At 38.7% G+C, this 72,089-nt stretch overlaps 2 protein-coding genes across 4 annotated transcripts; one reads left to right on the top strand and one right to left on the bottom strand.

The window, feature by feature from the left end:
* Positions 1–32,975: 32,975 nt before the first annotated feature.
* On the top strand, positions 32,976–50,149 carry LOC104109741 (isoleucine--tRNA ligase, cytoplasmic). Of its 2 annotated transcripts, none has more exons than XM_009619093.4 (27): positions 32,976–33,625; positions 34,409–34,474; positions 34,576–34,719; positions 35,108–35,322; positions 36,832–36,997; positions 37,599–37,712; positions 38,029–38,126; positions 39,775–39,853; positions 40,966–41,124; positions 41,264–41,353; positions 42,296–42,429; positions 42,724–42,883; positions 42,994–43,077; positions 43,205–43,417; positions 43,863–43,988; positions 44,366–44,503; positions 44,612–44,715; positions 44,796–44,859; positions 46,524–46,612; positions 46,692–46,833; positions 47,941–48,004; positions 48,087–48,154; positions 48,284–48,406; positions 48,909–48,974; positions 49,166–49,277; positions 49,358–49,449; positions 49,846–50,149. In XM_009619093.4, exons 1-27 carry the CDS (start codon positions 33,092–33,094, stop codon positions 49,948–49,950), a joined length of 3,549 nt encoding a protein of 1,182 aa, XP_009617388.1. In that variant the 5' UTR covers positions 32,976–33,091; the 3' UTR covers positions 49,951–50,149. The 2 variants fall into 2 exon arrangements, with proteins under 2 accessions (XP_009617388.1, XP_009617389.1); XM_009619094.4 differs by lacking the exon at positions 32,976–33,625 and adding an exon at positions 33,871–33,933.
* A 375-nt stretch (positions 50,150–50,524) lies between these two features.
* Positions 50,525–53,685, bottom strand: LOC104109740 (early nodulin-like protein 14). 2 transcript variants are annotated; one of them, XM_009619091.4, is made up of 2 exons: positions 53,349–53,685; positions 50,525–51,077 (listed from the first exon to the last, which is right to left on the bottom strand). In XM_009619091.4, exons 1-2 carry the CDS (start codon positions 53,524–53,526, stop codon positions 50,734–50,736), a joined length of 522 nt encoding a protein of 173 aa, XP_009617386.1. In that variant the 5' UTR covers positions 53,527–53,685; the 3' UTR covers positions 50,525–50,733. The 2 variants fall into 2 exon arrangements, with proteins under 2 accessions (XP_009617386.1, XP_070031525.1); XM_070175424.1 differs by having other exon boundaries at positions 50,525–51,059; positions 53,349–53,642.
* Positions 53,686–72,089: the final 18,404 nt, after the last annotated feature.

Here is a 72,089-nt window from a genome sequence, read left to right as displayed (position 1 = left end):
GTACCTGCAGACCCCCCAGTTGCTCCAGGTCAGGACCAGGTCCCCGTGGTAGATGCTCCAGCAGGACCAGCTCAGGCAGCACTTGTGCCTATTGCGATTCATGGCCTTCAGGAGGCCCTAGCTCAGATTCTGACAGTGTGTACCGTCCTTGCTTAGGCAGTCGCTATTTCGATGGCCGCAGCCACTTCTCAGGCCAGGGGAGGCACTTAGACTCTCGCCGCCCGCATACCCGAGCAGGTTGTTTAGGGACTCCAGACACGGGGGTACCACCAGCCCAACCGGTTGGAGCTGCTCAGGAATATGTGGTTCCTAGTATGCCTGAGGATGAGCAGCGTAGATTGAAGAGGTTTGGGAGACTCCAGCCTCCATCTTTCAGTAGTGCAGAGGGTGAGGATGCACAAGGTTTCTTGGATAGATGTCAGAGCATACTTCGTACAGTAGGCATTTTGAAAACCAGTGGGGTCTCATTCACTACCTTCCAGTTCTTTGGGGCTGCATTCACTTGGTGGGAGGCTTACGAGAGGCGTAGGCCGGTCGGCACAGCACCCCTTACTTGGCAGCAGTTCTTCGTTATCTTTCTGGAGAAGTTCGTGCCTCAGTCCCGCAGAGAGGAGCTGCACAGGCAGTTTGAGCAGCTTCGTTAGGGTGATATGTCTGTGACGCAGTATGAGATGCGATTCTCAAAGTTGGACCGTCATGCTATCTAGTTGGTTCCCACAGACAGGGGGAGGATCAGGAGGTTTATTGATGGCCTCATTTTTCAGCTGCGACTACTTATGACTAGAGAGAGTGTGTCTGGTACTACTTTTGATGAGGTTGTCGACATTGCTCAGCAGATTGAGATGTTTCGCGATCAGGAGAGGGTTGAGAGGGAGGCCAAGAGGCCTCGAGGATAGGGTGGATTTAGTGGTGCTCCTTTTGGGGGTCAGTTCCATCACGGTAGAGGTCGTCCATTCAGGCATGCTCAGACGGCCCGCCCAGTTCACCGTGGTGCATCATCAGGCCATCGTTCTCATAGTTCTCATCAGGTCCACTCATCACTCAGTGCCCTCCCTACCCAGAGTTTGTCCTGTGCTCCATCAATTCAGGGCTCTTCTATGCCAGGTTCGTCTACCAGTTATCGCAGTGCTCGGGGCTCCCTTCAGTCCTCGTTACCGGCACCAAGGAGTTGTTTTGAGTGTGGGGAGTTTGGGCATGTGTGGAGGCAGTGTCATCGTCATCATGGAGGTCCATCTCAGCAGAGGAGTCAGCCTTTGACTTCAACATCAGTTATTTCACCACCTACCCAGTCAACTCAGGGTGGAGGTCAGTTAGCTAGGGGTCGCCGAAGAGGGGGAGACCGATCAGGTGGTGGTCATGCCCATTTCTATGCACTCCCTGCCAGACCAAATGTCATTGCTTCAGATGTCGTGATTACAAGTAGTGTTTCAGTTTGCCACTGAGATGCTTCGGTGTTATTTGACCTTGGTTCCACTTATTCATATGTTTCCTCATATTTTGCTCATTTTTTAGATATGCCACGTGAGTCTCTAGTCTCATTCGTTCATGTATTTACTCCGGTGGGCGATACTATTATTGTGGACCGCGTATATTGGTTATGTGTGGTGTCTATTGGGGGTCTGGAGACCCGAGTGGACCTTTTGCTGCTCAGTATGGTTGACTTCGATGTGATATTGGGTATGGATTGATTGTCTCTATGCCATGATGTTCTTGATTGTCATGCTAAGACCGTGACGTTGGCGAAGACGGGGTTGCCGAGGGTTGAGTGAAGCGGTTCTATAGACTATGTACCTTGTAGAGTGATTTCATATTTGAAGGCTCAGCGTATGGCTTAGAAGGGTTGTCTATCCTATTTGGCTTTTGTGAGGGATGTTAGTGTAGAGACTCCTGCCATTATTTTTGTTCTGGTGGTACGTGATTTTCTGGATGTGTTTCCTGCAGACTTGTTGGGCATGCGCCTGACAGGGATATTGTCTTTGGTATTGATTTGGTGCCGGGCACTCAGCCCATTTCTATTCTACCGTATCGTATGGCACCGGCTTAGTTGAAGGAGTTTAAAGAACAACTTGAGGAACTCCTTGATAAGGGGTTTATTCAAGCTAGTATGTCCCCTTAGGGTGCACCGGTTCTATTTGTGAAGAAGAAGGATGGTTCCATGAGGATGTGCATTGATTATAGGCAGTTGAACAAGATCACAGTCAAGAACAAGTATCCTTTGCCTCGTATTGATGATCTATTTGACCAGCTTCAGGGAGCGGGGGTATTCTCCAAGATTGATTTGAGGTCCAGGTATCACCAGCTGAAGATTCGGGATTCGATTATTCTTAAGACAGCTTTCAGGACACGATATAGCCATTATGAGTTCTTAGTGATGTTTTTTAGGCTAACCAATGCCCCAACAACGTTCATGCATTTGATGAACAATGTATTTCAGCCCTGCTTGGACTCATTCGTTATTGTATTCAATGATGACATCCTGGTGTACTCCCGTAGCCAGGAGGAGCATGCTCAGCATTTGAGGATTGTATTGCAGATATTGGGAGAGGAGAAGCTTTATGCAAAGTTCTCTAAGTGTGAGTTTTGGCTCGGTTCAGTAGCATTCTTGGGGCACGTGGTGTCTAGTGAGGGTATTCAGGTGGATCTGAAGAAGATAGAGGCGGTGTAGAGTTGGCCTATACCATCCTCAGCCACAGAGATTAGGAGCTTTCTTGGTTTGGTGGGCTATTGTCGTTGCTTTGTGGATGGATTTTCATCGATTGCATCACCCTTGACCAAATTAACCCAAAAGGGTGCTCCATTCAGGTGGTCGAATGAGTGTGAGGAGAGCTTCAGTAGCTCAAGACTGCTTTGACCACAACTCCGGTGTTAGTTCTGTCGTCAGCTTCAGGTTCTTACATCGTGTATTGTGATGCCTCGAGGATAGGTATTGGATGTGTTCTGATGAAGGAGGGTAGGGTAATTTCATATGCCTCCAGTTGAAGAATCATAAGAAGAACTATCTTGTCCATGATCTTGAGTTAGCAACTATTGTTCATGCCTTGAAGATTTGGCGGCACTATTTTTACGGGGTTCGTTGTGAGATCTATACCGATCACCAGAGTTTGCAGCATTTATTTAAGCAGAAGGATCTTAATTTGCGTCAGCGGAGATGGTTGGAGCTTCTCAAGGACTATGATATCACTATTTTATACCATATGGGGAAGGCCAATGTCGGGGCCGATGCCTTGAGTCGCCGGGTGGAGAGTTTGGGGAGTTTAGCATATCTTCCTGCAATAGAGAGACCCTTGGCATTGGATGTTCAGGCCTTAGCGGGCCAGCTTTTTAGATTGGATATTTCGGAGCCGAGTCGGGAATTGGCTTGTGTGGTCTCCAGGTCTTCTCTTTATGATCGTATCAGGGAGGGTCAGTATGATGACCCCCACCTGCTCGTTCTTTAGGACAGGGTTCAGCGAGGTGATGCTAGGGATGTGACTATTGGTGATGATGGCGTGTTGAGGATGCAGGGTCGGATATGTGTGCCTAATGTAGATGGGAAGTTTAAAAGTTCTTAGGCTTGAATCCGATAGTAATTTGGTGTTTTTGATGCTATTTTGAGTGATTCGAAAGTTCGACTAAGTTCGTATGATGTTATGGAATGTGTTGGTATGTTTGGTTGAGGTCCCGAGAGCCTCGGGGTGATTCCGGGTGGTTAACGGAAGGTTTGGAACATGGAAAATGCAGCTGAAGTTGCTGCTATCGGTGTCTTCCACACCTCAGAGTGGGAGCCGCAGGTGCGAGCCTGCAGAAGCAACTGAGGAGCCGCAGATGCGGCCATGGAGGACCTGGGTAGGAAGCGCAGGTGCGAAGATATTCCCGCACCTGCGAAAGTCACAGATACGGGCAGGCATGCGCAGGTGCGAGAGGGAAACCACAGGTGCAAGGTAGGTTCTGCGCGTGCGATGATCGTAGATGCGGTAGTGAGTCGCATAAGAGGTCCCAGGGATTTTAAGTGATTTTCGCAGAAGCGGAGCTTCGTCCGCAGATGCGGTATCAGCACCGCATGTGCGGTTTCACTGGGCAGAATGTATAAATAGAGGACTTCGAGATTTTTCCTCATTTTCACAATTTTGAACACGGACTTTGGAGATTTTGAGGTAATTTTTGAATGGGATTCAAGGATATTCACTGAGGTAAGTTCCTTTAGCCTTATTATCCTTAGCTATGGTGTTTTCCCGTTGATTTCTCACCTAATTAGTGGGGTTTTGAAGTGAAATTGGGGATTAGGGCTTGTGATTTTGGAGAGTGGATTTTAGGAATTTGAAAGATCAAATGATGTCGGATTTTGATGAATTTAGTATGGTTAGACTCGTGAGTAAATGGGCTTTCGGGTTTTCTGATTTTTGTTGGATTTCGAGACGTGGGCCCGGGGGCCGGGTTTGATTATGCCAGGATGGACATTGATATAGCGTTTGAGCTGAAGGAGCCCCTCCGGAGTCTGTGAGTGCAGGTGCCTACTAAGTGCGAGTGCTGAGTGTCGAGTACTGAGTGATTGGGAGGCATAAGTGATTGTGAGGCATGAGTGATTGGGAGGTTAGAGTGATTGGGAGGACTGAGTGATGTTTGCTCGAGGGGCGGTATATGATTTCATTATTCATGCATATAGTTGCTTTGAGTCCTTGTTTGAGAATTGTTGAAAGATATTTCTTATTGGATTTACTTGAATTTGATTAAAACAAGCTGATTTGACTTAAATTCCAGATGTAAAGCATGCCACACTTCACTGAATTTTTGTGAAATGAATTGTACTTGCATTTAGCTCATCACTACTTCTCAGTCCTTATTTACTTCTTTTGCTTACTGAGTTGGTGTACTCACGTTATTCTTTGTACCTTGTGTGCAGATCCAGGCATTTCTAGCCACGGCAGCGGCTGCTGATAGTCCTATAGCTGATCATTGGAGATAGCGAGGTAGCTGCCCGATTTTCGCAACCTTGATTTCTTATTCTCTATCTTTCTTTTGCATTTTTGGATTTTCTAGACTATGTTAGTCTTGTTATTGTCGGATAAGTTTTAATAGTTTCTCATGACTCAGTGACACTCCGATGTTTGGGAATTTCATTTCTGCATTTCTATATTGAGTTCAACTCTAGTTTCTTTTATGAATTCTGTTATACAAAGGTCTTTTGGCATATCTTTGAATGATTTGTTAAAGTATTGTGAAGGTCGGCTTGCCTAGTATTATCGATAGGTACTATCACGAAAGGTTTAAGTTTAGGTTCGTGACATTATTACTACCTGGAGGAACGATATTAGTTATTAATAATGCATTGTATTGTAGTAAGTCTCAAAGAAACTTGTTGAGTTTCAAAGCTATTCGCCAAAATGGCTATCATGTTGACACCTCTAACAAAGGAAAGGTTGAATACCTTTATATTACTACAATAAAAGTAGGGAGAAAATGTGTGCACGAAAAATTACCGCATTTTCTTTTGGATGGTACTACACAAACATTGGTGTGGTTGAATCATATGCCATAGTAAACAAAAGGTTTACTACTTCTAATTATTTTATCATTTGGCATGACCGTTTAGGCCATCTCGGTTCTAACATGATGCACAGAATAATAGAGAATTCAAATGGGCACACATTGAAAAACAAGAAGATTCTTCAATTTAAGGAATTCTCTTGTTTTGCTTGTTCTCAAGGAAAATTGGTTATTAAAGTTAGGATTGAATCACCTGCATTTCTGGAATGTATACAAGGTGATATAATTGGTCCTATACACCCTCCTTGTGGACCATTCAAGTATTTTATATTTTTGATAGACGCATCTACAAGATGGTCACATATGTGTTTATTGTCAACTCGTAATATGGCATATGCAAGATTATTGGCCCAAATAATAAGGTTAAGAGCACAATTTCCAGATTATGCAATTAAGACAATTCATCTTGATAATGCTGGTGAATTTATATCTCAGGCATTTACTGATTATTGTATGGGCACTGGAATAAGAGTTGAGCATCCGGTTGCTAATGTTCATACTCAAAATGGTCTACTAGAATCATTGATTGAACGCCTCCAATTAATAGCTAAACCATTGCTAATGAGGACAAAACTTCCCCTTTCAGTATAGGGACATGTTATTTTTCATACAGCAGCACTTGTGCGCATAAGGCCAACCAGTTATCATGAAGTCTCCCCATTACAGTTGGCTTTTGGTCAGGAGCCAAATATTTCCCATCAAAAAATTTTTGGATGTGCAGTATATGTTTCAATTGCTCCATCACAACGCACAAAGATGGGTCCCCAAAGAGGGTTGGGAGTATATATTGGTTATGAATCTCCTTATATTATTAAATATCCGGAGCTTATGATAGGAGATTTGTTTACAACTAAATTTGTTGATTATCATTTTGATGAATCAGTTTTTCCAACATTACGGGGGAGAAAATAAACGGCTGGAAAAAGAGATAGATTGGGACGTATTATCTCTATCTCATTTGGATCCTCGTATAAATCAATGTGAACAAGAAGTTCAAAAGATCATTTATATGCAAAATATTGTAAATCAATTGCCAGATGCATTTACTAACCTTCCACGGGTTACTAAATCGTATATTCCAGTTGTAAATGCTCCAATTTGAGTTGATGTCCTAGCTGGACAGTATAATAATTCAAATGAGTCTAGGCCACGCCTTAAACGTGGTAGACCAATTAGTTCCAAGGATAAAATTCCTCGAAAAAGGAAATGAGCAAATGATCAAGTTGATCATAATATGGAGGCAATTGCTCAAGAGAAGCATAAAGACATAGTAATTGATAAGACCTCACAAGAGGTTCTAGTACCAGGAAATGATAAAAATGAAGAGATATCAATAAGTTATGTCTCTACGGAAAAACGTAGAACCGAAATAACGTTGTTGTTAACAACAGTTTTGCATATAATGATGCAGTTGAAATAATGCAACATGAGGATCTTGAGCCAAAATCTATCGATAAATGTAGACAAAGAAATGATTGGCCAAAATAAATAAAAAAAACGCAATTCAGGCGAAATTGGCTTCACTCAAAAAATGTGAAGTTTTTGGACCAATAGTCCGAATGCTTAAAGGTGTCAAGCCAGTGGGGTACAAATGAGTTTTGTGCGAAAACGAAATGAAAAAGGTGATGTCGTAAGATATAAAGCATGACTTGTGGCACAAGGGTTTTCGCAAAGGCATGGCGTTAATTATATGGAGACATATTCTCCTGTGATAGATGCAATTACCTTCAGGTATCTAATAAATTTGGCAGTCCATGAAAAGCTTGATATGCGGTTGATGGATGTTGTCACAACCTACTTATATGGTTCACTGGACAATGAAATTTTTATGAAAATCTCTGAAGAATTTAAAGTTCCTGAAGCATATAAAAGTTCAAGGGAAACTTGTTTAATAAAGCTTCTGAAATTATTATACAGATTAAAGCAATCATGGAGAATGTGGTACAATCGCCTTAGCGAGTATTTGCTAAAGGAAGGGTACAAAAATGACCATATTTTCCCCTGTGTCTTTATTAAGAGGTATGGATCTGAATTTTCATCATGGCTGTGTATGTTGATGATTTAAACATCATTGGAACTTCTAAAGAGCTTCCAAAGGTTGTAGAGTGTTTAAAAAAAGAATTTGAAATGAAGATCTTGGTAAGACAAAATTTTGTCTTGGCCTACAAATTGAGCATGTAACAAATGGAATTTTTGTCCATTAATAAACATACACTGAAAAGGTTTTAAAGCAATTTTACATGGATAATTCACATCCATTGAGTACCTCAATGGTTGTAAGATCTCTTGACATAAATAAAGATCCATTTCGGCCTTAAGAAAATAACGAAGAGCTTGTTGGTGATGAAACTCCATATCTTAGTGAAATTGGGGCACTGATGTATCTTGCTAACAATACCCTGCCAGATATTACTTTTGTTGTAAGCTTATTAGCAAGATTCAGTTCCTCCCCAATAAGAAGACATTGGAATGGTGTTAAGTATATATTTAGATATCTTCGGGGAACTCTAGATATGGGAATGTTCTATTCTAATGAATTCAAGTCATAAATGATTGGCTATGCCGATGTAGGTTATTTGTCTGATCCACATAAAGCCTGATATCAAACATGCTATTTGTTTACATATGGAGGTACAGATATATCATGGCGTTCAATAAAACAAACAATAGCTGCCACATTTTCAAATCATGTTGAGATAATAGCAATTCATGAAGCTAGTCGGAAATGTGTTTGGTTGAGATCAATGACTCAACATATTCAGGAAATGTGTAAATTTCTTATGAAAAAAAATAATCCAATTATACTATATGAAGACAATGTTGCTTGTATCGCTCAACTGAAAGGAGGATACATCAAAGGAGACAGAACAAAGCACATTTCACCAAAGTTCTTTTTTACGCATGATCTTCAACAAAATGATTAAATTAATGTTCAACAGATTCGTTCATGTGAAAATTTGGCTGATCTGTTCACTAAGGCATTACCAACGTCAACATTTGAGAAGTTGAGATAGAAGATTGGAATGCAGCATCTTCAAGAAATAAAGTGATATTTTCATGAGGGGGAGTAAGATACGTATTGTACTCTTTTTCCTTAGCCTAGGTTTTGTCCCACTAGATTTTTCTGGTAAGGTTTTTAACGAGGCAGCGAATAAAGCGTATTAAAGATATGTGTACTCTTTTTCCTTCACTAGGAGTTTTTTCCACAGGGTTTTTTCCTAGTAAGGTTTTAACGAGGCACATTATTTTTGGACATCCAAGGGGGAGTGTTATGAAATACATATTATATGGATGTCCACTAATCAAATATAACTCCCACTATTCTTTTCCATTATGTAAGATAATACCCACTACTTCTCACTATTATAGTTGTAACTCCCACACCTCTATAACATCCCTGTGATCTTTCCCCATATTCTCAATAGTTAATACCATGTTGACATCCCTTTGTATAACCTCAATGCCATCCTTTAAATAAAGGGTTTGAGCATCATACATTGTACATACTTGAAACACTTGAAATAAATAAGAAGCTTTCGTTTCTTGCACTCCACATTCTTGTCTAATTTCTCGTTTCATATTGTTATTTTGAGTTTAATTTCTTAATAAAAAAAAGAAAATTACGTATCATATTAAAAGTAAAAGAAAAGAACTTTTTTTCCTATTGCGGGAGTAAAGCGCCTCTTCGTCGTCCTGCTTTTCGGACGTAATTACATTTATACCCTTAAGATTGTTTATTATCAGTATTTTCTCAGGCCCGTTTATGTAAAAAAAAATTGCTCTTGGGCGGTCTCCTTCATCGTTTGTCTCTCTCTCTCTCGACGACGGTGCAAGAGACATCAATCGGGTTTACGTAATGGAGATCAACACGCGCATGCTCAACGACATCAAATGTTCCCTTTTAAAGCGTTGTGAAGACAGTATATGCTTGTGTTGTCGCCAACTGCAACCCTTAAGAGAAGGTAAAGCATGAGAACATTATAGGATATTTTAGCTTCGCCATTGTTTTTGTTCATATCATGGAAAATCATCCAACTTGAAAAATTGTTATAAGGTCATATATCTTTACACAAAAGAATTTTGCTCAGTAGTGAGAAATTCCCTCATGAAGAAGAAATTGAGGATCATAAATTGAAGAAAGTTGGCGAGTACATAGGATTAAGAGATTGTGCTGAGCATTCAATTGTGAACATAAAAATAGTTATGAATAGGTGCAGTGACGGAGGCAAGATCTCCGTGAAGGGGATTCAAAAAGAAAAAAAACTAAAAACGATTATAGCAAGTAGAATTTGAACCCCTTTGACCACTAAGCTACGCTTTTAGGCTGTGTCAAGGGGATTCAAAACTTAATATATAGAGGTAAAAAACTGTAATGATCCGGTCGGTCGTTTCGAGAGTTATAACCCCGTTTTCCCCATTTCTACTTCTTTTTGTGTAATTCAGCTATATTATGTTATATCGGGTTAGTTGGTTCGGGACCGGAGTGGTTTCAGAGTGAATTGAGACACTTAGTCTCTTAAGTAGAAACTTAAGTCGGAAAAGTCAACCGAATGTTGACCTATGTGTAAACGATCTCGGATTTGAATTCTGATAGTTCTGTTAGCTCCGTTAGGAGATTTTGGACTTAGGAGTGCGTCTGGAATATGATTTGGAGGTCCGTGGTAGAATTAAGCTTGAATTGGCGAAATTGGAAATTTGACGATTTCAGTCGGCAGTGGAAAATTTGATATCGGGGTCGGAATGAAATTCCGGAAGTTGGAGTAGGTTCGTAGTGTCATTTGTAATGTGTGTGCAAAATTTGAGGTCATTCGGATGTGGTTTGGTTGGTTTTGTCATCGGTTGCCAAATTTAGAAATTTAGAAGTTCTTAGGCTTGAATCCAAGGGTAATTTGGTGTTTGGATGTTGTTTTGAGTGATTCGAAGGTTCGACTAAGTTTGTATGTTGATATATGACTTGTTGGTATTTTTGGTTGAGGTCCTGAGGGACTCGAGGTGATTCCGGGTGGTTAACGGAGTCGTTGAAGTTGGAAATTGCAGCTGGAGCAGCTGCTTCTCCTATTTCCGCACCAACAGAAGAAAGGGTCGCAGGTGCGAGGCAGCTGGTGCGCGAGGCCTTGAGCGCAGATGCGGAGATGAGGCATTTGGACTGTTTTTGCAGATGCACACCTGGGACCGCAGATGCGAGTCCGCAGGTGCGGAAGCTGGGTGATTAAGTGAGTCACGCGGGTGCGAGAAAATGGCCGCAGGTGCGAAAAACCTGGGCAGAAACCATAAATAGAACCCTTCGCGAATTTTGGTCATTCTTCACAATTTCAACTCGAATTTTGGAGCTTTTGGGCGATATTTGAAGACGGAATCAAGGGAATTTCATTGAGGTAAGTTACTTGAGCCTTAATACTTGTATATATGATAATTTTCCATTTTTTTAATCATGGTAATTAGTGAAAATGAGGGGTTAGGGCTTGAAAATTTTGGAAAGTATTTTAAGGATTTGAAGGACCAAACGATGTCGGATTTTGATGAATTTGGTATGGTTAGACTCGTGAGTCAATGAGCTTTCTAGTTTTGTGAATTTTGTCAGATTTCGAGACGTGGGCCCGGGGGTCGGGTTTGAGCCAATTTCGGGTTTTGGTCTAATTTTGTAGTTTTTCTTGTGGAATTCATTCCATTAGTGCGTATTGATGGTATTGTACTGATTGTGAATAGATTCGGAGCATTTGGAGGCCGAGTCCAGAGGTAAGATTATTGCGGGTTAGAGATTTGACCGGGTTGAGGTAAGTAACAATTGTAAATCTAGTCCTGAGGGTATGCAACCCCGGATTTTCGTATCTTTCTATTATTTTGAAGTGACGCACATGCTAGGTGACGGGCGTATGGGCGTGCACTGTTGGGGATTTGTGACTTGGTTCGTCCCGTAGCAACTGTAAAGTTGCATACTTTGTTGAAACCACTTAATACTTATATGTTTTAGAAAGAATTTCTGTAAATTGGGCTGAATGACATGTTTGGGCCTTGCGCCAATGTTGTTTGGACCCTTAGGGGCTGTTTCTTATCATCCTCTCACTGTTTTTGATTGAAAATCTATACTCAGTCATGTTTATACTTGTTTACCGCATAACTCAGTTTTATGACTCTATTTTGATGCATATAAATGTTTTGGGCCGAATGCCCTGTTTTACTGAAATGCCCGAGTGGCTTGATTTGTGAGGATGCGTGTGGATCGGGGCTGCCCGCTTGCAGCATACTTTATGACTGAGTGAAGTCGAGGGCCTGATTTGTGAGGATGAGTGTGGATCGGGGCTGCCCGCCTGCAGCATACTTTATTGTTATCGCACGTGAGTTGTCCGTGCAGATTATAGCGCTAGGGCTGAAGGAGCCCCTCTGGAGTCTGTACACATCCCCAGTGAGCGCAGGTACCTACTGAGTGGGAGTGCTGAGTGTCGAGTGCTGAGTGACTGGGAGACAAGAGTGATTGTGAGGTATGCTCGAGTGGCAAGAGTGATTGTGAGGTCTGCCCGAGTGGCAAGAGTGATTGTGAGGTATGCCCGAGTGGCAAGAGTGATTGTGAGGTATGCCCGAGTGACTGTGAGGTTTGCCCGAGGGGCTGTATATGAGTGATGTTTTTCCCGAGGGGCTGTTTATGATTTCATCATTTTTGCTCACCTTGCATTGAGCCTTTGTTTGAAAAACTATTGGAAAAATGTCTTTGAATGATTTTTACTGGAACTGGGTTTAAACGAGATGCTTGATTCAAATCTTGATTTTTAAGAGCATGTGGCATTTTACTGAGATTTCCTAATATGAACGTTATATGTTTTATTGCTCGTCACTACTGCTCAGTCTTTATTTATTGTTGTTACTTACTAAGTTGGCATACTCACGTTACTCCCTGTACCTTGTGTGCATATTGAAGTGTAGCTGGACACGGTAGCGGTTATTGGGTGTTCTGGTTGTAGATTTTCTTGGAGATAGCAAGGTAGTTGTTTGGCGATCGCAGCCCCTGCTCTTCTCCCTCTTATGTTCCTCTAGTTATATTTAGCTATTTTCCGGGCTGAGTTAGCCTTGATATTGTTAGACAGACTGTAGTATATGCTCATGACTAGTGACACCCCGATGTCGGGCTTTTTTTCCGCACTTCTATTTTTCTTTGATTTGAACTCTTTAAATGAAGGTTTATGTTAAATAACCTTGGAATTATCTTTGAAATGAAAATATCGTTTTGTTTTGGAAATGAGTCGGCTTGCCTAGTTCCACGATAGGCGCCATCACGATAGGGGTTAGTTTTGGGTCGTGACAGATTGGTATCAGAGCCTAAGTTACATAGGTCTAACGAGTCATGAGCGGGTTGAGTAGAGTCTTGCAGATCGCTACGGAGACGTCTGTACTTATCTTCGAGAGGCTGCAGAACCTTTAGGAAACTCCACATTTTTGAATTCTTGTCGTGCGAATCTATTGATTCTAGTAACTAAACATCTGTTGTTTCATTCTCTCACAGATGGTGAGGACTCGTACTACCGGTCAGGAGGGTCAGGCACTAGTACCACCAGCCAGGGCCACGAGAGGCCGAGGCCGCGGTAGAGGCCATGGTAGGGGCAGAGGTGCAGCCCGTAGAGTAGCTGGGGCAGTACCTGCAGATCCGTCGGTTGTCCCAGATCAGGATCAGGTTCTAGTTGTTGATGCACCAGCTCAGGCACCACCTGTACCTATTGTGATTCCAGGCCTTCAGGAGGCCCTAGCTCAGATTCTGGCAGCGTGTACTGGCCTTGCTCAGGCGGTCTCTATTTCGAAGGCCGCAGCCACTTCTCAGGCCAGGGGAGGCACTCAGACTCCCGTCGCTCACACACCCGAGCAGGTTATTCAGGGACTTCAGACACCAGAGGCGCCACCAGCCCAACCGGTTGTTGTTGCTCAGGATTATGTGGTTCCTACTATGCCTGAGGGTGATCAGCATAGGTTGGAGAGGTTTGGGAGACTTCAGCCACCACCTTTCAGTGGCACGGAGAGAGAGGATGCTCAGGACTTTTAGGACATGTGTCAGAGGATACTCCGTACTGCTGGTATTTTGGAGACTTATGGGGTCTCATTCACTACCTTTCTACTTTCTGGGGCTGCACTCAGATGGTGGGAGACTTACGATAGGCGTAGGCCTGTTGGCGCAGCACCCCTTACTTGGTAGCAGTTCTCCGTGGTCTTTTTGGAGAAGTTCGTGCCTCGATCCCGCAGAGAGGAGTTGCGCAGATAGTTTGAGTGGCTTCGCCAGGGTGATATATCTGTAACACAGTATGAGATGCGATTCTCTGAGTTAGCCCGTCATGCTATCTGGTTGGTTCCCACGGACAGAGAGAGGATCATGAGGTTTATTGATGGTCTCACTTATCAGCTACAGTTTCTCATGACCAGAGAGAGGGTTTCAGGTGCTACTTTTGATGAGGTAGTCGACATTGCTCGACAGATTGAGATGGTTCGCGATCAGGAGAGGGTTGAACGGGAGGCAAAGAGGCCTCGTGGTCAGGGTGGATTCAGCGGTGCTCCTTTTGGGGGTCAGTTCCGGCACGGTAGAGGTCATCATTTCAGACAAGCTCAGTCAACTCAGCCATTTCATCGGGGTGCATCATCTAGCCATGGTTCTCACAGTTCTCATCAGGGCCACTCATCACTTAGTGCCCTTCCAGGTCAGAGTTCGTCCCGTGCTCCACCTGTTCAGGGCTCTTCCATGCCAGGTTCTTCTACCAGTCATCCCGGTGCTAGGGGTTCCCTTCAGTTTCCGCCGCCAGCACCAGGGAGTTATTTTGAGTGTGGGGAGCTTAGGCATATGTGGAGGCAGTGTCCTCGTCGTCATGGAGGTCTATTTCAGCAGAGGAATCACCCTCCGACTACAGCACCAGCTACCTCACCATCTGCCCAGTCGGCTCGGGGTGGAGGTTAGTCAGCTAGGGGTCGCCCTAGAGGGGCAGACAGATCAGGGGGTGGTCAGGCCCATTTCTATGCTCTCCCTGCCATACCAGATGCTATGATTACAGGTATTGTCTCAGTTTGCCACAAAGATGCCTCAGTATTATTTGACCCTGGTTCCACGTATTCATATGTTTCCTCGTATTTCGCCCATTTTCTGGATATGCCCTATGAGTCCTTAGTTTTATCTGTACATGTATCTACTCTTGTTGGCAATACTATTATTGTGGACCACGTATATCGGTCATGTGTGGTGACTATTGGGGGTCTGGAGACCCGAGTAGATCTATTGTTGCTCAGTATGGTTGACTTTGATGTGATATTAGGTATGGATTGGTTATCTCCATGTCATGTTGTTCTAGATTGTCACGCTAAGATGGTGACGTTGGCTATGCCGGGAATTTCGAGGGTTGAGTGGAGCGATTCTGTAGATTATGTACCAAGTAGGGTGATTTCATATTTGAAGGCTCAGCGCATGGTTGAGAAGGTTTGCCTATCTTATTTGGCTTTTGTGAGGGATGTTAGTGCAGAGACTTCTGTTATTTATTCTGTTCCGGTGGTACGTGATTTTTCGGATGTGTTTCCTGCAGACCTACCGGGCATGCCGCCTGACATGGATATTGACTTTGGTATTGATTTGGTGCCGGGCACTCAGCCCATTTCTATTCCACCGTATCGTATGGCACCGGCGGAGTTGAAAGAATTGAAAGAACAGCTTCAGGAGCTCCTCGATAAGGGGTTTATTCGGCCTAGTGTGTCACCTTGGGGTGCACTATTGGTGGAGGCGGATGAAGAAGGATATAGTTGGGTTTGTGGCTCGGTGTCTCAACTGTCAGTAGGTTAAGAATGAGCATCAGAGACCGGGTGGCTTGCTTCAGAGATTAGATATCCCAGAGTGGAAGTGGGAGCGGATCACCATGGACTTTGTAGTTGGGCTCCCACGAACTTCGAGGAGGTTCGATGCTATTTGGGTTATTGTGGATCGGCTGACCAAGTCCGCGCACTTTATTCCAGTTGGTACTACTTACTCTTCAGAGCGGTTGGCTGAGATTTACATGCGAGAGATCGTTCGCCTGCATGGTGTCCCAGTTTCAATCATTTTAGATAGGGGTACTCAGTTCACATCGCAGTTTTGGAGGGCCGTGCAGAGAGAGTTGGGTACTCAGGTTGAGTTAAGCACAGATTTTCACCCTCAGATGGATGGGCAGTCCGAGCGCACTATTCAGATATTGTAGGACATGTTGCGTGCTTGTGTCATTGACTTTGGGGGTTCATGGGACCAGTTTCTGCCACTCGCGGAGTTTGCATATAACAATAGTTATTAGTCGAGTATTCAGATGGATCCGTACGAGGCTTTGTATGGGAGGAGGTGTAGATCTCTGGTTGGATGGTTTGAGCCGGGTGAGGCTAGGCTCTTAGGTACAGACATGGTCCAGAACGAATTAGATAAGGTGAAATTGATTCAGGAGCGGCTTCGCACGGCGCAGTCCACGCAGAAGAGCTACGCGAATAAGAAGGTCTGTGATGTGTCTTTTATGGTTGGGGAGAAGATTTTACTGAAGGTATCACCCGTGAAGGGTGTTATGAGGTTTGGGAAAAGGGGCAAGTTGAGCCCCCGGTTCATTGGGCCTTTTGAGGTGCTTCAGAGAATAGGGGAGGTGGATTATAAGCTTGCCTTGCCACCCAGCTTGTCGAGTGTGCATCTAGTGTTTCATGTTTCCATGCTCCGAAAGTATATTAGAGATCTGTCCCATGTTTTGGATTTCATCACGGTCCAGTTGGAGGGTGATATGACTTATGATGTGGAGCCGGTGGCTATTTAGGATCGGCAGGTTCGAAGGTTGAGGTCAAAGGATATAGCTTCAGTGAAGGTGCAATTGAGAGGTCAGCCTGTGGAAGAGGCCACCTGGGAGACCGAGCGGGAGATGCGGAGCAGATATCCACGCCTATTCGAGACTCTAGGTATGTTTCTAGACCCATTCGAGGACGAACGGATGTTTAAGAGGGGGAGGATGTAACGACCCGGCCGGTCGTTTCGAGAGTTATAACCCCATTTTCCCCATTTCTACTTCTTTTTGTGTAATTCAGCTATATTATGTTATATCGGGTTAGTTGGTTCGGGACCGGAGTGGTTTCAGAGTGAATTGAGATACTTAGTCTCTTAAGTAGAAACTTAAGTCGGAAAAGTCAACCGAATGTTGACCTATGTGTAAACGATCTCGGATTTGAATTCTGATAGTTCCGTTAGCTCCGTTAGGAGATTTTGGACTTAGGAGTGCGTCTGGAATGTGATTTGAAGGTCCGTGGTAGAATTAAGTTTGAATTGGCGAAATTGGAAATTTGACAATTTCAGTCGGCAGTGGAAAATTTGATATCGGGGTCGGAATGGAATTCCGGAAGTTGGAGTAGGTTCGTAGTGTCATTTGTAACGTGTGTGCAAAATTTGAGGTCATTCGGACGTGGTTTGGTTGGTTTTGTCATCGGTTGCCAAATTTAGAAATTTAGAAGTTCTTAGGCTTGAATCCAAGGGTAATTTGGTGTTTGGATGTTGTTTTGAGTGATTCGAAGGTTCGATTAAGTTTGTATGTCGATATATGACTTGTTGGTATTTTTGGTTGAGGTCCCGAGGGCCTCGAGGTGATTCCGGGTGGTTAACGGAGTCGTTGAAGTTGGAAATTGCAGCTGGAGCAGCTGCTTCTCCCATTTCCGCACCAACGGAAGAAAGGGTCGCAGGTGCGAGGCCGCTGGTGCGCGAGGCCTTGAGCGCAGATGCGGAGATGAGGCGTTTGGACTGTTTTTGCAGATGCACACCTGGGACCGCAGATGCGAGTCCGCAGGTGCGGAAGCTGGGTGATTAAGTGAGTCGCGCGGGTGCGAGAAAATGGCCGCAGGTGCGAAAAACCTGGGCAGAAACCATAAATAGAACCCTTCGCGAATTTTGGTCATTCTTCACAATTTCAACTCGAATTTTGGAGCTTTTGGGCGATATTTGAAGAGGGAATCAAGGGGATTTCGTTGAGGTAAGTTACTTGAGCCTTAATACTTGTATATATGATAATTTTCCGTTTTTTTTAATCATGGTAATTAGTGAAAATGAGGGGTTAGGGCTTGAAAATTTTGGAAAGTATTTTAAGGATTTGAAGGACCAAACGATGTCGGATTTTGATGAATTTGGTATGGTTAGACTCGTGAGTCAATGATCTTTCTAGTTTTGTGAATTTTGTCAGATTTCGAGACGTGGGCCCGGGGGCCGGGTTTGAGCCAATTTCGGGTTTTGGTCTAATTTTATAGTTTTTCTTGTGGAATTCATTCCATTAGTGCGTATTGATGGTATTGTACTGATTGTGAATAGATTCGGAGCATTTGGAGGCCGAGTCCAGAGGTAAGATCATTGCGGGTTAGAGATTTGACCGGGTTGAGGTAAGTAACAATTGTAAATCTAGTCCTGAGGGTATGCAACCCCGGATTTTCGTATCATTCTATTATTTTGAAGTGACGCACATGCTAGGTGACAGGCGTATGGGCGTGCACTGTTGGGGATTTGTGACTTGGTCCGTCCCGTAGCAACTGTAAAGTTGCATACTTTGTTGAAACCATTTAATACTTATATGTTTTAGAAAGAATTTCTGTAAATTGGGTTGAATGACATGTTTGGGCCTTGCGCCAATGTTGTTTGGACCCTTAGGGGCTGTTTCTTACCATCCTCTCACTGTTTTTGATTGAAAATCTATACTCAGTCATGTTTATACTTGTTTACCGCATAACTCAGTTTTATGACTCTATTTTGATGCATATAAATGTTTTGGGCCGAATGCCCTGTTTTACTGAAATGCCCGAGTGGCTTGATTTGTGAGGATGCGTGTGGATCGGGGCTGCCCGCCTGCAGCATACTTTATGACTGAGTGAAGTCGAGGGCCTGATTTGTGAGGATGAGTGTGGATCGGGGTTGCCCGCCTGCAGCATACTTTATTGTTATCGCACGTGAGTTGTCCGTGCAGATTATAGCGCTAGGCTGAAGGAGCCCCTCTGGAGTCTGTACACACCCCCAGTGAGCGCAGGTACCTACTGAGTGCGAGTGCCGAGTGTCGATTGCTGAGTGACTGGAGGCAAGAGTGATTGTGAGGTATGCCCGAGTGGCAAGAGTGATTGTGAGGTCTGCCCGAGTGGCAAGAGTGATTGTGAGGTATGCCCGAGTGGCAAGAGTGATTGTGAGGTATGCCCGAGTGGCACGAGTGACTGTGAGGTTTGCCCGAGGGGCTGTATATGAGTGATGTTTTGCCCGAGGGGCTATTTATGATTTCATCATTTTTGCTCACCTTGCATTGAGCCTTTGTTTGAAAAACTGTTGGAAAAATGTCTTTGAATGATTTTTACTGGAACTGGGTTTAAACGAGATGCTTGATTCAAATCTTGATTTTTATGAGCATGTGGTATTTTACTGAGATTTCCTAATATGAACGTTATATGTTTTATTGCTCGTCACTACTGCTCAGTCTTTATTTATTGTTGTTACTTACTAAGTTGGCGTACTCATGTTACTCCCTGCACCTTGTGTGCATATTCAAGTGTAGCTGGACACGGTAGCGGTTATTGGGTGTTCTGGTTGCAGATTTTCTTGGAGATAGCAAGGTAGCTGTTTGGCGATCGCAGCCCCTGCTCTTCTCCCTCTTATGTTCCTCTAGTTATATTTAGCTATTTTTCGGGCTGAGTTAGCCTTGATATTGTTAGACAGACTGTAGTATATGCTCATGACTAGTGATACCCCGATGTCGGGATTTTTTTCCGCACTTCTATTTTTCTTTAATTTGAACTCTTTAAATGAAGGTTTATGTTAAATAACCTTGGAATTATCTTTGAAATGAAAATATCGTTTTGTTTTGGAAATGAGTCGGCTTGCCTAGTTTCATGATAGGCGCCATCACGACATGGGTTAGTTTTGGGTCGTGACAAAAACAGTTTGTGCCTTATAAATACAATGTAATATTTCGGCGAAGGAGGTTCGGGTGAACCTCCTTCGCCCCTGAATAGGTGCAACCGATTAAAAAAAAGCTATGAACTGGTGTGTTACATGGAAGTATTGATTAGCTTTGAAATTCATTTAGAGCCCGTTTGGATTAGCTGATTTGAAATTGCTGATAAGCATTAGGTGCTGAAAAGCACTTTTTAGTGTTGAAACTGATTTATTAAATAAGCAGTTACGTGTTTGGATACAAGTGCTGAAATTGATAATAAGCTACTGCAGTATTTGATAAATAAGTGCTAATAAGCTCTTTTTCTATTAAAATGACTTAAATAACCTTAGATTGTTTACACTTATAACGGCGTAATTTCTTCAAAATTTTAGATTCCAAATCGATCCAAATACAAAATATTCTATTTGTCATTTTATTTTAAATACAATTGTGCTTAGATAAGATAACTTCTATAATCAATATAATTTATTTTATGATAAGCATATAATCATAAGTTATAATAATTAATAAATTGATAAAAGTTTCTTAGTAAGAAATAAACCTAAATAGGACAAAATATTTGAAGAGAAATAAACATTGATACACCAAAAAATTAATATGTCCTCATTTATTACATACAGTTGAAAGATTAATGCACAATCACATAGATATAAATATGCAAAGGATTAGAGAATTTATTTTTCTAAAAATAGTCAATGAGAATTACAGATTTGAAGAGACCGGGGGAGGGGGTGAGGTTAGGTTGAAATAGTACTTCGGGCAGTAAATATCGATGTAAGTGGTTAGTTCTAAAAAAGAATATTTTAACGATAAAATAGTAAAAATTTTGGTCAAACTTAAAGTGCTTATAAGCTAAAAATTCATAAGTTGGGGGCGACCAGCTTATGGCTTTTGGCTTATTTTTGACTTATAAGCACTTTTAACTTTACCAAATGCGTAGACAGGGCCGGCTGGAGGGTAAGGCTGCTCAAGCCATTGCCTTGGGCCCCAAATTCTAGAGGGCCCCAAAAATATTATACTATATTATTATATAGAAAAACTGACCCAAATAGCCGTCCACCCAACCACTTAAATCACAAATAGCCGATGAAGGTATAACATATGCATAATTTATATATTATATATGAATAATTATGTATAATCAATATATAATCTATGTATATGACTAGAAAAATAAATAGTGAATATGACCGGCTATTTGTGTAAAGATCCCTATTATGTATTAGTATATATCTTATGCGATTACTCTTAAGGGTCCAAATTTTAATATTTGGTTAAGAATGCACAGATGAGTGAGCAAAGAGCGATAATTCTCCATCTTGTTAGTAGTATATTTATTTTCCTCTTCCGTTCTAATTTTTCCTCCTTCTTTCACATGACTTTGAGATTTCGCTTTCCAATTTCAAGCTCTGTTTCTTTGATTTAGCTACTTTCTAATGTTTAGTTGAGTCATTGATTAGAACAGGAGATCTTTTGTGTCTCATTGTTACATAAATTTTATGAAATCAGCCTCTTAATACAATTTAGTTTTGGGTCACCAACTTCATTGAGCCACCAAGTGCTTATAAGATAGTTTGACCATCTTATAAGCTTAGCCAAACATCCTCTTATTCAACTTTTGTGGATAGAGAGTTGCAGGCAGAAATATTTTCTTTTCCGATTGAAGTTGCGAAATAAAATAAATAAAAGATAGTCAGAATATGTGGAGACGCGTGTAAGTTTATGCATTTGGTTAACATGTATGATAGTGATAGCTGTTATTTATCCTAACACTAGGCCGATTCATTTCGAGATCATCAGATCGAAGTCACAAAAAAAAAATTGACTCAAAAAGAAGAACAATTTCGCTTGGACCCCGGAATGCCAACATGCATGAGAGGAACTAAAACGATATCTATTGAGCCCACCACTACTTCATACTCCAAAAACAGACGAAAAACTTTGCTTGTACTTGGCAGTATCGAAAATCGCAGTAAGCGGTGTCCTAGTTCGAGAAGAGCAAGGTACGCAATTTCCCGTTTATTATATAAGTCGGACCTTAGGAAAAGCAAAAACTAGATATCTGCACCTAGAAAAATTGGCACTTGCACTGATAAGCGCCTCTAGAAAGTTGAGACCGTACTTTCAATGACACCCCATATGCGTATTAACTACTTACCCGCTTCGTAATATTTTGCACAAGCCCGAACTATCAGGCCGATTGGCCAAATGGGCTGTCGAACTCAGTGGGTACGATATCGAATATCAACCCCGTACGACCATCAACTCTCAAATTTTAGCAGGCTTCGTGGCCGATTTCATGCCAACCCTCGTACCTGAAGTCGAGAAAGAACTCCTGTTGAAATCAGGTACGTCATCGGGGGTATGGACCCTTTTTATGAACGGGTCTTCGAACGTGAAGGGGTCCGGGCTAGGCATAGTTTTAAAGCCACCCACGGGTAACACTATTAGGCAATCTATTAAAACTACCAAGTTGACTAACAACGAGGCCGAGTATGAGGCCATGATTGCAGATCTCGAGCTAGCTAAAAACTTGGGAGCAGAAGTCATTGAATCCAAGTGTGACTTTTTGCTGGTGGTAAGTCAAGTAAACAAAACCTTCGAAGTTCGAGAAGATAGAATGCAAAGGTATTTGGACAAACTACATGTCACTTTGCACCATTTCAAACAATGGACTTTACAACATGTTCCACGAGAGCAAAACAGTGAGGCTGATGCACTTGCAAATTTGGGATCAATGGTCGAGGGAGGTGACTTGAGCTCGGGGACTGTCGTTCAACTCTCGAGATCCATGATCGAAGAAGGTCATGCCGAGATAAATTATACGAGCTTAACATGGGATTGGAGAAATAAGTATATTGAATACTTAAAGAACGGGAAGCTCCCATCGGACCCTAAAGATTCAAGGGCCCTACGGACTAAAGCTGCTCGATTCACGTTGACTTCAGATGGAACGCTATACCCGAAGGACATTCGATGGACCATTGGCAGTATGCTTAGGTCCAGGAGATACCAATTGCATCCTACGTGAGGTGCACGAGGGCACTTGTGGGAATCACTCCGGTGCCGATCCATTAGTACTAAAAATAATCAGGGCAGGGTATTATTGGATCGATATGGGTAAAGATGTGAAGGAATTTGTTCGGAAATGTGACAAATGTCAAAGGTTTGCACCAATGATCCATCAACCCGGAGAGCAACTTCACTCAGTCCTATCCCCATGGCTATTTATGAAATGGGGAATGGATATCGTCGGCCCTCTACCATTGACCCCAGGTAAAGCTAAATTCATTTTATTTATGCCTGACTATTTCTCTAAATGGGTTGAAGCACAAGCGTTCGAGAAAGTAAGAGTGAGAGAGGTTATAAAGTTTATCTAGGATCATATCGTATGTCAATTCGCGATACCCGCCGAAATAGTGTGTGACAATGGAAAATAATTTGTTGGCAGCAAAGTGACGAAATTCTTCGAAGATCACAAAATAAGAAGGATATTATCAACACCATATCACCCCACTGGGAATGGACAGGTTGAATCAACGAACAAAACTATCATTCAAAACCTAAAGAAGAGGTTGAACGACGCTAAAGGAAAATGGATAGAAATCCTACCCGAAGTCCTTTGGGCACATCGTACACCGTCAAAATCTAGTACGGGTGCAAACCCGTTCTCCTTAGTATATGGGTCCGAAGCCTTGATACCAGTCGAAGTCGGCGAACCCAGTGCCAGATTTTGATACACAACAGAAGAATCAAATAACGAGGCTATGAACACCAACCTCGAATTATCGGACGAAAAATGAGAAGTTGTTCTCGTCCAATTGGCCGCCCAAAAGCAACGAATAGAAAGACACTATAATCGAAGAATCAAGCTCCGCCATTTTATGCCCGAGGACTTAGTGCTAAGGAAAGTCACCCAAAATCCGAACGAAGGAAAACTAGGACCGAACTGGGAAGGACCATATCAGGTTCTCGAGAACGTCGGAAAAGGATCATACAAGCTCGACATTATAAACGGCAAACAACTATCAAGCAATTGGAATGTGTCGCATCTAAAACGATACTACTGCTAAGGTACGACCCTCCAATATTCATTTATATTTCAAGACTAACCCCTGCATAAGTCCGATCAGGAGCTAAGTTGGATCCTTCAATACGAAGACTTAGGTCTGAAAGCACGCGTTGCACTCTTTTTTTCTTAGACCGGTTTTATCCCAAATGGGTTTTTTGGCAAGGTTTTTAATGAGGCAACCAATGATCGTGCTGCACTACAATAGTATCCGAGGCCTCTTTACAATCGACCTCGAAAACTGGGGGGCATTAGCTCTCAAATATATCAAGTTCTGATGCAAGAAAGTTATTTCGCAACGACGAGGTTCCAATAGGAAAAGTTGTAAGAGCCAAATGGTCAAAATGAACCATGCTCTTATAGTTGGCCGAACCCAGACGCGAAACATAAACACATGTATAATGACTTGCAAAGAAAGTTCTCCTCTTTACGGATACCTTATATCCAAGAAAAGTTCCTCTATTTCGAGATTTATTATGCAAACAGAATTAAGATAAACTCGACCACTAAGCCTACGGGCTACATTACTTCGAGTTCGAGCAAACACTCACTCGACCATTACGCCTACGGGCTACATTACTTCGAGTTCGAATCATTCACTCGACTAAGCCTACGACCTACTTTTATTTCGAGTTCGAGCAAGCACTCACTCGACCATTATGCCTACGAGCTACATTACTTCGAGTTCGAATCATTCACTCGACTAAGCTTACAGGCTACTTTTATTTCGAGTTCGAGCAAGCACTCACTCGACCATTACGCTACGGGCTACATTACTTCGAGTTCGAATCATTCACTCGGCTACTAAGCCTACGGGCTACTTTTATTTCAAGTTCGAGCAAACACTCACTCGACCATTATGTGTACGGGCTACATTACTTTAAGTTCGAATCATTCACTCGACTAAGCCTACGAGCTACTTTTATTTCGAGTTCGAGCAAGAGCTCACTCGACCATTACGCCTACGGGCTACATTACTTCGAGTTCGAATCATTCACTCGACTAAGCCTACTGCTACTTTTATTTTGAGTTCGAGCAAGCACTCTCTCGACCATTATGCCTACGGGCTACATTACTTCGAGTTCGAATCATTCACTCTACTAATAAGCCTACGGGCTACTTTTATTTTGAGTTCGAGCAAACACTCACTCGACCATTATGCCTACGGGCTACATTACTTCGAGTTCGAATCATTCACTCGACTAAGCCTACGGGCTACTTTTATTTCGAGCTCGAGCAAGCACTCACTCGACCATTATGCCTACAGGCTACATTACTTCGAGTTCGAATCATTCACTCGACTACTAAGCCTACGGGCTACTTTTATTTCGAGTTCGAGCAAACACTCACTCGACCATTACGCCTACGGGCTACATTACTTCGAGTTCGAATCATTCACTCAACTACTAAGCCTACGAGCTACTTTTATTTCGAGTTCAAGCAAGCACTCACTCGACCATTACGCGTACGGGCTATATTTCTTCGAGGTCGAATCATTGACTCAACTAATAAGCCTAAGGGCTACATCACTTCAAGTTTGAGTGAGCGCTCGCTCGGTTATAAAGGCGACGAAGTCCAAATTTGATTAAGTTGTTTAAATCCTTATGAAAACATTCATAAGACATGAATAAAGTCTTCACAAGATAGGAAACAAAACAGAAGCAAGTCGGCAAAAAAGGGATATTCTTATATACAAAATTCCTTACATGATTGATTACAACGTAAAAATTAAGGACTAAGCTTCCTGGTCATCCCTATGAGCGGTCTCTTCTCTATCGGGCTCCCCCCCCCCCCGTTCTCGAATTCGCTCTTACTCCCATCGTCATCATCATTGTCATTATCATCATCATCGGAAATCAAGGCTTCAACATCGGCTTCGAGTTCTTTGGTCCTTTTTATCTCTTCAGCAAGGTTGAAACCACGAGCATGGATCTACTTGAGGGTTTCCCTCCAAGATTGGCACTTAGCAAGGTCTCGGCTGCCTCTCTTGCTTGGACCTGGTCAGCTTCAGCATCGGCCCGATAGACGGCCACGAGTGCATCTGCATCGGCCTTTGCCTTTTCGGCATCAGATTCGGCCTTGGCAAGTACAGAGGCCAACCGAGCCTCGAGCTCCTCTATTCTTCTTGCTTGAACCAAGCCTTTTTCCTTCATTCTCTGCAGTTGGGTTTCGGCCGATGATAACTGGGCTCGAGCAATTTCTTTCTCTATAGCAAAGCGGTCCATACCTTCTTTCCACTGCAAAGACTCTGCTTTTATCACGTCGACCTCCTCATGAAGCTTCCTGATCATCTCAATTTTTTACTGCAATTGGGAGACCGAAAAATTAGCCAGCGTTCCAGTATTAAGCCCATATGCTTTTAAAAGTATTGTTACCTGCTCAGACAGATCGGTCTGATCTCGGTAAGCCTTGGCTAACTCAGCTCAGAGGTCTTTTATTTCCTCTTCCCTTTGACCTAAGAGAAGTTTTAAGGAGCTACTCTCCTCAGTAACCCGTTTAAGGTCGGCCTCGTATCGGCGCAACTCGTTTTGGGATTGAGAACATGCTTCTCGATGAATTGCCGCTGCTTGCAAAGAAACAAGAAACGAAGTTAGAAACGAAAAGTAAACATAAAGGTAGTACCGACAAAATAATTTTAAGGCTTACCTGATTCAAAGCCTGTTGCACCCCATGAAAAAGATCTGATTCATCACTAGTACCGGCAACGTCCTCGATACCGGTAAACATGTCATGAAAGGGATCCTCTCCATCATGAGGCCTGTCTAGATCGAGGTCCCCCAAAGTTTGGGCTTCCCAAATTACCCCTGCGTAAAAAGCGGGGAAGGTGGGCGAATCTTCGATTGCTGCTACCCCAAATGAATCACTTGGAGCATTCTCTTCGGTTCGAATGGATTCAAGAGGGGCCCCTTCAGACATATACCCCATTCGTTGACTCCGATGGGATGCGTCTTCGATCTCCGATAACTCAGGAATTCCGCCCGAATCTTTCTCCGTTATATCCTCAGTTCGAGGCGGAGCCTCATGAAGCATTATCGATCCAGCTGCCGATGGGGCATCAGTGGTTCTCTTTGTTCGGGCCGCCAGCGCGGACCCATCGTTTTCTTCTTCTTCTTTTTCATCTTCATCCCTTAGACGCAGAACTGATTCCACGGTCAAAGGAATAGTATTCTTGTTCGGCTTACGAGCCGTCCTCTTCTTCGATTTTGGATCTTCAGGAACGGAAGCTCTTTTCCTTTTATTTTCCTTCACCGGCTTTGGGACAGAGACCAAAGTTTCTTCCTCGTTGGACAAGGGCCTCAAAATCGCATCTTTGCCCAAACCTGCATATGGAAAACTTTATTAAAATATTTGGAAACCATCTCATTTGAATTATCAAAGAGTACGAGAAATGGGCTTACCATGATTTGTGGCCTCCCACCGACCCGTTGACAAATCATGCTATGAGCGCTCGGCATATGTGGAGGTCAAAACAAGAGCTCGTACCCAGTTCTTGAGATCGGGAACTGCTCCGGATATCCAGGGAACCACTGCATCACAAAAAGAAGAGTATCAATGAGAAAAGAAATGAAAGAACAAAATATAAGTAACAGCAGGATCACACTTACGTTTCATATTCCACTCCTCGGGAAAGGGCATCTTTTCGGTCGGAATCAGGTCCTAAGTCCTCACTCGAACGAACCTACCCATCCAGCCATGATTCATGTCCTCGTCAATGCTCGAGAATAGAGCTTTGGTAGCCCGACGCTGAAGTTTTATTAACCCTCCTCGAAAAAGTCGAGGACGGTACAATCAGATAAGATGGTCGAGGGTGAACGACATCCCATCGATTTTGTTCACAAAGTATCAGATCAAGATAACTATCCGCCAAAAAGAAGGATGGACCTGGCCTAAGGTTATTTGGTATTAACGACAGAAATCAATAATAACGGAATCGAGGGGACCTAATGTGAAAGGGTAAGTATACACATTCAAAAACCCTTTCACGTAAGTGGTAATATCTTCGTCAGAAATAGGAATTATTATTTCTTTTTTATCCCAATTGCAATCTTTCTTTAGCTGTTTGAGGTGCTTCTCGTTTATCGAATACATGTACCTCGATACTGGCTCACATCGGCCAGGGACCGATGAGCCTTTATCGAACTTAAAATCAGAAGTAAAAACGCACGCTCCGGGAACGCACTCCTCAGGCTGTGGTTCTGCCAAGAGAACTCACAGATTTGCGGGGCTTTTGCAAAGAGAACTCATAGATTTGCGGGCAAGTCAGAGAATACGAAAAGGGACTTGGGAAATTTGAAAGATTGAAGATGTAAAAGTGGTAAATAAATAAAGGAAGGGTTATTTATAGGTTTAAGCAATGGTGGTTCAGTATCAGCGGTGGCCGACCACCGTCTAACATGCATTAAATGCCTTGAAAGACTAAATCGGAACAACTATCACGTGTGTCATGATCGAGCCCGATGAAAACGCCAGCTTATAATCCGATCGAGCCATTGAAAAATCATATCGTTTCTCACCACATTCTTCCTGAGAAACGAGGGGACTATATATATACAGTCGAAATAGATTTTGGCATTCATATGTCTGATCGAGTTCGAAAGATAATCGATCGAAGTGAGACTTTGAGATGGGTTCCGAAGATGGTACAAACAAGCTTCGAACCCGAGGGGCCGATCAATGTCGAGTTCGATATCACTATCAAGCTCGAATCCGAATCGAAGTATGATGCAAAGTAAAGCTATCAAGCTTACGATCCAGAGACCGACCAACATTGACCCTGAATCAATTCAAGGGTCCGAGTTAGAATCGAGCTTAAGCCAAAGATCGAGAGCTCGAGTTAGAATCGGGCTCAAGCCAAGATCGAGAGCTCGAGTCAGATCGAGCTCACAGACAAAAGCCGTTGCAATCCCACTAGAGGAGAGAATCTTGGCAGGAATTGTGAAAAAGCTGATTTATCATAGATCTTCCACTGAGTATTTTTAATTATATTTAAAGTAAGATCCCTCTACTATAAAGGGGAGGATTATCATTCCTGGAAGGGAGTTTTTTGGAACTCACATTGTAATTCAAGCACTATATCCTCTTATATTCAAGAGTTACTCTTTTAAGCCTCATAAACTGATTCATCTTGCTTAGTCCTAAAAATTGTTTTCTTTACAACTTTGTTTATTTTGCATTATTTGCAGCCCATATTTGATATTTCCTTTTATCCTTACGATTTGTCTTAAGCTATATCACATATCCTTAGAACTACATATAAATTCAATTTCATCCATTTTTCGGGTAAACAAACTGCATCTTATATATCATATTTTGTAGGTAATGGTTGTTGTAGATAGATAATGTGTTAATTATTTGAGTTTTAAGCAATTCCACAACACAATTCAAAATTGACTAGCAGTAATAACAATATAATAAATGTTCCGAGGATAGAACAAAATTTTAAATATTGTCTGAAAGTAGTGTGTAATGCAACTAAGAATATGGCCGAGTAGTCAGTGGTGTGTAATGCAACTATATCCTTTTTAGTTTGCTTCAAAAAGGATGAACGCATTCGTGTATTTTCTTAATGAAATTTTTTTATAACTACTCAAATGTTAGAGCATATTTAAGACCACAAATTTTAAAATTCGTCATATCTTTTAGAATTTGAATGCAAAAGCCATATTGGACATTATTCCCATCTGCAACATAAGAAAGCTGATTTTGGATACCATACTTAAATTATCAAATTTCATATAGTTTAAGGTAATATTGACCCTTTTTGTATAAATTATATTCTAAAGCTTCATCTGACTAGTGTTTGTGTACCTCATCATGTTTCTCTAGTTAACCTTCTCTTAATTTACAATACAAACGACTAAGATTAAACTTAGGCAAATTAAGGCTCCTGTCTGGGTTGCTCTTGGTTCTTTTGCCTTTTGTGTTTGCTTTTTTTAATTTTAAGGGGTTCAATTCATATTTTTCCTATCTTGAATTTTTGTAAACGTATTTGGGTTGTCGTTAAAGTTATAGCCAATTTATGATAGTAAATTTTGTAAGTCCTATTATTTTTTGTTTCTTTAAAAGAAATAAATTTAAATTTAAGAGCGACAATTAGGAGTAATCTTTCAGCACCCATAACTCTTTTAACATATTACTAGTATTAGCACCAGCGCGGACACTAATCATGTCAAATATTTAAGTTATTTGAATTATATGTAAATAATCTTAAAATTTAAAAATTATACTTTTAAAAAAAATTCAGTTTCTAAAATTTTATTTTTCAATAATAATTATTTTTATAATAATGTAAGTGAAAATATTATCCTTAATCAAAACTCATTTTAGTTGGCTATCTTAAAAAATTAAAAATTCTTTAGCTAGTGAATTTTTCCCCCCAGTATGACTCCATTTTGATATTTGACATTAACCATGTTAAATATTTGAGTTATTTGAATTATATGTAAATAACCTTAAAATTTAAACCTTCTAAATAATTATAGATAATCGTTAGATATTAATTAAGAAACACTATATGAAAAAAAGACTAATATTTTTTCAAATCTCGTAGTGATAATTTTATTTTTACACTATTCTCATTGGTGTCATTGGAACCTGAAAATAGCTACAAAGTGAAATAATAACTCATATTTATGGCAAAACACAAAGGTTGACACAATATAAACGATTCTTTGATTACGACGTGACTCTTATACTATGACTTGAACTCATATTTGATATGATATTATCTTTCAAAAAATATTTCTATTTTGATATTTCAATTTCTTAGATAAGGTGGGTTGCTCTGATGGTAAGCACCCTCCACTTCCAACCAAGAGGTTGTGAGTTCGAGTCACCCCAAGAGCAAGGTGGGGAGTTCTTGGAGGGAAGGATGCCGAGGGTCTATTGGAAACAGCCTCTCTACCTCATGGTAGGGGTAAGGTCTGCGTACACACTACCTTCCCCAGACCCCACTAGTGGAATTATACTGGGTTGTTGTTGTTGTTGTTGTTGTTGTTGTATATTTCAATTTCTAAAGCTTTATATATATATATATCAATAATGATTATCTTTATAGTGATGCAAGTGAATATATTATTCTTAATTTATAATTGACTTTAATCGGCTATCTAAAAATTTAAATGATTCTTTGACCGGAAAAACTTTATTTTAGTATGACTCAATTTTAAGTTTATCGATATCTCTAGCCACAAATTTTGAATTTTTAATACCTTATATATACAAAAAAATGTGTTCTTTAAATCATTAAATGTTAAATTAGTTGGTTGTTATTATATAACATTGCATATATTGTCTTAAAATTGCCAAGTAGTTTATTTTTCGACACCATACTTGGCTTAACCTCATGCAAACTACTCAAATTGCATTTAAATTCAAATTCGAATATCATATCAGTTTGTTAGTACTAGTAATTTTTTAAAAACAACACACAATATAAATAAAAAATAAATATTCTAAGGTATCCTTATCTTATAATCTATGTATTTGAGTTGAAAAGAATATTTGAAATCGATGAGATTAGCTTCCAATTTTTTTATATTCAACAAAGATGAAACATAAGAAAAAATTCGTTGTCATCTCTTAATTTTGGGTTTTAGATCTTTCATACATTTATTTCAATATTTATTTTTTTATCTTATTTTTTATGTCATTCTTTCTTTTGTTACAAAAAAAATAATTGATTTCACTATAAAATGATGAGTTTTAATCAAAATTGTCTACATAATAACTTTATTTATATTTTTAGTTTTTGGTTGAAATTCTTTCATATTTTTCTTTTGGCTTTATCTAATCAGCCTACATAGGTGTTCTCCCGACCACTTAAATTAAAAAATTTAAAGATATATAATTTATATATAATGCATATATAATATGTGTATAATCATGTGTTGTCGATATAACATTTATTTATATTAGCTATGAAAAGTAAATAATAAACCTGGCCAGATATTTATGTAAATATTCCATAAGATTTCATTTTTTTGAGCTTATACACGATATGACTTTTATTATAATAATTTTAAAAACTCTCTACTAATGTTGAAAAATATCATATCTTTTTATTATCTTTGAAGTAGAAAAAAAGTAAAGAGTTTTTTTTCGAAATAATTTGTTTACATTTAAAAAAATATATTTCATGTCATACGAATTTGTTTTTAAAATATACTCTTTGTTACACTTGAAAAACGCTATAGAAACTATCAATTAGAAACCAATATCTCTTTTGTTGAGTTCGAGAAAAAAAAAATTCATATAATCTAATGATTCAAAACTAATATTCTTCAACGGAAAAAATATTATACCCTTGCAATATTGGCTTGACTGCAGCTAAATGAAGGGGTTTTAGCTAATACCCTTCAATTCATAGAATGTGCTAAATTGAAATTAATGATAGCGGTTGTATATCCAAAGTGGTAAGCACCCTCCACTTCCAACCAAAAGGTTGTGAGTTCGAGTCACCCCAAGAGCATGGTGGGGAGTTCTTGGAGGGAGGAAGCCGAGGGTCTATCGGAAACAACATCTCTACCCCATGGTAGGGGTAAGGTCTGCGTACAAACTACCATTCCCAGACCCCACTAGTGGGATTATATTGGGTTGTTGTTGTTGTATATCCAAAGTTTTGTTATTTGTTTGATGTCCATTTATACAAATTGACTCTTCAAACAAATATTCTTCAAAAAGAAAAGAAAAAAATAACTTTTTTTTAATATTGACTGATTTTTCTGATGTTTCTTTCTCCAACATGTGTGTTTACTTCATTATATGTGTAAGTAAAGTTTTATTCGATGTTTAAACTCTTTTTTGTTATTTGTATAAACATAGACGTGTACCCTATATATTACATTTATTTAAAAAAAAATCGCTTTATTCAAATCTAGCTACAGTGTTTTAAAGAACTATAATTGTAAGGTTTTAAATGTGAAAAAGCTTTATAGTTATGTGGAGTATTTTTTTTTTGGACAGAACCGAAGTAATATTTAAATAATTAGAAAAGATAACAAAAGTTCCTATCATGATTGCATATGATCATTAACCGAATTAAATATGATAACATGATAAAAAAAGGATAAATTTTATTTTTAATTTAAATTCGAATTTTAAAACTTTATCTATAAATGTAAAATTATCTTTTAATTCAAACATATTCAAATATAGAATAAAGTTACCATATATTATTGACATTTATTAATTTGGCACTTGGCTTAATTATAATACCAATTATATATGATAACTTTATTTATTTAATATATATATATATATATAGATATAGATCCTTAGGTTAGCCTATACTTTTGCTACTTGGGAATTTTTGGATACATATACTTTTGCTCAAAGGCATCTTATTCCCAAACACAACTTTAATTATTTGGGAATAATTAAGTTTAGCCGCGTTGGTCAAACGCAAATAACAACAGTTAATACGATATTATTACATCCACACTCTTGTACTCTCCGTATCAAAACTCGTACCTTCTAATTCCTTTCTTCTTCCTCACACTCTCGTCAGTCACTTAAAAACCCTAGCCTCCCCCAAATCCCCTAATCATACCAGTTCTTTATCTAAGCCCTAGCAATGGAAGACGTCTGCGAAGGCAAAGATTTCAGCTTTCCAAATCAAGAAGAGAAAATTCTCCAATGGTGGGATTCAGTAAAAGCATTCGAAACCCAGCTCGAAAAAACCAAAAATCAACCCGAATACATCTTCTACGACGGTCCGCCATTTGCGACGGGTTTGCCGCATTACGGGCATATTTTAGCGGGTACAATTAAGGACATTGTGACCCGGTACCAATCCATGACGGGTCATCATGTGACCCGAAGATTCGGTTGGGATTGTCATGGATTACCAGTTGAACATGAGATTGATGAGAAACTTGAGATTAAGACTAAACAACAAGTGCTTGACATGGGGATTGATACATATAACGAGGCATGTAGAGCTGTTGTTACGAGGTATGTTGGGGAATGGGAAAAGACAGTGGTGAGAATGGGGAGGTGGATTGATTTTAAGAATGGGTATAAGACTATGGATTTGAAGTTCATGGAAAGTGTTTGGTGGGTTTTTGCTCAGTTGTTTCAAAAGGGTCTTGTTTATAGAGGTTTCAAGGTTTGTCCTTTTTCTTCTTTCTTGAACTTGTATTATAATTTAAAATGATGCTTGATTATAAAGCAGTATGTTTTTTTTTTTTAAAAAAAAAAACAAGTTCTAGAGTTTTGGAATTGAGGCGAAGTAGTAGTAGTTGTAGTAGCAGTTGTTCCGTAAATTGCGTTTTCTACCTGTCCGGATTAGTTTGTGCTAGCTCAATTAGTCCACCCGCAAGCGTGGTAAAATTAATACTAGCTTGATTAATATCAAGTGTTTGGTGGGTTTTTGCTCAGTTGTTTCAGAAGGGTCTTGTTTATAGAGGTTTCAGGGTTTGTTATTTTTCTTATTCATCAACTTGTAGCACAATTCAGAATGATCCTTGATTAGAAAATTTGCATTTTTAGAAAAAGTAATCTAGAAGAACAGTTTGTTGAATACTCTGACTAAGCCTTGGTGGACCGAGTTACCCGATCAACAGTAGCAAGTCACTGTGAAATTAGTAAGAATTAGTTGAGAGCACAAGCTGGCCTGGACACCATTGTCATTAAAAAAAAAAGAAAATCTAAAAGAATAATATGTTGAGCATTTGGATTGAGGCAAAATTGTTGTTGTTGTGCTTTTCTTAAACTGTGTTGTCCAATTGTCGGGCCTAGTTTGTGCTAGCTCGATTAATCCACCCACGAGCATGCTAAACTAATAGGGGTGCCGGGTAAACCTGTCCTAAGAATGGAGCAGATTGGCTCATGTCGATGTGGTTGGGTTTGAAAGAAACTTGACTCTTTTCCTGATTTTTTCTTTTTGCAGGTTATGCCTTATAGTACTGGTTTGAAGACTCCATTATCCAATTTTGAAGCTAATTCTAATTATAAGGTCTGTAATGGAAATCATTTAGCAGTGCACTGGGTGCAATCCTTTTTTTTCTCTTGTTCTGGTGATGCCTTATTTATGTGATTTTTTCGGGTGTGGTGCAGGAAGTAAGTGACCCTGAAATCATGGTTTCCTTCCCGATAGTTGATGATCCCGAGGGTGCGTCCTTTGTTGCGTGGACAACAACTCCTTGGACCCTTCCTAGTAATCTTGCTCTTTGTGTCAACGCCAATATTGTATATGTCAAGGTTAGTCACTTAGTAAAACTTCTGGTTTGAAATCTAAGTGAATTGTTGCTTTACTTGGATTACTGTACTTTTGGAGTCTGAAGGGCTTGTTTTTACTTTAACTTATTATGGCGCTTCAAACACGGTTAGTATTGTTGTTATAAAGTCAAAGGTCTTAAGTTCTTGCTAATTTTTTGCTCTGAGATGTATCAATTGTACTGCTAGTTCATTACATTTAATCTAATTGTACATTTGATTACAGTCATTAAATTGGAGTGTACAAGTCTTGCGAAAATGGTATTTATTCAGTTATTATATTTCTTTCTTATTGGTATGTAATAGGTTTGTAGATCTGGAAATATTTGCTTTAATCTAAGCTTGTTAATGCTGATTTGATAATAACGATCAGGTTCGCAATAAATTCAATGGGAAGATTTATGTGGTGGCAGAATCTCGATTGGCCGAGCTACCAGTTGAGAAGGCGAAAAAGGTCACCCCAAATGAACCTGCTGCTGACACTCAAAATCCAAATCCTAAGTCAAAGCCTTCTGGTGGTAAATCACAGAATGTCGAAACTTACGAGGTGGTGGATAAATTCTCCGGGTCGTCCCTTGTGGGGAAGAAGTGAGCAATTTTCTTTTTGTACTTTGTCATTGATATGCCGCACAAAGTTTTCTGTTCTTGGCGTCTGCAATATGGTAGCTAGTGACTTGAATGAAAGTTGATAAAAGTGATTCTTCCATCTGTACGTTCTGATTTGAGGTTAATTTGATTTACATGCCTTCTGTCTTGTATACTGATTCATATTTGACCTGACTCATATGCTACACATTGTAAATAAAAGCCGATTATTGGTAATTGTTTTAGGATCTTTGGTTTGTTTTCGTTGAACATGTTTAATGACTTTACCAGCTATGACTCCAATTATTCGAGCCCCTTGAAAGGTCAATCTTTGATGCCTTTATTTTGGAATCGTCTTCGTTCAAATAAGATCTCTCTTTTGTTCTGCCTCTTCCTATGATCTTGACCTTGCCAACACGTAGAATTTTGATAGATTGTTGACTGTATGGATGTATTTGCTTCTTATCATTTTTGTAAAAATTAGCAGCCTAGCAGGTATGACTTCACACCTCTCTACCTCCTCTTATAGGAAAGTCTTCTATGCGTATGATACCAAGTGTTTTCTTTTGTTTTTTGCTTGTAATATTGGACTTGCCTAATTAGGAAAATAACCTTACTCTAAAATATGAAAAGAAAAGAAAAATCAAAAGCAGATTGTCAAAGACAAGGGATGTCGTCAAATGAAGCACTTCTTTTTCTTTTTTTCTTTCTTTTTTCACGTGAAGAAAGGAATATGCAATTACTTTCAATTAAGAGTTGAACTCAATTGTCAAATGAAGTAGTTTTTGGCATGCCAGGATGCGTGGTGTGTGTCTGTGTTATCTTATTTTTAGGATCCTTTCCATCAGTTACTGTTCGTTGTTCCCTTTTGCTGCCGCTTTTTTGTGTGGTAGAAATGGGGAAGGTGATGAGTACTATAGTGGTAATCTCTTTCTTAGAAGATGCAAAATGGTATTGCTTGGCAATGACCTGCTTACCCCCCTCCAACCAGTCCCCCAACAGCCTTTTCTCTATTTTGGTGGGTGGATGGATCAGATGGTGATTGATTGATTGATGGGTCGGTTTGGTGGGCTGCTAAGCATGAATTTTTTTCGGGCATGGCAGAGTTCACTTAATTTAAGCTAGAAAGATAGAGGCAAGAAATCAGAGAAGGTAGCTATAGTGGAAGGGCTTATACGCGTTGCGTAAGTGCTGGTCTTTATGGGATTTGAACCATATAGCTCTGAAAATTTTGGGTATTTTCTTTTACCTCGACCTATGACCTCTTATCTTGACCCAGTGTGTTCTCTTGTATTTTAAGCACCAACATCGTCTTGTTTTCTAGTACATGTGGCCATTTAGTTGGATGAATATGAATCCCTTCCCACATTTAAGGTTTTTCTGTTTTTCTTTTGCATGTGACGCTAATGATCGGGTCAGTGGTGAACTTAGCATTGAATGCCAGTACTGACTTTCAAGGTTGACTTATAGGTATTTTATCAAGAAAGGTTGACATGTAGATATTCAATGCAGGTATATTCCACTATTTGATTACTTCAAGGATTTTTCTGACACAGCATTCATAGTCGTTGCGGATGATTATGTGACTTCTGACAGTGGTACTGGAATTGTTCATTGTGCTCCCGCCTTTGGTGAGGACGATTATCGTGTTTGTATTGGAAATCACATAATAAAAAAGGTTCGAAAACTTATGAAACTTCATAGTATTTCTGCAATGATTCCTATTGCCTGTAATAGAATACATGTTTCATTTTCTGTCATCTGTATATTTGCTATGGAACTTATACGCAATGTAGATAGCTTTTGGCCGTGTAGTACGTTCTTACAAGTTTCAGGATCTGCACGAATTTACTACTTTTACTTTTCGATGCAGTATCTGACTTGGCGCCACCCTTTCTTCCTGGGAAAATGTACTGGAATAACGTCTGGGGGGGCTTGTTAAAATATTAGGAGCTGATTGTGTTTGTTTACTTCGACATTTAGATGGTCTCTCTTACCACCCCTTTTCAAAACCACTTAGTATCTAGATTTTCATGTTTTTCTTGCTGAAGGAAGTACAGTGTGGATTACAGCATTTTTCCTGCCCTTTCTTTGCTAACTATAAGGCATATGTTGTACCTACAAGCCTTTCCCCCAAATGTTTGACTAAATCAGCCTTTTTTTGGTTTGTTGTTTTTAATAATATTGTGACTTTGAACTCTTTCGAGAATTATTAGATTTCTAGTTTACCATTATATTACTCCAATGAAATTGACTTGGTTGGATTTTGTTTTCTGTAGGGGGAGAGCCTGATTGTGGCGGTAGATGAAAATGGCTACTTTACTGATAGAATTACGGACTTCAGAGGAAAATATGTTAAGGAGGCAGATAATGATATCACTCAAGCAGTGAAGGCAAGAGACTCTAATACTCCTCTTCTTTTTGTGGCACTATAATGTACGTGCCTTTAATTTTTACGAACACGGGGGTGGAGATACCTTCTCTCTCTCAAAAAAAAAGGAAAAAGAAAAAAGATTATGACAATTTTTCTGAATAAAATTGGCTGACGGCGGCCATCATAGAGAATATGATTTACCATAAACTTTGTAGGTAGCTTGCCCTTTATCTGAGTGAGGAATTGTTGTTTGTTTGTTTATGGTTTTATATATTTATGGTCTTATATTTTGTTTTGATTAACTACCATGCTTAAGATACTTTTGTTTGGTTTAGGAGAAAGGAAGGCTTGTCAAATCTGGAAAGTTTATGCATTCATACCCTTTTTGCTGGAGATCTGACACACCTCTGATTTACAGAGCAGTTCCTAGCTGGTAACATACTTCAGATCATTCCGTGCATCAAACACTGTTACTATCCTTTATTTTTCTGTTGTCTTATGATGCAGTATTTATTTAGTCCTATGAGATTATGACCTTTTGGAATGAGAATGAGCTTGTTTGTTTTCTTTCCCTATGCATAGCTTTTCTCCTTTTTGGCCTTTCTAATCTCAGTGTGACTAACGTAAGATTGATGCATCATTGCGGATGTTAAGTGGCTGGGATTGGTTTATTAAAGGATATTGGTCCACGAAAATCCAGCTGGTGTCGATTCCTTAACTTTTTTTATCGCACTGTTTGGTTTGTCAGTAGTCGTTTTGTGTGAAATGAGTATTGTGGAACTGTAACCTTGATGTTAGTCGAATAAAATAGAACTACATCCTTTTTTTAGTAGATTACAATCGACATGAAAACCCATGTCCAAAACTTTGTGAGTACTTTCCTCTTATAGTAGTATTATTTTTATTTTTTATAAATCTCCTTCCATGGAACATCAACCAAGTTTATTTTTGATAAAGAACATCAACCAAGATTTTTATCAGGTGTTCAGTTTCTTTTCAACTGTAATATAGAATATCCTAGAAGCTCTGCTATTCTTCATGAGTAATAGTTCTCTAATATAAAGTTTTTGACTGTCATCGAATGTTGGTGGTACCAGCTCGACCTCTCCTATTGGTTGATTGTTGTAGCTAATACAATCTAGTCCTTGGAGAAGTACTGAACTGTCCTACATCTACTCGGAAGGTTACCATTAAGGAAAAACCTAATATTTAGAAGGAAAACTACGTCTGTCACATTAAGAGGTTACAAGCATAATGTTCACAAGATGAAAATAATTTTAGCAATTACATGCATTTAGAGTTTTGTAAGCTATGCCATAATGAATTGATATTTATAAACCATACGTTTTAACAGTGTTTAATTTTGTAAAAAGAGGTGAACCGATCTTGATAACGAGGTGTCAATTATGTTGCTTCGAAGGGAAGTAAAAGAGGGAATTTTGAGTTTCAAGCTTCGCCTTTTTGGATGGAAAAGAGGAGGTTGTAATGCAAAATGCATATGTTAACGTATTGCATTCATTCTTCTTGCAATGCAAGTGAGAGAATAGGGATAGTTACTTATTCAGATATACTGGAAGGATTGGCAAGAGAGTGATAGCCTAGCGGAAATGGCTCTCCAACTTGAATGATCAGTTTGGGTGTTCGAGTCATCGAGGGAGCAAGTTGGTAAAAACCACTGTTTGGGGCCTGGGGTATTTACCATATATAAGAAAAAAGAGACTGGAAAGATCATCAACAGTTCAAGCACCTAAAGCATGCTTTGGTTCATCTATATGTTATTAAGCACTGTTTTCATTTTTGTGTATTTATGAATTCTTTTTAACGTCTTCTTTTCTTTTGATTGATTTGCTGGGTTGCTTTTTCTGATTCATGACAATTAAAAATTCATGAATTTTTTCAGCACCTAACATTGCATATTAAACTTTGGCAGGTCTTTTTTAATGTTCTTTTTGTTTTTTTTGTAATTTTTATTCTCTCTTTTTGATGACCAACAATGTTTATTATCTCTTTTGCTGTCATGCATCTATTAACCTCTGTATTAATGTTTTTTGGAATGGTATTGTTGGTTTACGTATGGCCAGGTTTATTATGGTGGAAAAGATTAAGGATCAATTGCTAGAGAACAATAAACAAACCTACTGGGTTCCTGATTTTGTGAAGGTTACTATTTCCTTTTAGCCTATAGTTTTCTTGATGGTTAATTCAATCAAAAAGTACCGTGTTCGCAGTAAATGAAATTTGACTGCTGATTTGTTTTGTTGCACTGCTTTGAGTTGGTTCCGCTTATGTATTGTCAGGCCTTATTCATTGTTTACTCCATCCACAGGCTAGCTGCTGCCTTACCCTCGAAAAAACCTTTTAATTTACTCCATTTTGGTCTCTCTGTTTTTACTTTGTTCTAGGAGTTACTGGACTTTACTACAAAATACTTACTGGTTAAAGATGCTCATGGGACAATCTTCATATGAGATTAGACCTTTAGGGATATGCACATGTTTTGAATTTTGTAGTAATCTATAAGAAAAATTAATGTTTCACAAGGTGAGTTGGGGCTTGTCCCAGTAGTGTGAGGCAGACCGGGCTAGTGCCCTAATAGGAATACCCCAGCATGCTTTACTTCGATTGTTTGCCTCGTACATCCTAGAATATTTTCATTTGAAATTTTCTTTTAAGGGTTAACTCTAACTGATATAGTTTTTTTTTGTTCTAGCATTTTGGATTTGGTTTCTTTGTTTATTGTTTTAGGGTATATATGCCATTCTGCCTAGATGTTAGATTAGTTTTGTAGATTTTTTTCCTTTTGAATTTTGTTCAAATTTTAATGTATTCTTTATTGTAAAATATTTATGTCTTAAAATATTAAAACATCGAAGTTACGTTGGGCTTATGCTCCATGGCACTTAGGCAAAGCATTTCTTGCCGCACCTCCGCCTTTTAAATACAGAGTAAAATTACTATTTTAAACTCCACATTCTGCAGTCCAATATGATGGAGTACAACACTGCTGAGCCTGGTATTTTGTCAGTAACATTCTACTTTAGTAGAGATAGGTCAGGTTTTAGCTATCATCCATTTTTGTTGAAGCTCAGGTGCTTTTCCAGGTTTGGGTTCTGGGAGTTAGGTTTCATATACTTTCTAATTCATTGAAGCTTTGCAGAATATGAATGATAACTGACTTTTCATCAACAGATCATGATTGTTAGAATTTTAGAAATCGTCAGAACCCTATAGTTCATCCTGATCTTAATTTTATTTTGTGTTCTCTATTACAGGAAAAACGCTTCCACAATTGGTTAGAAAATGCAAGAGACTGGGCTGTTAGCCGAAGTAGGTTCTGGGGTACTCCTCTTCCTGTGTGGATTAGTGAGGATGGTGAGGAGATTGTTGTTATGGACTCCATTGACAAACTGGAAAAGCTTTCTGGTGCTAAGGTTCTGCCTTCATTACCGACATTTTGTAATACTTGTTTTAGTTTCAGCATTCTATGTTTATGACCGTCTTATAATTCACTATCTTTTTTTATGAAGTCGCCTCTTCACTTCAACGGCTTTCCTCTTGCTCAATTTGCAGGTGACAGACTTGCATCGTCACAACATTGATCACATTACAATTCCGTCCAGCCGGGGGCCTGAATACGGCGTTCTTCGACGCGTGGAGGATGTAAGACCAGTTAATCTGTTATTTAGCAGTAGGCTACCACAGCATTCATATCACATTTGATGTATCTATGAGACTTAAGTATTTCTGACAGATATATTTTCATGTTATTTGCTTCTTTATTCTGAAGAGTCTGAATCAATTTGCGAATTAATGTTTTTTTCCTTTGGGATAAAATAAAGGATTTCACATATTTGCCCATTCAACGAGTTAGAAAGAAAAAGAATGAGTTAGAAAAACAGTTTGAGTCCATTTTGATTTAATGCTGATTCTGTTTGCTGAAATATTGGTTCTCGTGTTAAACCTCTGGATTATTTGATATTGAATTGGATAAGATCGCTGTATGCGAAAAAATCGAGAAAATTGAACTCTATTTTTACTGAAGTGTGCGTTATTGATTTTTGCTGCTCAGTATTGTCTACATTCTCATAGTGTTATTTGTTCAATCTTTAAGAAATTTTGAGTCGTCATTGATTGTCAGAATTATGTGTTTTACACATTTTGATTGAGAAAAGAATCAAGAAAAAAGATCTTTTCCAGGAAGATTGGATTTTTCATGTATCATTGGGTTGTCAAGAGAGCAGTAATTATTCATATTTGAAACAAACAGGTTTCTGCTGCCTCAGGGCTCAGACTGCCACTTACAAGATTTCTCTTTTTTGGGCTGATACTGCGCATCGCTCCACTTATCTAAATAGAAATTCTTTTCTTAGGAACTAATAATTTACAATGTTTTGCAAGCTGAAAATCAATTGTACTACTCTGGAGTATTTTATATATATAGTTGAACTGCCTGCTTAGGCACTCAGGCCTAATGGTTCAACGGAATCTCCACATTTAATGCCCTCTCCTTTCAAACTTTTTGAATCAGCTTGTATCTTTCAATAGTTTCTTTTCAATTTTGTGTTCTGCTTTGTGACAAAACTATTTGTTGTATTTATCCAGGTATTTGATTGCTGGTTTGAGAGTGGGTCAATGCCTTATGCTTATATCCACTATCCTTTTGAGAATGTTGAACTTTTCGAGAACAATTTCCCAGGTCATTTTGTGGCAGAAGGTCTTGATCAAACTCGTGGATGGTATGTATATTCTGATTATGTTCTCTATCATTTTGACCATGAATTTTCTGAATGCGGACCCCAGCTAGACGCTTCCCCATCATCTTGGCGAGTGCAGTGGTCAAGTGTCCTTATGCTCTCGATTTTAGCTTAAAAATTTCACCTCTTTTTATGCTGCGAGAATTATTGCCAAGTTTAGTGTTTCTGATGTCCTGATGTTATTGCTGCTCTGAACTTAGTTCTGTTCATGTTTTCCAAGTCAGAGAAAACAGAAACTTCAAATAGTAGAATCTATAAGGTTCTTATGTATTGCAGGTTCTACACCCTTATGGTCCTTTCTACTGCCCTTTTCGGGAAACCTGCTTTTAGAAACCTCATTTGCAATGGTCTTGTCCTGGCTGAGGATGGGAAGAAGATGAGTAAACGATTAAAAAACTATCCTCAACCATCAGAAGTTATCAATGATTATGGAGCTGTAAGTTGTGCCAATCATGAGCTTCTTCATTTTCTTAGTTGTTATATGTGGTGCTCTGCTCTTCTGATTGATAGGTTGTTAGTGAAAGTCTATAACTTATGTTTGTGCAGGATGCATTACGTTTATACCTGATAAACTCTCCCGTCGTCCGTGCTGAACCTCTGCGTTTTAAGAAAGACGGAGTTTTTGCTGTGGTAAAGTATATCCTTTACATATGGTGGCACTCAATCTCTATGATTTTAATCAGTTCTTGTAGTAACTATTTTGGAAAAGCTTTTAAATTGTTTTCTCCTAATTTGAAATATGATGATATTAATGCAGGTGAAAGATGTTTTCTTGCCATGGTACAATGCATATAGGTTCCTTGTTCAGAATGCAAAAAGACTTGAAATTGATGGGTTTGGACCATTCATTCCCACTGATCAGAAAACTTTGCAGAGTTCATCCAATGTCCTAGATCAATGGATCAATTCTGCAACTCAGAGCTTAGTGCATTTCGTCCGGCAGGAAATGGATGCTTATAGATTGTACACGGTTAGTTTTCCGATCGTGTCAATATCGAATCTAAACTCATGTTCTCAACAATTTCCAGGGTGCTTACTGAAACTCTAATAGTCTTATCCAAGATGTCTTGAAAGCGGATTCCTACAAATGTTTGTGTTGAAACCTATCCATGTCCGAACAAGGTTAACCATATGTTTGTATTTCATTTTATTGCTCAGACGTTTCTCAGATTTTTCTATGGTTAAAGCTGGAGACTCGCCAAATAGGCACAAATGGTCTCTTTGTTGAAATTTGTGGTTATAACTTATAGGAAATTTTTGATCTGCAAGTTCGTCACGTCGATAGTTAAAGATGGAAACCTAGCGGATGGCATGGTTTCTTTGTCAAACTGTGTGGTTATAGCATATCTCTAGTTTGCAAGTACATGAGATTAGAGAATCCATGTTAATGTTCTGTCTATCCCTCCTCTTTGCAGGTGGTTCCGTATCTCCTAAAATTTCTTGATAATTTAACGAATATCTATGTGCGGTTCAATCGGAAGAGGCTAAAAGGCCGTACTGGTGAGGGGGACTGCAGAACTGCTCTTTCAACTCTGTACTATGTAAGCTTCCATCTCGTACTGTTTTAATAGATCTTGAGCTTCACATGTTGTTAGTGTACTGTGATGGTGTGGTTTTGGGCTCTGTGCCTGATTCTGTTCAAAGATTCAACTTTTGCTCTAACTTGTTAAGTTTCTTTTTGTGACCGATCGGTGTAGCATGACATATGTATGGAAGAAATATGTGATGAATGAGATTCATATGTTATGGTACTTGATGCATTTCATATGAATAATTGAGGCCAAGGCTTGAAGCCCACTCTCAAGTCACAGCAAGAAGTAGCTTCTTTCTTTTGTTGTGCCTTTAATACTTTCATCCCGCTATGAATTGGAGCTCTTCTTCTAGTGCTTTCTAACACATTAAGTCTTCAATATGATAGGTGCTTCTGACTTCATGTAAAGTAATGGCACCGTTAACTCCTTTTTTCACTGAGGTTCTTTACCAAAACTTGCGGAAAGTTTGCAAAGGATCAGAGGAGAGCATTCACTATTGCAGCTATCCTGAAGTGGAAGGAACGGTACATATGATTTCCTACCTTTTCTTGCCGTTCTTCAAATATGAAGTGCAGAGTTTTGCTATCTTCTCTGGCTCAAGTTTGTTTCATGAATGTTTAAAATCATTTCAGAGGTGGGAGCGTATTGAGCAGAGTGTTAATAGGATGATGACAATTATTGACCTTGCACGCAATATTCGTGATCGTCACAATAAGCCTCTTAAAACTCCGCTCAGGTTGAGCCTCTGTACTTTTCTCTTTCCTCACCCCCACAGAACAAAAAGCAAAGATTCATGTTGGTCTGCTCTTCTTTCAGGGAAATGGTGGTTGTACATCCAGATTCAGAATTCCTTGATGATATTGCGGGCAAACTTAGAGAGGTCAGTGATGGTCTTAGCTTTACATGCATTTCCATTCTGATGCCTTTAACTGTTAATTAAACAATTATTCTATTACCATAATGCATCATTTCATTAATCCTATTTAGTTAATTAATATATTAATGTGATAAAGTCGGAGCACACTTGAGAGTTAATTTTAGGTTTGTTATCCAAAAGCAGTTTCACATTTTATACTTAGTGAATTTTTTGTGCAATTTGGTATCTACTAATGCTAAATTAAATTAACAAGCACATTGAGTGTACCCAAATGAACCAATAGTGAGTTGCATGCCCAAGTTTTTGCCTTCCGTTGTTGCTTGTTTTTTCTGAAGGTAAGGGCCAATTTGGTCACAGAAAGGTGTGTCATGTTTGGTTTTATTTCTACCAGTAATCATTTTTATTTTAGTTAATGTTCAGCATTAAAACGAAATGAATCTTGGCTAGTTAAGGTATTCTGAAACAAGCTTTCTCAAAAGAGGAAGAATATGGAATTCAGAGGTGCAGGTGAGGTAGGTTGGAGAATGGAGAAACGGAACAATTTGGGAGTTGGAGGATGGATAGGCTGCTGGAGTGGAAGTGCTAAAAGCAGAGTGTGTAACCTATACCGGCTTACTGTCCCACGTAACATACGTGTGGGGGGTGGGAAAATGATGTTTTTGGGGCGTGGGTTGCATATAGTGGTTTAACAGTGCTGCTAAAGGAACTTATTAATAACATTAACCCTAAAACTAGATGCAGCATACGGGAAGCGCTTCTCCTCACTTAGGTAGCAATATACTAATTTAATTAAAGAATATGTAAGTGATTAGGAAAGAAGCAGAAATCTTTTGACATGAAAACAATTGGTTTTTTTCTTGGAAAGTTGCCACTCTTATTGTCTTTTGTTTTGTTTCTCCGAAACCAATTTTTTTTTTTTTTTTTTTTTTGCTTTGGAAACCCCTGAATAGGACGTTTGTCGATTTTCAGATTTGGAACATTGCACTTATGCCCCAAAAGGCAATAACCAGATTAGCATAAAAAAAGGTTTAGGGCTTTTTGTGATATACTTTAGCAATAACCACTTCTCTCAAACAGCAACAATAACTACTGCTATGCCTCAATATCAAGCTTGTAGGAACCAATTCATGAATCCTCTATATCCATTCTGCTTTATATGGGCTTATATACCTGACCTGTTTATTGTTGAGGCTTCAAGTGTTTATGTTGGAATCAGTTTCCTTCCTGATTGATGTTTTCCTGTCTCAGGTTGATTTATTTCTTTTTTTTAGGACCAGATAGCATCTAAAGAAAAATATTTCTACAATTGCACTTTGCAGTAATTTAGTTGTATACTTGTATTTACTGAAGGGCCTCTGTGGTTTGGATTTGGTACCCGTTTTAATAAGTTTAGCTGATTAAATTGGGTTCCTTATTCACAATAAACTTTGGCTGATGAAGATGAAGTCCTACTTTTAGAGCTGCTAACTCTCACTTCAATAAAACTGAATATCTGATCCTCTAATATCAACATTTAGAGTAATGATGTATAATTATCATAAACCTGACCAAATGGTAAGGCTATTTTCCTGCGTTAGTATAATTATGGTTGTTTTTGTTTTACTTTATGTTTTCTGTATTATATATCTTGTTTAACTTTTAATGGTCGGTTGCTTTTGTGATTGCAGTATGTGCTAGAGGAGCTAAACATTAAGTCTTTGGTCCCATGCAATGACACGTTGAAGTATGCTTCTTTGCGTGCAGAGCCAGATTTCAGGTGATCTAGATGTCATGTGCCAAGTTTGTCTTCATTTGTTGTTCTCTGAATTAATCTCATTAACTGGTCCTTGCCTCAGTGTGTTAGGAAAAAGGCTGGGAAAGTCGATGGGAGTTGTTTCCAAGGAAGTTAAGGCCATGTCAACAGAAGATATTATTGCTTTTGAGAAAGCAGGAGAAATTACTGTCGCTTCGCACACTTTGAAGCTTAGTGATATCAAGGTGAATATGATTTTTGATAGTCTTTACTCGGTTCTTTCAAATTCCTCATATTTGTCAGTCGCCACCCGAGAAAGAGTAAATCAAGTCTGCTCTGTGTTTTCTTTTGTTGGGTATACCGAAACTGGGGACAAAGGTAGATTAGGTCAATTGCCTGTCAGGACCAGAAATGGAGGAAAAAGTGGCAACTGAAGAAGCAAATGTTCCTTTAAAATTTTTGCTGGCCCAAGTTAGTTTCATGGATAGGTTAATATGTATTCTGTACGTCGGATCAGTAGCTTCAGGTAGGTATATTGAGTCTTGAGAAATGTTTTCTTTATGATCTGGTTCTTTTAATTGTGTTGATTGAAGTATTTGCCCTACTGAGACACAAGCTTAATTGAAATACTTTTGTGGTAAAGTTGAATAAAATTGCTGCAAAAGATTAAGCATGAAATTGGTCCTAGCTATATAGTTTTGAAGTACCTGGTGAAATTGTTTCCTGCACACGTCCTTATGCTATGGGTTTGAAACCATTAGAGATTAATGATGAAGTAAGAGTATCATAGGAAGTGCTTTACTTTGGTTCATGTGAAGACCTTTGTTTGTTCAAGGAGACGTCTTGAATACGGGCTGTTTTTGCTGTCCATAATGGTTGTTGAAAAAAAAGATGAAAGCTGTAAGTCAAAATATCTTTAGGATAGAGGTGTTATATTTCAAAGTTGATCTAGTTCTATTTCTAAGGAAGAGGATTAAAGAACCGACTCCTAAATAATCTAGACTCCTAATTCTTGTCATTGAATAAAGTAGTAAAACTTTGAAATAAAATATCTATAGAAAGTACCTAATAGGTATGAATTTGGATGCTACAACAGACAAGTGCAATATTAATTTGAAGCAGGAGTTTAGGTTTTGAAAAAGTTCGATTTTATTTTGCTCATCTTTATATTCAAAATTCTCGGGAAAGGGTTTCATTGCTTATTGTGCACCTCTTGCACTGCTAAATGCTTGAACTATTATTATTATTATTATTATTATTATTATTATTATTATTATTATTATTATTATTATTATGACATCATTATTATTATAGTTATTATTTTTTGCATACGATCTTTAATGTACTTGTAGATTGTTCGGGGTTTCAAACGTCCTGATAATAGGAAAGAGAATGAAATGGATGCGGCAGGGGATGGTAAGCATCTCCTCCTTCACGACTTTAGATATTTATGTTACATCTGATTTCTTATAGTTTTATTCATTCGTCGCACATACAGGTGATGTTTTAGTGATACTGGATTTGCGTACTGATGATTCACTGTTTGAGGCTGGAGTTGCTCGGGAGGTATTCTCGGAAGTCATTCCCGATGCGATTAATGGCAGATATTATCGAGTTTTTACTTGTCTTTTGATTGGTTACAGCTGTGTTGGGAGATTCCTAATGAGTGGCTTTGATGCCGAACTCTGCTTGCAGGTTGTGAATAGGATACAGAAACTGAGAAAGAAAGCCGCGCTTGAACCCACTGACTTGGTAGAGGTCTTCTTCAAGTCTTTGGATGAGGATAAAACAGTCTCTCAGCAGATTTTGGAGTCCCAGGTAACTTTTCAGGTCCACAGTATTACTTGATGTTTCCTATTCTTTAGGTACCTGGCTCTGTGAAATCTGTCCTTGGTAGAGAAGATCTAGAGTCTGAAGAGACTGAAGAAAGAGAACTAATCTGTTTTTGAAGTTGAAAGGGCTATTTAACGGAGAGTGAAGATCCAGGGGGGTGGCAATCATTAAATGTTGGAGCCCAGAGGGTCTTTTTCACTTCTGCCAAAAAATAAAATTTTCATGTACCTCGATGTTCTTCAGGAAGCAGTTTCTGTTGACTTTAAGATCTGATTATGAAGTCCTGGGTTTCCCGTCTTATATATTAGGCTTAGTCAGCCATATTTTATATATTTCTTTATTGATTCTCTTGCACAAATTTCTGATCTACCTTTACTGAGTAGCTCAGTGTACCATCAGTCTTTAGAGGCTGGTGCATGCTTATTTCTATTGCCAAAACCTAACTGTTTGTCTCTTCCTTTCTCCACCTTTCTTTTTGGCGTTGCAGGAATCATATATTAGAGAAGCCCTTGGATCTCCTTTGCTTCCTGCTGACCCGATCCCTTCACATGCAGTGAGTTCTGACTCCTCTTCCTCATTTAGGACCTTGTGAGCTCTATCCGAGTGCACCATTTTTATGTGTATTAATATTTAGAGCTGGTTTCTTACTTGCATCCATCTCTTACAATTAGAATGAAAATTTGTCGCTTATGAAATATTACTGTAGTTTCTTGTACACCGGTTAACAAGTTTGGTAAGTTGCAGATGACAATTGGTGAAGAGAGTTTCCATGGAATATCAAGCTTGTCCTTTGTGATTACGTTAGCAAGACCCAGTCTAGTTTTTGATTCAGATGCCATCACTGCTTTATATGGAGGTTGAATTTGAGATTCTTGTTGCGGAAATTTTGGTGATTTTGAGGTGTTTTTCTGTTTCTAAACTATCTTCATCTTGCAGGAAACACACAGTTTTCTCAAGGCTTAAAAACTTACCTGCTGATGAGGGATCACCATAACTTGAAGTCGGAGTTTCAACAAGGAAAGGGCAAGGTGTGTACCGCAAAAACTTCATAATGCTAAATTATGTGACCATCTCATCTAAAAACTTGGATGGTCACAAGATTCAACTTGGTATCCGAGCATACTTTTAATCACTTGATTATATTATGTCTCAATACGCCTCCTTATGTATGAGTCTAAGTCTTATTTAATGGGAAGAACACTTTTTTTTGTGTGGTGGTGGTGGGATTTGAAACCCATGACATCTTGCCTACGTTGATACTATGTTGAATTGTGAAGCTTTTAGACGAGATAGTCACACAATTCAACACATAAGTCAACTAGAGTTCCTGCATTTTACGTAGCTAATACTATGATTCCCCCCCCCCCCCCTCTTTGAGGAAGGTAACAAATTGATTTTTGACCCCACTTATTGCGACCTTGCAGATAACAGTAAAGTGCATTGAGAATCAGCCTCCAGTTGAGGTGGTTCTGGGAAAGCATGTCTTCTTGAGTGTTGGAGATTATTTCTTGAACAGGAAATTACAGTAACAGAGACTAATACTCGGCCAATATAATTTTTGACATGAGAAATCTAAAAGTTACAAGTCTTCCCAACTTTTTTAAAAATTATTGTGCATTTGCCTCATCTCTGCACACACTTCTATTGCGACAGATCTGTATTGTAATTGCCTTCTGGGCCATTTTAACAAGTAGTAGTGTTACGTGAATAACAATTTTGATTTTCTTCTGGTTGGTGTTAACTATTATGTACAAGTTTTTCATGCTCAAAACTTAGTTGAACTAATTTTCTACTAGAGGCATGTTCGATATGCTTCATATGAAGTAAGACATTCTATCAGGGTATGTTTGTTGGCAAATTCTTTCGTATTTACCCTTTTCATTAACGGAGCTCTAGTGAAAAAATGAACTTCATGTGGCCAGAAAAATGGTACCACCTATCTAGGAACCAGAAAAATAGATGGAAGAAGGCAATAGCGATAGCAACAATCATAACAACGACAAGAAACTATAGTAAGAAAACAGCCATAATACTAGCAATCTAAAAACGACGACAAAATACTAACAGGCAACAATAAATTAGGCCAAAACTAAGGAAAACATATTAACATATGAAAATATATATGTCTAATGTATTGATAATTATTATTGTGATGTTTTATTCTCACCACTTTAAAGCCAAGCACAATACTTCACTTAACAAATGTAGAAAACAAAATCAATAGAAAATAAGACAATAGACAGTACAAATAAAGTTATCCTACTAATGATCCTACTTAACATAATAGAGTCTTTAACCCACAACTGCTTCATCTAAAGGCCCAAAAAGCAGATTGATAATCCAACAACTAAAAGGTGAGAAAGCCCATTTAAATTTGTTGAAGCAGAAGGCAATGTCGGCCCAGCTGCTACAGCCATTGATCCAATATTTTGGGCCACGTTTTGCTCTTTGGGCTGGATTTTCACAGGTATTTTCAGCCCATTTTTGCAGCTCTCTGTGTTCCCACTAGCGAAGTACCTGATTCCTTCTCCTTCGAGCGAGATCTTATCTAAGCCGTCCGTGTACATCTTGATCGGATTTGTGACATCACACGATGCAAGTTCTTCCTCGTTTCTCAGCTCCACTACACTCTCTTGAGCTGCCGAGTAGGTGAACCCTGCTCATGTAATATGTAAATGATATAATAATCTACTTTTTAAGAAACTATTTTCGACAAGATAACCAATTCATTTTGAAATATACTTGGGAGAAATGAGTAAACAAAATGGAAAGATCGGAACCGATAGGGACTACTGTTGTGCTTTCTAAAATTGCATACCTATATCAAGGGTTCAAATTTCTATCGATATTTGCGGAGTTGATTATCCCTCTCGTAAACAAGGATTTGAAGTGATTTATAATTTACGGAATATTCAATATAACTCACACATTTTGTCACCATCAAAGATTGTGTTAAGATGGATAAGATCCCTCCATAATTATCCAAAAATAACGTATAATGCGACACCAAAGTAGTGATGGGTTGAGACCATTCGCTACTATAGTTAAAATAAAGGGGTAAATTTTTTTGCAATCAATTCTTTATTTTTGATAATTGTGGTGTTCGAGCCAACTTATGCAATGACGAAGCTAGAATTTTTATTAAGGGGAGTCAAAATATAAAGAAATAAACTCACCAAGAAGTCAAGGGGTGTCATTATATAATATATATACATATTTTAAAAAAATTACCGAGCTAAACAATGTAATTTTCCGACGAAGCGACACCCCTTGGGTGCATATGGCTCCGTCACTAAATTTACGCGCACCTCAACTAATTCCAAGAGATTTTTCCGCAGTTAATATTTACGCCAAACTATCCCAAAAATAGGCTCAAAACTTTATTCACTCTCTAACTTTAGTCATAGTTCAAATGGTACAATAAAAGACTATACTGTATCCTTTAATACTGAATTCTCTGCCTAACCTATGAGTATGAGACATATCTCAAGGAAAAGAGAGAAATATTGTCATTCAAAATATTCAAAATATTAAATGATTCTTTAATACTGGATTCATTTCATTTATACAATGACTGCCAAACTAATATTTAATCAATTTGAATGAATTTTAGAAATATTATACTGTCAATTGACAGTAGTCGAAATACAAGATCCTATTTTCGACTTCTGTAGTAGCATTTTGGTGCTTATCTTACTGATATTGTATACTTCTTTCTGAAAAAAAATGATAAATATTATAGAAATGGTAACAGAAAAAAAAAACTACTCGGATAGCAAGATAAATAAGAATCTCAAAATCGAATTACTAATAAATCTTCATAAAGATAGAAAAAAGCATAGAAAAAGAAATGCATGGTTGGTTACATTTTAATCCTTGGAAGTCATATACTTTATATTTTTAATAGTAATAATTAAATAATGTGGGGGCCAATTTTCCTGATTTCTATTTTTACTTTATTTTGGGACTTCGTGTAGTAACTTATCTTGGTCCTTTTTTTTCAGAATAGTACAGACCACACCCCGAAAATCTAAACACAATTGAAAACATGTTTTTTTAATACTCAAATGCTCAACCAATGAAAAAAGATTTTCTTTTTTAAATACTTACAAGTTCAAAGTACAAGAAGGAATTCACTTTATTTTTCACGTAATTTTAAACATTTATTTTTTGAATAAAATTTCACATTTAAAAGTTGTAGATATTCTTTCGGGCGGAGGGTCTATTAGACACACAAACTCCCTGCCTTATGGATAAGATTAACGTACATACTATTCTTCACAGACCCAACTTGTTAGATTTCATTAGTATATTATTGTGTTGTTGTTATAGCATTTAAAATTTATACATAAAAAGTGGAGTATTATATTTCTTTTAATTCAAAATATTTGAAATATATTGCTTTTAAACACCTTATAATCTCTTTTGAAAAAACCAAAACCACATTTCATCATCCAAACTAGATATGGAAATACCTTACATCTAGATAAATAAATTGAAACCAAACAGGCCAAATAATGCATTTTTTAGCATTCGTAAAAATAATTAATTATCAGATAATTTAAATATTATAGAAATGACGAAACTGATATTTTTCTCTTCTTTCTCTTATCCTTAGCTAATAAATTTCCATAAGTCACAACAGGAAAATATGAACTAAAGATTTAGTTTATGAATATTAACTGTATTAGAAAAATTATTACATTATTAATGTAACAACAACAACAATGACTACGTATGTCTCCATTAATATTGCACTTTAATATATTAAAATTTAATTTGTTGTGGAAATTAATCTGTCTTTATTTTCTAGATTTTAGTCGCTTTTTTTTATTTATAGACAATTACATATATTTATCTTTAAGTAATATGTTGGTGTATTTTAACTATACGTAGGGATTTAGAGGAAAAAGGAGAAGAAGCTCACAGATTTTGTCACCAACTCTGAAAACTCTACCAGAGGACCAAGAAGCAACATCAGAAGATGGGTCCCACCCTCTATCCTCTCCGACCACATGGTGCACTTGATCATCAGCTCCGGCCACCATCGCCGCCGTGAAAAGAATCGCCGCCACCGCCACAACCAGTAGCTTCTTTGCACCCATTTCCGCTAGTAGTAATAAATAGTACTAAGCTTGAGAGCAAAGCAAAGGTAAAGCTATAAGCTTTAATTTATCAAAGAGAGAGAAATAAAGAAATGTTATTTTTGAGTTAGGAGAAGTGTGGGGCTTTGGGAATATAACTTTGTGTCTAAGGGAGTTCCCTCCAAGGTGGATGGGTGGGCCATTTAAATAGTCCGAATTTAGGATTCAAACTTAATACGTTCAATTTTATATATTTGTAGTGCTCAATTTGAAAAGAGTCTGTTTTATGATTTAAATTTGATAAGTTTAACCTATAATATTTAGTTTTGAACTTATTATACTTTTGAAAATAGAAGTTTAAAAGTCAATTTTTTTGGTTAAATTTAGTAACCATCAAGGAATGCGATGGATAACTAAAATTTCTCCATCTTTAACATAGTTTTTGGATTAGAGTCCTTGGAACAACTTCTTGGTAGAGAGCGTCTCCCTTTCTAATTGGCCCTACGATTTGAATTCGGACTAGTTGAGCTATATATATCTCGAAATTACTGTTTCATCTAGAGGTCGTTTGGTTGGGAAACAAGTTATTCCATAATTAACTATCTCGGGATTAGTTATCTTCAGAAGCGGAGCTACAGTAGTGGGTGCGGGTTCAGGCGAACCCAGTGACTTTTTCCGGAACCCTGTATTTGTATTGAAATATTTACTAAATCTATATAAATATATACTGCCGAACCCAATAGCAAAAAGGGTATTGGTTCAACGGTAAGGGTTGTAGGTTCGCTGGAAAAGATGAGGGTTCGATTCCCGCTGAAAGCAGTGTTTTTGTTTTAAATTTAAAAATACTACAATCCCGGGATAATTAATCCAAGAATTAGTTATACCACGATTTTATCCCAAACAAATATGGGATAAACTCATCTCAAATTTAATCTCGGAATTAATTAATCTTTATCCCTCGTACCAAACGAGTCCTTAAAATTATTATTCAAAATATTCATCAGCCTCTATAGGTGGTGGTGTAAGTGAGGGTTTCGAGGTAGTTTCCTCAGAAATAGGACATGCTACAAATAGAGGTGCAAGTAAGTGACTGGTTGGTAAGAGAGATACCTTTCAATTATTTTCATTTTTTTGGCTGTATTTTTTATCAGTTTGCCACATGCACTTTTGTTACTGCTTTTGTTTTGTTTATCTAACTACCCACCATTGGTAAAGATTGTTACAACTCAATTGCTTTGTCATACCTAACGTTTACCCCCGTTTTTGTCATTAGCTTTTAGTGGTGGTAAAGCTACCACAATATCAAGAATTTGACTTAATCAGTTGAGTTCTTTTTTACTTTTCGGTATCTACATAAAAGGAAAAAATCAAGTGCAATTTACACTTTAGAACACTCTTATTTGTTTGTAGGAGTTTGGACAATATACTTCAACAATTAGTATTTGTAAATTGAAGCTGTGTTTAGATAGGAATTTCACTTAAAACTAAAAGCTCAGGATTTATGAGTGAAAATCGTTATTTCGCTTAAAATATTCCTCAAATAAATTCATAATATTTTCAAAATTTTTTAAAATCATAATTTTGAGTTTCTACACTACCTCTAATCAAGACTTACTTGGGTCCTTCATAACTGCATCGTAATGGATCAACTTAGGTTGAAATACTATTTCTGTGACTTCCTGACCAAATTCACATACATTGTTGATTGTTCCTCGTAAATGGTTGATCAAAATTCACCACCATAAACAAGAAGTTTTGATTCGAGCAGGATATAATATCAATCACTTAACATTCAACTAGTGGTAAATAAATGAGATTTAAAGATTTCATATACAGTTGCATAATTAATTAAAAATTAATTATGAAGTTGTACGATTCGATGCTCGTTTGTTTGCTACCCAAACTGCCACCATTACAAGATAACTATAGGCCAATTTGTCAATAAAGCTATTCATTCTTTTTACGTGAAAATGAGTGATGTACACTCGAACTGTGTAAGGTGTAGTATTTGTAGTTTAAGCAAAGAAGAAGAGAGAAGAAATTCGGAATGTCAGGCGGTGCAGCTGCGGGTGAGTTCTGTCTGAACCCGCGCAATTTAAACCTGTCCCGCCTCGTATAAGATTTAAATTCGCATTCATCCGTCCCGCACTTTACCCGCGTTCACCCGCTCCGCAAATTTTTTATTATAAAATTTTTTTCTTTTTTAGAAAGCTAGACTTAAATCTGATTTTTTTAACAAAACAATTAATTATATCCAAATTGTTCTTAAATTCTCATCTTTTGCCTCTAAATCCAGTGGTTTTCCCTACAGAACAATTTGCATTACAGAAGGGGTTTTATTGAGTCCCACAATTTTTATATTCGAAACCCCTTTCTTTCCTTACTACCACTAGAAGAAAAATGCACATGCTCTTATTCTACTTTGTACATATCCCAGAAAATGACTCATCGTTGATTTTACTTTTCCAAATAAGGCTAAAGGATCCTAACATTAAAAAATTAACAGTAGAAACAAACTAATTCACTTAGATTCCGTAGCATTCATCATGATTAAACTGAAAAGAAGGAAAAAGGCAATAGTACCATTTGTTTTTGAGCTAAAGAGAATAGGCCAATCACTAACATTATATTTTTGAAACAAGCTGAGTAGTAATAAAGACACCTCAGTTATCTAACTTACCGGAGTAGTAATCCTATATACAAACAATTAAATCTCCACCCGCGCTCCGTCCCGCCATGCGTTATTATTTTTATTTAAAAATTAAACTCGCCCCGTCCCATTGTCATCCTTAGAAGAAATTGCAGGTGAAATTAAGTGTTGAGCCAAAGTGTAGGGTTTGTTACATATTGGTCAGGGGAAAGAGTAGTTATTGTTGCTTATTATATAGTTTTGATAATTATACTCACCTCATGAGTTAGGCGCAATGTTACTATATGATGCTTATTATAGTCATACTCATGCTTATTTTTGGTTTATCCTGTTTAAGACACCATATTATATTATTTACGCTTCAAATATTTAATTATAAATGCGTAGAGGTAGAATGTTAAAATCTCGATCCACATTGCTTGAGGAAATGAGCAGTCTCCTTATATAGTCTTCAGTAGTTCTCATCTTTTGAACTAGCTTTTAGGATTATGTTTGACAAATATATTTTTTTTAATATGATAATCACTGATAGAAAATCGTAGAATTCTGACCGAAATTTTCGACGGAAAAAAATTGTCGGAAATTTCCGACCAAATCTGTCGGGATTTTAAAAAAATATTTACATTTTTTAAAATCATTTCGACCAGACCAAATCAATCGTAATGTTTAGCGCAAAAGTGTGGGAAGTTATTTCCGACCGAATCCGTCGGTATTAAATTTTTAAAATTTGACTGTTTGACTCGTTTGACTTTAGTAGTGACCAAATTGATTGGTAAATTTTTTTTTAATTTGAATTTATCTATGGAATGATATATTAACTTTATAATTTATTGATTTTAATTGTATTAACAAGTTATAGTTTAAAACTTTTGTGTAAAGCTTGTTGTACTATGTTCATTATTGCTGGTTAGTTTTATTATTAGAATGATATTAAATTTAATCTTTTTCAATTTCAATATTAAAATTAATTTGTAGATTTGAGAAATCATTTTTGGATTATATGAATATTTAAGAAGCTATTCAAATTTAATTATTATAGTTAAAGACTTACATAATTTAGAATAGGGATTAATATGAGATTTCGAGTGTTAAAAAATATTATTTTAAAAAATAAAATATATCAATTAAAGTGCTTTGACACAATGATATGTATATATCTAAAAGGAACCTTTGAAAGAGTATAACTTTGTAATCAGTTTAAATAAATCAAATTATTTTAAATATCTCATTGCTAGATTTCTATTTGTGTAGATGGAATTTGTGCATCGTAGATGGATGTATAATAGGAATTATCCTCATCGTGCAGGCTTGAGGGATGATTTATTGAAAGAGTTGTTGAATTCATTGCTAATGCTCAAACACTTGATGATTTTCTTATTGGAGGAAGGATAATGTAAGTGTGTTAAGTTATTGAAAACAAACGAAGTTCAAGTTCATCTCTACAAGAAAGGATTTATAGAAAATTATTATATATGGACTGTTCACGGGGAGAATCATGCTAGTTTAGATGATGTTAACTTTCAGAATTCTTTTGGTGGTGAGGGTAGCCCCATAGCGGAGCATAATGTTGAAATTTTTTGATACAATGAAATGATGAGGGATGCTTTTGGGATATTTTCTGGGGCTCAATCTGAACCAAATGATGAGACTAAGCGTTTCTATGAACAATTAGAGGAAGCTAGTCATCCATTGTATGAAGGCTCGATGCATTCCAAGTTGTCTGTTGTAGTTAGATTGCTAAGTATTAAATCGGATAGTTCTATTTCCCAAGCGGGCATGAATTCTATTATTGTGCTTATGAATGAACTTAATACGAGTAAAATTGACTTACCAAAAGATTTCTACATTGCTAAGAAATTGATTTCTAAGTTGGGCCTTTCATCGGAGAGAATTGATTGTTATGAGAGAGGTTGCATGTTATTCTATAAGGATGACGTATCTTTAGAGAATTGTAAATTTTTTAATCATCCTCGTTTTAAGGAAGTCACAAAAGCCAATACAAAAAAGAAGGTTCCAGTTAAAACAATGCATTATTTACCACTTATACCTAGGTTAAAGAAGTTGTATGCATCAATGAGCCCTGCTCCTCATATGAGATGACACTATGAACATAGAAGGCCCACACGTTATTCTATGTCATCCGTCATATGGAGAAGCGTGGAAGCATTTTGATAGAGAGTTCCCCGAGTTTGCTAGTAAACCCAATATTAGGTTGGGATTATGTGCAGATGGATTCACTTCATTTGCTATCTTTGCTGCACCATATTCATGTTAGCCAGTGTTTTGTTACCCCGTATAATTTTTTGTCCGAGTTGTATATGACAAGTCCTTATCTGTTCCTAACTTGTATTGTTCGAGGTCCACGCAATCCGAAAAGTTTGATTGATGTATACTTGCAGCCTTTGATTGATGAGTTACAATTATTGTGGCATCAAGGTGTGGAAACATATGATATATCAACTAAACAAAACTTCAGATTGCATACTGCTTTGACGCGTGCACTATAAATGATTTTACTGCTTTTGGAATATTGTCTGGGTAGTTGACTGCTGAAAAGTTAGCTTGCCCTTGTTGTATGGAAGAAACAAAAGCATTTACTTTAAAGTATGGAGGTAAAAATACATGGTTCAACTGTCACCGTAGATTCTTGCCAATGAATCATGAATTTTGGCGAAATACAAGTGCATTTATGAAGAACCGAACTGATTTTGAGGAGCCACCAGCCTGCTTGTGTTCAGAAGAAATTTGAAACAGAGTAAGGGATCTGCCTAAAGTAACAAAGTCTCCGCCATCTAAGACGGTTTACCAACATTATGTTATGCAAATCTGAGAACTTTTTTTCCCCCCTTTTCCTTTAAGATTTATCTTATGTAGTGAATTCACGTTTGATCTTAATTCTAAACATATGTTTTTTACGTGAAGATTCTATAAGGACTTTCTTGTTTTTGATATTTTCCAAAATATATATTAAGGTAATACAAAAGAGTATTAATTAAGTCTCTTTCAAGTACTTCACATTTCTTACATAATCAATTTGTTATTTGAGCATTTAAATGCTAGGTGTATGTAATAATACTCTAATTTAAAAACAAGCTTACTTCATTTATATATTGAAGTATTTGGCGAGCTTTTTGGTACTCTGCCGAATAAATATTAAATAATAGGTCCCCGCAGCCTAAGCCGTGGTCCATTTTGATTTTGTTGGTAGTACACGTTTTGTGTGTTGATGACATAGTGCTATTACCATAAAGGTCAAAACTTATCCGTGTCATATACTCACGTATGACACGAGCAAGCTTATGAGTTAAATCGTTCATTATTTTACATTTCGAGCGAGTTAATTGCACTAAACTTTGATCAAAGTTTAATGTAATTATTTCATAATTCAATTTGTCATTTTTTCAGCTCATAATAGTTTTTAGTAGCTTTCAAATGTTATTTTAAATATAAGTACTTTCCGCACATAATTTTATGTCCAAAAGTTGATCGACATAGTCCCGAAAAATAAAAGGACCGTTTGAATTAATAATTATTGGGAATCTCACAGGAATGTATAAAAAAAAAGACACTATTTAAGAACAACTACACATTTTAGTCATGCTACCAAAAATAACCCTAAAATATTGATAATAATATACAACATTCAAAAAACATAAGTAAGAAAAAGATTTTTTTTAATGGGTATTGTTGTGGAAACTGTAATTTCGTCCGATTCGCAGATTTTCGTGTAAAGCCTACACCTTCTGCATGGGCCAGGGCGCTCGAATCCGGATTGCCTAAAATTTTGCCGGACCATAAAAAACGACCTAAGAAACAATAGTCACTGTCTCTCCATGATAGCTACTTGGTTTTTGACGTTTTATGGCCATAAAACTAGAATTTCACTCATGCCTTCTGCATAGGCCCAGGCACCAGGATCCGGGCCGCCTAAAATTTTGCCGGACAATAAAAAATGACTTAAGGAACAATAGTCACTGCCTCGCCATTACTCGTTTTATGGTGTTTTAGGGCCATAAAAAACTAGAATTTCGCCCCATTCCCAAATTTTCGTGTGCTATAACCCACGCCTTTTACATGGGCCCGGGATCCCGGACCTGGAACGCCTATAATTTTGTCAGACTATCAAAAACGTCCTAAGAAAATATAGTCACCGCCTCGCCATGACCATTACTCATTTTTTGGCATTTTACGACCATAAAATTGGAATTTCGCTCGATTCTTAGATTTTTGTATGCTATAACCCACGCCTTCTGCGTAGCGCTGGGCCCCCGGATCCGGATCGCAAAAATTTTTACCCGACCATAAAAAACGACATAAGGAAAAATAGTCACCACCTCACCATGATCGTTACTCGTTTTTGACGTTTTAGGGCCATAAAACTAGAATTATGCCTCATTCCCAAATATTTGTGTGCTATAGCCCACGCCTTATGCATGGGCCCGGGCGCCCAGACCCGGGTAACTTAAAAAAATTTCAGACCATAAAAAACGACATAAGAAATAATAATCAACGCCTCGACATGACCGTTATTCGCTTTTTTGGCGTTTTAGGGTTATAAAACTTGAATTGTGCATGATTCCTAAATTTCGTGTGCTATACCTCACGCCTTTAACATGGGCTCGGGCTTACGGATCCAGATCGCCTAAAATTTGGCCCTACCATCGAAAATGACCTAAGAAACAATAGTCACCATATCGCCATGTCTATTACGCATTTTTTGGCATTTTAGGGCAATAAACTGGAATTTTTCCCGATTCCCAAATTTTTGTGTGTTGTAGCCCACACTTTCTGCATGGGGTTGGGTTTCGGGACCTGAATCGCCTAAAATTTTGTCGGACCATCAAAAGTGACCTGAGGAATAATAGTTACCGTCTCGCCATGACCGTTACTCATTGTTTTGGCATTTTAAGGCCATAACACTAGAATTTCGTCCGATTCCCAAATTTTTGTGTGCTACAGCCCACGCCTTTTCTATGGGCACGAGCGCGCAGACCTGGTGTCACGACCCAAAACCTAACCCGTCGTGATGGCGTCTATCGTGGTACTAGGCAAGCCGACATTTCCAAAATACTTTCAAAATTTAACATAAGTGAATTAAGACATTTAAAATAATCGAAGTTTCTCATAAATACGAGGTAAAACCCAAATAAAACATAAGTGCAGAAAAATAGCCCGATATCGGGGTGTCACTAAGTCATGAGCGTCTAAATATTAAAACTATTACAACCAATGTCTAAATATCAGTACAAAACGGAAAGAAATGTGGAAGGAGTAACAAGGTCATGCGGATGCTGGCAGCTACTTTGAAATCTCTGAAACTCAAACAGGCATGGACTCAACAATCTCCGGGCTCATGCACACCTGGATCTGCACATGTAGTGCAGGGTGTAGTATGAGTACAGCCAACTCAGCAAGTAACAGAAATAAATAAGGAACTGAAGATAGTGACGAGCTACACAGTTATAGTTCACTTTTAGTAATTCGAGCAAAGAATAGACATGCTTTCAAATCCACAGTTTGAGTCAAATCAGTTTTATACAGTTCAAGTTCATGAAATCCGGATATAAAATCTTTCAGAGTATTGCACAACAATGACAGATAGCAGCTAAGTGCAACAACAAATGAAAAGCAAGTGCAACCTCTCAGGGCAACAATCACTCAACTCGTCACAACAGCTCAACCACTCGGCTCTCAGCCTTCACACTCAATGGGTACCCGCGCTCACTGGGGCTGTTCAGACTCATGAGGGGCTCCTACAGCCAAAGCGCTATAATCTGCACGGACAACTCACGTGCTATAATATCATATCTGGATCCGCACGGACAACTCACGTGTCATACTATAAACATAAAGATCCGCACGGACAACTCACGTGCTGCACGGACAACTCACGTGCTATAATAATATACCTCACAATTAGGTCCTCAGCCTTGTTCAGTCATAAATCTCTCTAGTCTCTCGGGCTCTCAGAAATCATGAAATCAGCCCAAACAACAATAATATGATGCATCAATAATGAACAATAGAGACTGAGATAAAATAACAAGTAAACTTTGACTGAGTGTAAACAATAATTAGGCAGATAGTTCAACATGTACACGACCTCTGTGGGTCCCAACAGTACCAACATATAACCTAAACATGGTTTCTATTCAAATTTCTACAACACAAAGAGAGCACATAGCTAACAAAAAGTTATTAAACTTTACAGTCTCACGGGACAGATCAAATCACAATCCCCTCGGTGTACGCCCACACGCCCGTCACCTAGCATGCGCGTCACCTCCAAAGTAGTCACTTGATACTAAATTCCGAGGTTTTATACCCTCAGGACCAGATTTAAAACTGTTACTTACCTCAATTCGAGCAAATCTCTACTCTGCAATGCCCTTGCCTCTCGAATCTGCCTCCGAGCATCCCGAATCTAGCCACAAGCACTACAATACAATTAATATATGCTAAAGGAATCAATTTCACAAGAAAACTACTAAATTAAACCCAAAACCCGAAATCGACTCAAATTTGACCCCCGGGCCCACGTCTCGAAATTCGACAAAAGTCACAAAATCCGAAAGCCCATTCACTCATGAGTCTAACCATATAAAATTTATCAAAATCCGACATCATTTGGTCCCTCAAAACCTCAATTACATTCTCTAAAATCCCAAGCTCTAACTCCATATTTCACTTCAAAAATCCTACTAATTAGGTGGGAAAACAACGGAAAACCACCATAGCTAGTGATAATAAAGCTCAAGAAACTTACCTCAGTGAATACCCTTGAATCAAACATCTCCTCAAAAGCTCCAAAGTCCGAATTGAAAATGGTGAAAATGAGCAAAAATCACGAAGTCCTTAATTTATACATTATGCCTAGTGAAAACGCACCTGCGGCCCCTTTTTCCGCTTCTGCGATGACGCACATGCAAAATTTCCATCGCAGGTGCGGAACTCACTTAAGATCCCAGGTTCCGCATCTGCGGCAAAAATCTCGCACCTGCGACAAATTTATACCTTAATATAACTCCGTTGCAATGGGTGACCCCATCCAAATGTTGGTCCATAGGGGTGTTCATGGTTCGGTTTGGGTCGATTTTTTCCTAAAAAGAAACTAAATCAAGTAAGTCGATTTTTCAAATATTGGAACCAAACCAAACCAATTAAGTCGGGTTTTTATCGATTTGGTTTGATTCGGTTTTTGTCAATTTTTTGCCTTTTTTGGTTATTCATCGTTTGTTTTCTTAAATATGAGACATACACTACCAAACGCATATTTCGGCGACTACATTTTCAACGTAACACTATCAAATCAATTGCTCTGTGATAAATTTATCATATACCAAGATATATTGATGATAATTGAATCAAATAGTGATGAATAATTAAAGTGCTTAATTAAAAATCGATTATTTTTAACATGAAATAAATTCTTGTAGTTAGCAAAAAAAAAACTACCAATCAAACTAGAATGTAAAAGCAAAGTATTAGATTATTATAATAGCAAAGAACTAGACTAAAAATATAAATGACTAATATGTACCATAAAATTTTAGAAACTTTATATAATATATATATAGGTGTAATAATAAATTTAAATAGCTACTTTTATAGTCGGTTTGGTTCGGTTTTTTCGGTTATTTTTTGATTAAAACTAAACCAAACCAAATTTGATCGGTTTTTAAAATTCAAAACCAAAACCAAACTGAATCTAAAAAGTATCGATTTTTTTAATCGGTTTGGTTTAGTTTTTTGGGTTTTTATGAACACCCCTACTAGTCCATATTATCTACCTCGAGCCACCCTAATCAAAATCAATAACGATGGAGAGGCAAATGACAAAAATGCCACACAAAACCAGAAAGAACATAACCAATATGCAATCGATCATGCAATACCCAAATACTCATCTCGCTCAAATTCTGCCATAAGGCCCCAATAGATCCGCACCATGTGTATATATAACCAATGAAACACAACTTCTCGTAGCATAGAAGAGTAACTCATAGATCATTTCAGACCACGAATAAGTTCAACATCAACTGAATGACACACCACTCAACAATAGCAGTAGGGAACCAACCAGTCATACTCGGTGTAGAATACACATCCTAATTGAGCCTACCAATAGACCCCAAATCAACTATGGTCGCCCACAAATAGATAAATAATCCTCCGAAAGCCAACAATGATTGAATCATAACACATACTATCATCTGGCTGGCTTCGGCCATGACTTCACAGTCCACAACCATGAAACAATCTACTCTTGAGGACTCCAGTCTCCAAATCCATAGAACACATGAATCACCATATCTGATCCCAACTCCACTGCCAAATGTCTACCACATCTTTCATACACGATCATCCCACGAGAAATACTTCTATAATTCTCTCGTGCTATACAGCAAAATTTGAATATTAGCAGTCGATCAACCAGGAGAGTGCCGCAATACCAATGAAGTATCGATGAATCAAAACATATTGCCCCTTCTGAAATATATACTCTCATCAGGCCATATCGATTAATAATATCATTTACCTAGTCATCTGAAGCCGTCCATGCTGCCTATGAATTTATGTCCTTCCCTTCAAAACTGGACTGTGACCTTGCACCTGCAAATCTCAATCCCACACAATACACCGCGTCTACCATGCCATCATGTGAAGAGTACAAGAATCTCATAATCACTCCGAGTCACAAGCAGAATACATACCCGATCAATCAGAAACCTTTCATTTGATCTCCTCCCAGAGAAAATCCCAATACGCAACATATTCCTCACGCCGGCAGGAAATATACTCCTCAAACCATGGTAAAAACCATTGAGAACTCTTAGAAACCCATTTGCACACAACCAAGCTATTAGAACCGAATCTCTCTAACTCAACCTAGCCACGCAGGTCGCCAAATCCAAGAGTATTGCCACAAAGCACTTGTAGAAAACCACCACATCATAAGCACCCAAAAGAACCGATCATATCTATTACCATGATGTCCTATTTCTTCGAGTCCCTTCTGGATCTGTCTTCATATTGATACTTCTCCTTGCTAAATCGTCACGATCTTTAGCCACAACTCACCCCACAAACCTTAGCATAGAATCACAACACCCTACGGCCCTTAAGCAGTTGTATTCTTCTTAAGCACTTTCATAAATACCCCAACTGTAACACTCACTCTGAAAACATCTTATGTGAATTTAAAAGTGTAGAATCCATAGTCATAAGAATTTCCGTAAGTCCAAGCACCATCAAATGTAAATCTCAGATTTTTTCCATGCACAAGTCCGGAGAAATTCTCAATTGCTATATATAAATCTTGAACCCATTAGAACCTTCTAGAGAGTCCTCCACTCTGCTCAAATCTAAATTGCACCGCCCGAATGGGCCGAAAAACACGTGCTCCCTTAGCTTGACCACACCCAAAGAAGTAACCTTGCCTTAACGTCACCAATCAAATTCATACTTCATGCGTACTATATCCAACAATAACAACTCGATCATTCCATGATTTTCATATACTCATAAAGTGCAATATAACCTGCATTCAGGAATTTACTTACCCGAGTCATCCTTAATCTCCACCTCTGTAAGTCATAACTAAACCACAAGTATGCCTCAGACCAAAACTAAAATTTAACACATAACCATGAAATCAAATTGTCAATAGCAGGCTCCCCCACTTAGCCTTAAGCTGCCATTATATAAAATTAGAACCCGCAAGGATTTCCCTTTCTCAATTACCAAAATCTCGCACCGTTAACCCGCCAGACTTTTCGAAGTCTTTTGTTAAGATTTTGATGAACATTCTGAATTACCAGCCGCAGTCACACACTCGACCTCTTACCGAGTAGCAAGTAATATTCCTCGCAGAAGCTTCATCAACATCACGCCACCGCTAACTGCTCACAAGAGATAACCCACATGTGAAATTCCTCACCGACAACTTCCAATGACGCTGCACTGGGTGAAACAACTACATAATCAGTAAATTCACCTGAGATCATGCTCGCCCACCATTTGTATAAGTATGTACTTTACCTATTGACATCAACTGAAAGTTCAACAATACCTTCCAAACTCAAGTCATATTGCGCCTGAAACGATAATCAGATCTTCACATCCCTCTTCATTTCAAACAAACTCCTTTCTGCCATATTCAATCTTTCTCCGTACAGTAACCATCACTCCAAATAAATTCTGTAGGCTAAATCACATTCTATCATGATTCCAAACCATTCTACACTTTCACAAGGCACCTGACTACCCTACCACAGAATCCAAATGCTAATCTGCCACTCTTACTTCGGTTAAATCATCTCCTTTAAGCAACTTCTCAACCTCTACTTCTCTTACTTGACCTGCTAGTACTTTAACCATCGCGAAACACTTCCCGTCATGTCTTCCCTCATACTTTGCTTCCCAATTGTTGCATCAAATCAAAATACATCTATGTCGCACCTGAACCAATAAAATGTTACCGACTCTATGCCTCTTCGAAGATCATCTTTCTCGAGCCATCAACATTAGAAATTCCCATTCGCAACCGAAATTAATGCACAATCACTTACTCTTCTTGAGTCCAAACTCATTGACAGGACATGAGAATTTAATTTGTCCCACAATTTAACAACGCGAAAGATCCTTCAATATACTCACAACTCGAGACTATACGTCAAATCAAGACATTCAACCCATCTAAACATATCCCGCAGTCACATCATATTTACCATATATCCATTCAGTCGCTCATCCAGCCACAAATCCTACTCGTGGGGATATTACCGGATATAGGGGTCCATATGCACAAGTTCTCACAACCAAAACTACCGAGCCTAAGCTGCGGTCTAACCCCGGCCTCAAGTCCTCCAAACTGGCCCATCACCAAAACACATAATACACCTCTTGAACCTTGTTCATAGAATCACAAGTCGGCGATGCACAACTGATACCGAGCGCTCATAAGCGCATAGGAAATGTGTGGAAGGAATTCAAAGAGTTATGTTTCAAGCTAAATCAATTATGCACGATATAATATAATAAAGTGAAATTTTCCTAAGGGTTCGACAACCTCTCGAAGATAAGTACAGACATCTCCGTACCGATCTGCAAGACTCTACTAAACCTGCTCATGACTCGTGAGACCTATGTAACCTAGGGCTCTAATACCAACTTGTCACGACCCAAAATCTAACTTATTGTGATGGCGCCTGTCGTGGTACTAGGCAAGCCGACCTTTCCAAAATACTTTCAAAATTTAACAGAAGTGAATTAAGACATTTAAAATAATCGGAGTTTCTCATAAATACGGGGTAAAACCCAAATAAAACATAAGTGAGGAAAAATAGCCCGATATCGGGGTGTCACTAAGTCATGAGTGTCTAAGTATTAAAACTATTACAACCAATGTCTAAATATCAGTACAAAATGGAAAGAAATGTGGAAGGATTAACAAGGTCCTGCGGACGCTGGCAACTACCTTGCAGTCTCCGAAACTCAAACAGGCATGGACTCAACAATCTTCGTGCTCAGGCACACCTAGATCTGCACATGTAGTGCAAGGTATAGTATGAGTACAACCAACTCAACAAGTAACAGAAATAAATAAGGAACTAAAGATAGTGACGAGCTACACAATTATAGTTCACTTTTAGTAATTCGAGCAAAGAATAGACATGCTTTCAAGTCCAGCAGTTTGAGTCAAATCAGTTTTATACAGTTCAAGTTCATGAAATCCGGATATAAAATCTTTTAGAGTATTGCACAACAATGAAAGATAGCAACTAAGTACAACAGCAAATGAAAAGCAAGTGCAGCCTCTCAGGGCAACAGTCACTCAACTCGTCACAACAACTTAACCACTCGGCTCTCAGCCCTCAGCACTCACACTCAATGGGTACTCGCGCTCACTAGGGTTGTTCAGACTCATGAGGGGCTCCTACAGCCAAAGCGCTATAATGTGCACGGACAACTCACGTGCTGCACGAACAACTCACGTGCTGCACGAACAACTCACGTGCTATAATATCATATCTGGATCTGCACGGACAACTCACGTGCTACACGGACAAATCAGGTGAGGAAATGAGCAAAAAATCACGAAGTCCTCAATTTATACATTCTGCCTAGTGACACCGCACCTACGGCCCCTTTTTCCGCTTCTCCGACGCCGCACCTGCTTAATTTCCATTGCAGGTGAGGAACTCACTTAAGATCTCAGGTTCCGCATCTGCGGAAAAACTCTCGCACTTGCGCAAGCGCACCTGCGCATCTCCCTCCGCTCGGCCAAATTCCTCATCTCCGCATCTGCATCCTAGGTCTCGCACCTGCGGGCTCGCAGATGCGACAACCTTCTCGCACATGTGCCTCCTACCCAGCTCCTCCAATCTCGCATCTGCGATCTCCCGCTCGCTTCTGCGCCCTCGCACCTGTGATGAGATATCCACAGGTGCGACTATGATAGATGAGTTCAACTTCAGCAATTCCTCCAATTTCCAAACTTGTTCCGTTAATCACCCGGAATCACCCCGAGGCCCTCGGGACCTCAACCAAACATACCAACATATCCCACAATATCATACGAACTTAGACAAATTATCAAATCACTCAAAACAATATCAAAACACCAAATTATACTCAGATTCAAACCTAAGGACTTTTAAACTTCTGAATTCCACCAACGATGCTGAAACCCACTAAACCGCGTCTGAATGACCTCAACTTTTACATACAATTCAAAAATAACACCACGAGCCTATTCCAACTTTCGGAATTCCATTCCGACCCCGATATTAAAATTTCCACTACCGACCAAAATTGCCAAAATTCTTACTTTCGTCAATTCAAGCCTAATTCTACCACAGACCTCCAAATCTCATTCCGAACGCGCTCCCAAGTCCAAAATCACCTAACGGAGCTAACAGAACCATCAAAATTCAAATCCGAGGATGTTTACACATAAGTCAACGTACGATTGACTTTTCCAACTTAAGCTTCTACTTTAGAGACTTAGTGTCTCGATTCACTCCGAAACCACTCCGGACCCGAACCAACTAACCCGATATAACACAATATAGCTGAAGGACTCAAAAAGAAGTAGAAATGGAGAAAACGGGACTATAACTTTCAAAAACGACCGGCCGAGTCGTTACACCTCGATCGCCTAAAATTTTGCTAGACCATCGAAAACAACCTAAGTATTAATAGTCACCACCTTGCCCTGATCTTTCTCATTTTTTTGCATTTTAGGGACATAAAACTGGAATTCTGCCCGATTCCCAGATTTTCGTACGTTATATAGCCCACGCCTTCTAAATGGTCTCGGGCGCCAAGTCCCAGATCGCCTCAAATTTTTATGGACCATGAAAAAAGATCTGTGGAGCAATAGTCACTGCCTCGCCATGACCGTTGCTCGTTTTTTGACGTTTTAGGGCCATAAAACTTTAATTCCGCCTGATTCCTAGTTTTTTGTCTCTTATAGCCCTCGACTTTTGCATGAGCCCTTTCGCTCCAACCCGTATCACCTAAAATTTTGTCGTACCATCGAAAATGACCTAAGGAATAATAAACAACATCTCTCCATGACCGTTACTCAGGGTTTTGGCATTTTAGGGCCATAATACTGGGATTCCGCCTGATTACCAGATTTTCGTGTGCTTTAGCCCACGCCTTCTGCATGGGCACGAGCACCCATACTTGGATCACCTAAAATTTTATCGTACCATCGAAAATAACCTAAGTAACAATAGTTACCGCCACACCCTGATCTTACTCAATGTTTTGCGCTTTAGGGCCATAAAACTGAAATTTCGCCCGATTTCCAGATTTTCGTGTGCTATAGCCCACACCTTCTGCATGGGCCCGGGCGCTAGGGCCCTGATCACCTCAATTTTTTTCGAATAATCAAAAAAGATCCAATGAATAATAGTCACTGTCTCGCCATGACCATTACTCATCTTTTGACGTTTTAGGGCCATAAAACGTGAATCCCGCCCAATTCCCAGCTTTTCGTCTGCTATAGCCCACGCCTTCTACATGGGCCCTGTTGTCCGAACCAAGATAATCTAAAAGTTTGTCGGACCATCGAAAATGACCTAAGGAACAATATTCATTCCTTGCCATGACCGTTATTCCTTTTTGGCATATTAGGGAAAAAACTGAAATTTCGCTTGATTATTAGATTTCCGTGTGCTATAGCACCACGCCTTCTGCATGGTCTTGGGCTTCCGAACCCTGTTCGGCTTAATTTTTGCCGAACCATCAGAATGAGTTAAGAAAAAATAATCACCGCCTCGCAATGACCGTTACTCTTTTTTGGCGTTTTAGGATCATAAAACTAGAATTCCGCCTGATTCTCATATTTTTCTGTATTATAAACCACGCCTTCTTCATGGACCAGGCGGGCGGACAGGGATCGCCTAAAATTTTGTCTGATCATCAAAAATAACCTAAGGAACAATAATCACCATCTCGCCATGACCGTTACTATTTTTTGGCGTTTTAGTGTAAGAAAATAGAAATTCTGTCCGATTCTCAGATTTTCGTGTACTAAAGTCCACACCTTCTGTATGGGCCTGGGCACCTAGACCCAGATCAACTAAAAAATTTTCAGACCATTAAAAATTACCTAAGGAACAATAGTCACCGCCTCATCATGACAGTTACTTATTTTTTGGTGTTTCAGGGTCATCAAATTGGAATTCCGTCTGATTCTCAGATTTTCGTGTGCCCATGCCATCTATATGGGCCCGGACGCCCGGATCCGGTTCACCTAAAATTTGTCGGACCATAAATAATGACTTAAGGAACAATAGTCACTACCTCGCCCTGACTATTATATTTTTTGGTATCCATAAAACTAGACTTCGGCCCGATTCCCTAATTTTCATGTACTATAGCCCACGACTTCTGCATGGACTTGGGCACTCAGTCCTGGATCACCTAAAATTTTGCTAGACCATAAAAAATGGCCTAACAAACAATAGTCACCGCCTCGCCATGACCGTTACTCATGTTTTGGCATTTTAGGGCCATAAAACTGAAATTCCGCTCGATTCTCATATTTTACTGTGCTATAGCCCACACCTTCTACATGGACCCGGGCGCCCGAACCTGTATCGCCTAAAATTTTGACGGACCATCAAAAATGATCTAGGGAACAATAGTCACTGCCTCTCCATGACCGTTACTCTCTGTTTTGCGTTTTAGGACTATAAAACTGGAATTCCATCTCATTCTTATATTTTCGTGTACCATAGCACACGCCTTCTGCATGGGCCCGGGTGCCAGGACCCAGATCGCCTAAAATTTTGTCGGACCATCAAAAATGACCTAAGGATTAGTAGTCACTTCCTCGCCATTATCGTTACTCATTCTTTAGCGCTTTAGGTCCATTAAATCGGAATTTTGTCTGACTCCCAGATTTTCGGGTGCTATAGCCCACGCCTTCTACATGGGCTAGGGCGCCGGACGTGGATCGTTTAAAATTTTGTCGGAACATCAAAAACTACCTAAGAAATAATAATCACTATCTCCCCATGACCGGTACTCATTGTTTTGTGTTTTAAGGCCATAAAACTTGAATTCTGTCTGGTTCCCGTATTTTCGTATACTATAGCCACGCCTTCTGCATAGGCCCAGGTGCTCGGACATGGATTGCCTAAAATTTTTCCGGACTATAAAAAATAATCAAAACAACAATATTCACCGCCTCGCAATGACTGTTACTCGCTGTTTTGCATTTTAGGGTTATAAAACTGGAATTTCGCTCGATTCCTAGATTTTCGTGAGTTATTCCACACCTACGGCATGGGCTCGGGCGCATGGTCCTGGATCACCTAAAATTCAATTGGACCATAAAAAATGACCTAAGGAACAATAGTCACCGCCTCGCCACAACTGTTACTCATTTTTGGCGTTTTAAGGCCATAAAATT

Source organism: Nicotiana tomentosiformis, chromosome 5, assembly GCF_000390325.3.
Source record: "Nicotiana tomentosiformis chromosome 5, ASM39032v3, whole genome shotgun sequence".
Classification (NCBI taxonomy): Eukaryota; Viridiplantae; Streptophyta; class Magnoliopsida; order Solanales; family Solanaceae; genus Nicotiana; species Nicotiana tomentosiformis.
This window is presented reverse-complemented; position numbering and strand designations above follow the sequence as displayed.

Coding starts and splice junctions, on each gene's coding strand:
- LOC104109741 (XM_009619093.4), top strand. CDS start 33,092: ATGGAAGACGTCTGCGAAGGCAAAGATTTCAGCTTTCCAAATCAAGAA. Junction 37,713..38,028: donor ATATCACTCAAGCAGTGAAG/GCAAGAGACTCT, acceptor TGTTTGGTTTAG/GAGAAAGGAAGGCTTGTCAA. Junction 43,989..44,365: donor CTCTTTCAACTCTGTACTAT/GTAAGCTTCCAT, acceptor TCAATATGATAG/GTGCTTCTGACTTCATGTAA.
- LOC104109740 (XM_009619091.4), bottom strand. CDS start 53,526: ATGGGTGCAAAGAAGCTACTGGTTGTGGCGGTGGCGGCGATTCTTTTC. Junction 51,078..53,348: donor CAGAGTTGGTGACAAAATCT/GTGAGCTTCTTC, acceptor TTACATGAGCAG/GGTTCACCTACTCGGCAGCT.